This window comes from Pseudorasbora parva, chromosome 16, assembly GCF_024679245.1.
Source record: "Pseudorasbora parva isolate DD20220531a chromosome 16, ASM2467924v1, whole genome shotgun sequence".
In the NCBI taxonomy this organism is placed as follows: Eukaryota; Metazoa; Chordata; class Actinopteri; order Cypriniformes; family Gobionidae; genus Pseudorasbora; species Pseudorasbora parva.
The window spans coordinates 16465444-16537532 of NC_090187.1; the positions used below are offsets into that span (position 1 = coordinate 16465444).

General features: G+C 43.1%; 1 protein-coding gene and 1 pseudogene across 1 annotated transcript in view; one reads left to right on the forward strand and one right to left on the reverse strand.

Moving 5' to 3' along the window:
- Positions 1 to 21189: 21189 nt before the first annotated feature.
- On the reverse strand, positions 21190 to 25205 carry LOC137043268 (extracellular calcium-sensing receptor-like; annotated as a pseudogene).
- Positions 25206 to 69441: 44236 nt separating this feature from the next.
- The window catches only part of LOC137043260 (extracellular calcium-sensing receptor-like), a 3757-nt gene continuing 1109 nt past the window's right edge, over positions 69442 to 72089 (forward strand). Inside the window, exons 1-4 of the mRNA XM_067419454.1 lie at positions 69442 to 69662; positions 69983 to 70274; positions 70505 to 71311; positions 71723 to 71950. Of these exons, the coding sequence (XP_067275555.1) occupies positions 69442 to 69662; positions 69983 to 70274; positions 70505 to 71311; positions 71723 to 71950 (1548 nt within the window). The remainder of the gene's footprint in view (positions 69663 to 69982; positions 70275 to 70504; positions 71312 to 71722; positions 71951 to 72089) is intronic.

The window sequence follows — 72089 nt, forward strand, 5'->3', positions numbered from 1 at the left end:
ACAATTTTGAGAAAAAAGTCGCCATTACTCTTTGTTTTTTTTATTTAGTCGCAGAAACAGGCTTCCATACATCATTCCAAATAAAAAGAAAAAAAGAAAACAAATATTAACATATTTATGTGGTAACATTAAATATTTGCTATTTGTTGTCCAAAAAAAAAAAAAAAAAAAACCATCAAATTTACGGTTAAAAAAAACGGCAGCTGTGGTGAACTTCACCATAAAAAATACGGCAGTAACATTTTAGGTTTTACGGGACAGCAGCATATAATTTAAAGGTTTATAATGTGGTAATTACGGTTAAAAACAGTTTATTTTACAGTTAAAATCCATATAATTTTAAAGTTTATATTGAAATAATTATGTGTACACATTACACTATAAAACAATAATGGTAAAAAATAAAATAAAATATTAAACTGAAATAATATTAAATTACCAACTTATTGAAATGCTAATATCTGTTCTGTACCTTTTATATAGTTTGACAATCACCAATTACAGTGGTGATGAGAATCAAATGATGAAGCAAAGCTCATCACAAGCAGCTTTTGGAGAGACAATATTAATATATAGAAGGTGCACACACAAACACTAAACACCAAACACTATCATGGTAACACACATGATGTTTTAAAAATGCACAACATTAGATGTAACATAAAACCATAATGTACATAAGTGATTAGAAAAAAACTAAGAAGAAACAGTTAATTATATAAAAATGCATTAAATGCGAAGTGTAACGTAGGGAATTCTGGGAATGTCAATTTACGGTTTTTGCACTGTAAATTACAAAACGACCTGTTCTTTTCACTTAAAAAAACTGTACATTTAACGGTATTTTACTGTAAAATAAAATGTATAAACCTTTAAACTATACAGTTTTGAACTGTAAAATAAATGGTTTTCAACCATAATTATTACATTATAAACCTGTAAATTATATGCTGCTGTCCCGTAAAACCTAAAACGTTAGTGCTGTATTTTTTACGGTAAAGTTCTCGCAACCACAGCTGCCGTTTTTTTACCGTAAATTTTATGGGGATCTTTTTTACAGTGTAAAAAATATATATATTTTTACAGGAAAATGCTGGCAGCTGTGGTTACCAGAGAATTATGAAACTATGCGCACTATAATATTAAAAATTATGCGGACAAGTCCAAGTCTGTTAGCCTGGATGGCAGCCGAATTTAGCCCCGCCCACAACATTTTTAGGTCAGGCAGTTCGGTCTGGCATTGTTCTCTGGGGGGAAAATGGTCATTTGGGGGGTAAAATGTGTGTAACAGCATTACCAGCTTCATGCTTTACTAACCAAACTGACTTTCACGAGTGTGCCCATATAATCTTAGTGAAAGTGGTAAACAGATTTGGCTAGCTGTCTGCTATAGAAGGGCTCGGAGAGGATACTCTACCCGAGCTCAGATTGATTGCCCCCCTATAACAGTCAAAATTGAATGAATAAAATAATGAATGAATGAGTCATTTATATAACGCTCTCTTCATATGTACTACTGTACACCCAAAGTGCTTTACACTTATGTCAGGGATCTCTCCTCAATCACCACCAGTGTGGTGTACAAAGTTGTACAAAAGAAGGAGCAGGGGAGGAGGAGGGATGCTTCAGGAACTAAAAAGGGGAAGAGGTAAGCTGCTGGATTTATACCTGGATTTATACATTTGGACCCCCCAAAATTGTAAAATAGACTGAATGGAAGATGGCACTGTAGCAGCACTGAGGTAGGTAACTGCCGTAGCAGTTTATGAAACAGGTGAGGTGTTGCAGCAACAGTCTGGCATTGAGTGGGGCACTGCAGCAGAATTCGCAAATTGGCGGGGCACTGCAGCAGCATTCTCAAACTGGCAGGGCACTGCACCAGCATCAACCAAAGCACTGCAACAGCAGTCTCAAATTGGCGGGCACTGCAGCGGCAGTCTCAAAATGGCAGAGCAATGCAGCAGCATTAAGCAAAACACTGAAGCAGAAATCTCAAGATGGCGGGGCACTGCAGCGGCAGTCTCACATTGGCGGGGCACTGCAGCGGCAGTCTCAAGATGGTAGGGCAGCGGCAGTCACAAAATAGCGAAGCACTGCAGTGGCAGAATCGAATTGGCGGAGCACTGCAGCGGCAGTATTAAATTGAGAAGCACTGCAGCGGCAGTATCAAATAGAGAAGCACTGCAGCATCAAATTGGAGAAGAACTACAGTGGCAGTATCAAATTGTGGAGTACTGGGCACGGCAGCGGCAGCATCAAGCAAAGTATTGCAGCAGCAGTCACGAATTAGTGAAGCACTGCATTGGCAGCATCAAATAAGAGAAGCACTGCAGCATCAAATTGGCAGAGCACTGTAACGGCAGCATCAAAAAGGAGAAGCACACTGCATAAAATTTGCGGAGCACTGCAGCGGCAGCATCATATTGCGGATCACTGCAGCGGCAGCATCATATTGCGGAGCACTGGAGCGGCTGCATCAGAATGGTGGAGCACTGCAGCGGCAGCATCAAATTGCGGATCACTGCAGCGGCAGCATCAAATTGCGGAGCACTGGAGCGGCTGCATAAGAATGGTGGAGCACTGCAGCATCAAATTGCAGAGCACTGCAGCAGCAGCATCAAAAAACGGAAGTACGCCACATAAAATTGGCAGAGCACTGCAGCGACAGGATCAAATTGTGGAGCACTGCAGCGGCAGTATCAAATTGTGGAGCACTGGAGGTCCAGCATCAAATTGGAGGAGCACTGCAGCAGCAGAATACAATTGGAGGAGCACTGCAGCGGCTGCATCAAATTGCGGATCACTGCAGTGGCAGCACTGAAATAGGAGGAGCTTTGCAGTGGCAGCATCAAAAATAGGAGGAGCACTGCTGCAGCAGCATCAAACTGGAGGAGCACTGCAGCGGCAGCATCAAAATAGGAGGAGCACTGCAGAGGCATCATCGAACTGGAGGAGAACTGCAGCGGCAGCATCAAACTGGAGGAGCACTGCAGCAGCAAAATGGCGGAGCACTGCAGTGGTAGCATTAAATGGGAGGAGCACTGCAGTGGCATCATCAAACTGGAGGAGCACTGTAGCGGCAGCCTCAAATAGGAGGAGCACTGCAGCAGCAGTGGCACAATCAAACTGGAGGAGCACTGCAGCGGCAGCATCAAATAGAAGGAGCACTGCAGCGGCAAAAATAGGCAAAACACTGTAGTGGCAGCATTAAATAGGAGGGGCACTGCCGTGGCAGCATCAAACTGGAGGAGCACTGCAGCGGCAGCCTCAAATAGGAGGAGCACTGCAGCGGCAGCATCAAATAGGAGGAGTACTCCAGCGGCAGCATTGAATGGGAGGAGCACTGCAGTGGCAGCATCAAACTGGAGGGGAACTGTAGTGGCAAGCATCAAGCGAGGGACTGTGGCATTAATTGAAGGACTGCAACAGTGATATCTAGTAAAGGACTGCAACGGCGAAATCTAGTAAAGCCAAATACTGCAGCGTCAGTATCAAATTGGCAGAGCACTGCAGCGTCAAGCAAAGATGGCTTGTTTGATGAGGTTGAGGTCCGAACGAAAGTAAGATCGAAAAGCCTCTGAGGACCACCAACCCAGTAGTTTAATTGATGGTCTGGCAGTCCTTTTTGGCCTGCGGTGGTGGTTGCTCCATTGCGTCCATTGCGGAAGGAGTGAGATGCATGCAAGTAAGCTTGAATACCAGAGTGGGTGAGGATTTGCTGAAGCTTTTTTAATGAACATCACTGCATGTGAGGAGATTGAGGCGCGGAGGCTTGGTGGAGACAGGTGATGGATCCATAGTAATGGATCCATAGTAATGACGTAGTAGGAACTGTAAGAGCAGATGCAGTTGAGAAGGAGGCGAGGAACTATAGAGGAAGCAGAAGCTGGATGGAATGAGGTTGGAGAATAGAAAGCTTGGGGAGCAACCCCATGCTTGGATCGGCTCCAATTGTGGCGGAGAGGGGCATGACCATCTGCGGATGCAGCCTCACGCTTGGGTCTGCTTTGATAGCAGATGCAAAAAGGAGTGGGGTGTGGGGACCGTTTACGGAGGCAGCCTCACACTTGGGTCAGCGCTGATAGCAGAGAAGAAATTAAAGAGATGGGGGGTGGGGCACATGACCGTTTGCGGAGGCATCCTCACGCTTTGGGCCAGCTCCAATAGCAGAGCAGAAATATATTATATAGCTAGATGGATTTAACAGAGAATAAAAGCCAGAAAAAACAGAAATATTGGAAGCGTGTACAGAAAAAGCTATACTCACTTGTGGGAGGAGGAAAGGTAACAATCACTGTCGAAGAGGTGGCGGAACTATTGCGAGCAGCCGCGGAACTAATGTCTATGGCCACGATAACTGTCGGCCGAAATAAGACCGTATAGATTGTGCAGTTGTTTGTGTTTATGTTTGAGTGTTGCTGCGAGAACGCTGAATGCGGCGTGAGAGTGAGAGTTTTGGTGAGAACACACGAGCAGGTCGTGAAGTTCCGCTTTTGAATTCTTCTGGCATAAATGGAAAACACGCGATGAATAATGCTTGCCTGAGTGAGTTGACTGACCATTTCTCAGCAGGAGGTACGAGGGTTAACGTTACTGCTGAAGATGACGATGTTGATGATGATGAAGGCCTCGAGGCATCATGTTTGTAAAGCACTTTTGTTATGGCATGGAAAGCCAAGAAAAAAAAACATGGCCAGGTGATTTGGCTATTTGATGATGATTATATAATTATCATGTAATGGCTGTTCTAGAAATTGTTACCTGAATTAATATTTTCTAACTGGCTCAAACTTGACTTCAACATTAACCTCCTAACCCAGCTAACAAAAAAGGTCCCCAGAACTAAATGGCCTCCGCAAACGTCCCCCGGACGTCCATGTGTAGGGTCCTCTTGACGTCCCGCGGACGTCCTCAAAGACGTCCTCCGGACATTCACGGGGACGTTCACAGGACGTCAAGCGGCCATTCAGGACGTTTATGGGACTTTCTATTTACCAGCGTTTTATTCGATTTTATTTTGCATTTCGGGAAACCAAAGTAAACAGACACGTAGGAATTGTAACGAACAAAATATATTTATTTTATTTGAACAACTGGAAAGGTGATGTGCTCTTTCCATGGGTGTTCGTGTGTGTAAACCATGGTGTAAGCGCAAGGCAGCTGTGTGTGCGCGCACACACACGCGCGTCTCTGGTCGTCAGCTGTGTAACTGCAGTCCGATGGCAATTCTTCTCGTTGGCTTCTAACCTAAAACAACAAAATGAACACATTCAGTTATTATCTGTGTTATTATCTCATGTTATTATCTCATATGAGTAATACTAGAAGTGTCATCGTTTGTCCATTGAAAAAAAAACTTGATTTCGTTAGATGGTCCAGGATAACATCAGGCCGTCTAAATTTAGGCTTTTGTCTTTTGCCTCAGTGTGTATTTACTTTGGAAAGTTCGATATTTAAGCCCTATATTTGTCAATATCAGATAAAGTTGTCTCATTTCAGTTTTAAAAAGTGTTAGCATAACTTAACGTTAACGGTTTGCAGCTGTAACGTTAACTTACTACACGAAGGAAACCTTTTAAAATGTGAAATTGTCATATTTTAAACTTTACAAGATTAACAATTGTTATGATAGCTAAAATGTCTACTAATCTAAAATTATAAATACCTTTTTCGACGACGAAAGAGAAAACTAAAGCCGCTTCTAAGCTGAGGAAATCCGGCAGGACCGTTAACGGTCTCTCTCTCTCTACGCAGCTAAACGTTGCCATGGATACGTGCTGCGCGTACCTCAAACAATGACGTCACACGGTTAGGCGCATTTGATCGACTCTTGCTTGTATCTCCCAGTGCAGGCTATATTTAACTTTTTTCTTTGTGTGTGTGTGTGTGTGTGTGTGTGTGTGTGTGTGTGTACATGTTTTTCTAGCCTGCTGGGGACTTCAACCTGAATGCACACAGACTCATGGGGACTGGTGTCACTGTGGGGAATTAAATTGAGGTCCCCATGGGTACAAAAGCTTATAAATCATACATAATGAGTTATTATGAAAATGTAAAAATGCAGGAAGTTTCCTGTGATGGGTAGGTTCAAGGGCAGGGGCAGTGTAGGGGGACAGAATATATGGTTTGTACAGCATAAAAACCATTACATCTATGGTGAGTCCCCAGAAAGATAGCGCACCATGACGTGTTTGTGTGTGTGTGTGTGTGTGTGTGTGTGTGTGTGTTTGTGTGTGTGTTGTTATATGAGCTGAATTAAAAGTCTTAAATGCAGTTATTAAAATATTTTTCTTAAAATAGCCTTTCTTTGAATAAAACCAATCGCCTTCATCTGACCAACAATTTGACAAGTAAATGGGTAGGAAAATGTTATTTTTCTTACCTGTGTTATTTCCACCTTCTTTCCAGGAATGTGATTTTTCATTCTTCACGTTTTCATTGAATGCATTCATCAGTTGAAGTCGATTCAGATCCGGAGATTCAACCTTAATTTTTCTCATGCATGTGAAATACATAATAAATTGTAGCCTATGTCCTATTAATATTATTGAAGGGTATCGTATTTTCAAATTATAAAACAAACTCGTGATTTGAAGACGTCTTTCATTAGTGATATCGATAAGCACGAAAGTTATTTGCAATAGCTATTTAGATCATATTTTACTAGGCCTTGTTTATTTGCAATATATTGTCAATCTACAAAACAAACATTTTTTCCAAACACTTTCCATTATCACATTTTAAGGAATAACTAAATCCCCTTTTAAAATACAATATGGGTTTATTTTAGTACAATTTTCCGTTTGTCTGAGTTACAAAGTGTCAGGTTGTTGTTGTTGATAAAAGGCAGATTTTGGGCTGCTTGATTTTGCAAGTGTTGTTATGGAAATGGCATGCCATTGAGGGACGAAATAGGGACGTTCGCGAACTGGCCTAAACAAAATGTCCTCGGAACGTCCGCCAGCGAACGTTTCACCGCGGACCAAATGCGGACGTCCCCCAAAAGTCCGCGAGCGAACGTTCCACCGCGGACCAAATGCGGACGTCCCCCGAAAGTCCGCGAGCGAACGTTCCACCGCGGACCAAATGCGGACGTCCCCGAAAGTCCGCGAGCGAACGTTACAAAGCGGACCAAATGCGGACGTCCGCCGAACGTCCGTCAGCGAACGTTACAACTCGGACCTACTGCGGACCTAAACGGACGTTCGCAACGTCCGGGGGACTTCCCCTATTTGCGGGGCTCCTATCCGCACCGGATCGTGGGAATGACGCAAGTGGGCGTGTCTCTACTCATAATTACTTTTGTTTTATACAAGCTGTTCAATCAACTATCACAAACTATGCATCATTTGAAAGCTAAAACACTCAAGATTCATGTTCTGAACTCGTTTTTGCAATAAATACACCAGAGAGGAAAGGGTTAAATTAAATGCTAAAGCAGTGGCTATTTAAACATTAGCATAATGAACGCGGTACTCATCTTTCATCTCCTGACGTTCAGATCAGATCGGACGAATCCACGAAACAACAGCATACATGTCTGTGTAAGAGTCCACTCTTCAAAATGCATCCCACTTTTAATCCAAAACAACGAAAAATAAGGGGAAAAAACTAAAAATCCTCCGTTGTTTGCATAAGCGCTTTGCGTTAAGAGTAATCAATCATGTCCATTGAAGTAATGAAGTTGGACTGGTTTTAGGTAGATTTGGCCATCGCCATGGTGTGTCGGTAAGAACACGGAGACAGGAACCCCATTTTAACTACTTTATTGTCCATCAAGTTCACTGGTTACATTGGTGTCTGTCTGTGTGTATGTGTCTGTGTGGTCTATACAAAGGAAGGGAGAAATAAAATACATAAATTAAGTGAATCTAGAAAAACAGGGTAACATTATCACCTATAAATGGCCAGACAACATTACAAATGTAAAGCTGTACACAGCACTGTAATACAATATATATAAATACTGTGCATCCTTCAACGTGTTAGCTTTATGAACCAAATACACATATGCTTAGCCAAATATAACTGTACCTTTGACAGATTAATCAAACTTCCAAATTAACTATCATTTAAATTTAGGCGGAAATGTCACAATGGCATTAAAGGGATCCCATGGTGTTGAGACTTGTATGGCTTAATATAACATAAATGATGTATCTTACTGAATTATGTGGTAGAAAACCCATGAAAGATCTACGTTATTTAAAAAATCGATTTTATATTTGGACCATGGGCGGCGCCATTTTGTTTGCGTTCTAGGTTGATGACGTAGAGTGGTTGAACTCCTCAATCAGCTGGCATTACCCGTTGCTATTTTTACCACAACGCAACTCGAAAATTGTTTCAGAGTTAAACAAAACAATTGAATTGCTTTGTAATTGTACTTAAAACACACTCAAACATACATGTGCACACAAACTCACCTACACAAGTCACAAACAGATCGGCGGGCGCGCACACACACACCTGACTGCTCTGTCTCAATCGCATGCATCATCACCAAAACATCCTGCCTCTCTTCCTCACGTTACTTTATCCCATCGTCCTACCTAGATATTTCCCTCTGCTGGTCACATTAGGCATTATAGTTAATCTACTATCAACAGTCCATCTAGGGAACAGGATGTGTTGAACAGGATATCAACACAGGGAATAGATTGAGGGTTATGTATGCGCGCGCAGTGCGTGCGTGTGTGTGTGTGTGTTCGCGCCGATCTGTTGGTGTGTGTGTGTGTTCGCGCCGATCTGTTGGTGTGTGTGTGTGTGTGTGTGTGTGTGTGTGTTCGCGCCGATCTGTTGGGGTGTGTGTGAGTCTGTGTGAGAGAGAGAGAGTTTGTGTGCACATGTATGTTTGAGTCCGTGAAGTCGGACAGCTGTTTGTAAATCGGCTGTACACTCGTTATTGCGGTGGAACGTGAGACTGAATGACTGCACTCGAACATGTCCACTATGGTGTCGGACAACACTACAAATGGCCGTCCCTTCAAATAATGCCCTATTTAAGGGTATAGGGTCGATTTCGGATGCAGCCCCTGTCGTGGAGACTGAGCAGCCCAACATCTCGATTGAGACAGAGCCTGTCGTGTGCGCGCCCGCCGATCTGTTTGTGACTTGTGTAGGTGAGTTTGTGTGCACATGTATGTTTGAGTGTGTTTTAAGTATAATTACAAAGGAATTCATTGGTTTTGTTTAACTCTGAAACAATTTTCGAGTTGCGTTGTGGTAAAAATAGCTACGGGTAATGCCAGCTGATTGAGGAGTTCAACCACTCTACGTCATCAACCTAGAACGCAAACAAAATGGCGCCGCCCATGGTCCAAATATAAAATCGATTTTTAAAATAACGTAGATCTTTCATGGGTTTTCTACTACATAATTCAGTAAGAGACATCATTTATGTTATATTAAGCCATACAAGTCTCAACACCATGGGATCCCTTTAACAAGCTCACATAAGACCATTCTGAATATTGTTATACACACAACAAGTATAAATTGCGTTTGTTTACACAAACATTCGCTCGCGCGGGGCCGCGGGTCTTCCACACATCATCTTACATATGAACATCTCTGTCAATAATCTTATTCTGCCGTCACGGCAATATATAAGATAGATAAACACTTACTTTTTATCATTGACGCACACAACTCTGAGGGGAACACACAGACACCTCTATGCTGAGTGAAAACAAACTAAACAGTTCTGTGCACAATCACCCAACCAATTTTATGTTTTGATTGGCTCTCACATTGCATGCTCAGCGCATGATCGCTACGTAGGCTCGTCCTATATGGTTGTGAAATGGATTATGGTGTCCAGCAGAGGGTGCTACTTAACTTCCTCTTCTACATCCATTTTCAATGAAATAGCGATTATAATCATTATTTTGACAATCTCCCCTGTACTGTGGACTGTTCCAGGCATATTAAACCCTCCCAGGTCTCTCTCCTTCAATCAAAAGCTGACTAGGACACATAAATAGAAAGGGAGCTCGTCACTGGGTGATACATCTGTCAGTCAAACTCGCCGGTCCTTAGTTGGATAAGCCAGTCAATGCCTAGTCAATGCATAGCCAGCATAGATTTGATTGATGGATGTAGTAACGAATCAAAAGACAATATTGTGCGTAGTTTATGTAAGAGATGTCGTAAGAAGCATTGGTGAATACCTCATGCTTACTTAGCGTCGTCTTCAAGGTATTCATTAGTATCCAGCGCCTGCCAGTGTAAGTGCCTGCCTGCCGCACACACTTACCATACACAACGCGCAGACTAAATTAGAGACTGTTTTTATCAACTAAATTAGTTTTTTAACACTTGTAAATTCTGTAAATAGTTGTTTTAGTTATCAGGGCCTGCAAATGCATTATAATTAGCAGTTTATTGCAGATTTATTTGAATAAAAACTACTCTTTACTATTACACAAATGTTCTAATATAATTGGACTTTATTGAAAGGACGCCCAGTCTTTTTTTGACATAAAAGCTTACAGAAGCTACATTTTTGAGAGAATCGTCCTCAAATTTTAATCAAAGCATGATCAGACATTCAGTTTTATATTTAGGTTATTTTCAGGGCATTAAAATTAAAATCTCATATTTTTTCCATAAGGGAATAATAAAAAAATAAAAACGTGAGTCACTTACATGCATATTTCCCCTTGTTTTAATCTGTCCCTATACTACTTTGAGTTATTATGACTTTTGGGTAACATAATTTGAAGTGTCTAGTTTAAAATAAGACCACATTTAGGGATATAGACCATAGGGTTTAAGAGCTGCAGACATTTTTATTTGGGGTATGTCATTTTTTTATTTATTTCTCAGCGCAGGGCGAAGGTTAAGTATGTTTGCACAATTATTTTTAAAGTTAATTGAATTAATAATTTTTAGTTGGCTCAAACTTGACTTCAAAGTTACATTAAGTTACACGTTTGACACGTTTCAGTAAATTTCCTCGTATAAAAATCACCACGGCACCTTGACCTATAGCTAATGAGAGAAAGTTGGTCTGACACAAATATAGCACACAACACGCTAAGAGTAAATCTAAAATACATTATATAGTATTATAGTTTAACACAAAATTATGTATTATTACTTAAACATATTTAAAGATCACATTAATGTAATTTAAATCATTTATTCGATGACGGGTGAACTTGATGTAGCCTAAATAATCCTTATTTCTCTTGGATATATTTACTTCTTACTTCACTTCTAATGTTAAATATCCACACAAGGCTAATATGTTCGACATATTTGTCTGCAATTTAATCATTAAAGGTCCCAAGGCATGGGTTGTTTTATTGTTTTATAATGTTTCCTGGGGTGTACATATATTGATCGTATATCGGGTTTTTACATCAAAAATGTCATAATTTAGAAATAAAAGGCATTTTTTCTATACTGATATTAGCCCTCTATTTAGAATGCTCTTTTTCAAGGGGCGTGTCCGCTGTTAGTCTTTAGTGAAAACACCCACTGTTGTGATTGGCTGACATCTTTGCATTTAAAATTAGATAACGTGCAGATGGGGGCTTTTATTGAGCTTTTATTGAGCATAATGAGCAGCGTCATTCAAACGTTTGATTGACCAATCCGAACATTATAAAGAGTGTTCTTTGAATGCTCTCTGTAGTTTAATCATTTAAATAACAGATTTGTTTCATGCTGCTAACAGAAACAACGTGAAGTTGATGGTTTTAGTCACTGGCTTGATTCACTGATGCATCAAGACTGCCAGTGGTGGGATTGACAGTTTTAAACGATTTAGAAAGAAAGTATGAGTGAAGTTGAATGATTAGCTACACATCAGAACTCACTGATCCCAGATCAGGCATTAATGAACACTGTTACTCACTGTTTGTGGTGGTGCTGTTGAATCCGTATAGTAAAGCCTGTGCTGCTGACATCCACTGATAAACTGACTCCTTTCTCTACTAATTCTCTGGGCGGGCAAAGCAGAGGAAGGAGCGGTAACCTTTCCTGGTATGACGTCATAACAGGAAAATTCAAGATCAGCTTGTCTGGGCTCTCATTTTCTCAAAGGCAGAGAAAGACAGCCAGATCTCGTTTTATACTGATCAAAATTTCTAGCGACTTAGGGACAATATTCAGGCTAGGGTAACTCATATTAATGTTGAAAAACCTCATAAAATAAATATTCATGCCATGGGACCGTTAACACTTACCTGACTGACGCGTGAACTGCACCCTCAAAATTGCTGCTGCTGCCTCTCTGGTGAAACTCGCAAATTCCTTTGATCTTAATCCTTCCGCGAAATCAAACGAGCAATACAGATCCTTCCGCATAGTCAAACAACCTCTTGTACGTATTCATTCATATTAAAATTAAAATTGTGGCATATTAAATGCCACAAATAACTACATGTTCATGAATTTTATATGTATATTAAATATGTAATATCTAAGTGTTGTAGGATCTATGTTATCATCATGATGCAGATACCATCATAAACAAAACATCGAAAATACATCTAATTTCACAAATATTTTTCTGATATAGGCTATTATCAAATGTTTCTAAAAGCCCATTTCAACAGCACAAACACAAATCTATTTACCATAGTAAAATATTGAGTTGGCCATAGCCTACTTTTATAAAATATTGACTGGATTCGTGTTTTTTAGTCCAGTCAACATTTGCAATTCTAAATGTTAACTGCATTTGAAAATATCAATTCATTTAATGTTGTTTATAAATATATTTCTGCAGACTTAAAGGGGGGGTGAAATGCTGTTTCATGCATACTGAGCTTTTTACACTGTTAAAGACTTGGATTCCCATCCTAAGGCAAGGCAAGGCAAGTTTATTTGTATAGCACATTTCATACCCAATGGCAATTCAAAGTGCTTTACATAGAAATGAATTAAAACAGTGGTAACAAATGCATGAGAAAAAAAGAGTACCATATGGACGAATAAAAATTTAAAACAAGCATAGTTAAAAACAGTTGTAAAGACAATAATAAGAATTAAAAAAAAAATAGTGACTATCCTAAACATAGTCAAAGTTTCAAAAACTAATGTTGGACGTTTGATAGAGTATTTCTGTGTCAAAAATACTCCTTCCGGTTTCTCACAAGTTTCGGAGAGTTTTTTTCGAGTATGGGTCTACTTGACGTTAATAGATCGGAAGGTCCTTTTATGGGCCGTAAGGGCTCTTCTCCCGGTAGGGTGTACGCTGTAAACAGTAAACTGCTCTCAGCTGCAGATCCAGTCGTCCGTGAACACTAATGTCGGTTATAGTCCGCGCCGCGCTCCACTTCATTCCTCCACTTTGACATTAAGCGACTTCAACGCTTCAGCACAGCATTCCGGGAAGGCAGCGCTGCATTTGAACCGATTTGAACGCAGAAATGCTTCTGTCGCATCGCAAAGTGGATCTCCACACTCCAAGAAGTGTGTTTTTGACGGAGCTGTCCCAGCGATAAAGGTTCGGTCCTGCTTTGGAAACAGCCGGTAAGTAAAACTGCTTCAAATGTCTGTGCTGTGCTTATCGTCGCGTATGTAAACATCAGTAAACGTCACGATCGCGTGCTTCGTCTTTCAAATGCAATAACGGACTTCATTGCTGTTCTATGTAACTTATAACGTTACACTACTCTGACGTGCAAAACCGTTTTGCTTGCTACTAAGGTTTGGTCGCAGACAATAGTCCATAAACCGAATCATGTCATTGTTGACAGGCCTCTAAATACAGTACATACCACAGAGACGGACGTCCTGCTGTTGCTGTTTCTATTTTAGCCTCCGAATTAGATTCTGGATCATATCTATTAGCTGAGATAGCGATGGGTTTCTCCACACTTGAGGACGTCACCGCTTTGCGCATATGTCATTCTTTACCTCCGCCCACACGATACGCCTCCAGGCACTCGGTTTTTTTCCGGAAAGACTCGGTACAGCCCATATTTCTTTTACAAATATAATAACACGAAAGACTTTCCGGAGATATGAAGGATGCAATACTACTCTATAGGTACTCAAGATTGACATGAGATTGACTGAAACTGAGTGTTTCACCCCCCCTTTAATATAATATGTCTTCTTAACTAAGCACAAGTAAGAAAATTAGTTCAACTTATATATTTTTGCTCTTCCAACATTTTAATTGGAGTTTTTAGAGTGTATTAGACTGCTCATGCTGTAGAATCAACTGGCAACTATCATGAATAAAACAAAATTAATAACAAATAAACAGAGTCTTAGACTCTGAACAAGACCAGTGATCACTAGATGATGAAAATATAATCATGAACAAAGAGACAAATCACCTTACCATGTTTTTTTATTTGGCTTTCCATGCCATAACAAACATGTTTTATAATCACAGTTCAAGCAGCCAGAAATGTAATGCTAGAGAGTCTAGGGTCAAGAGTCCAATTAAAGAAAACACTGTTCACCATCATGGTGGCTTCAAATAAAACTATTATTTTCAATAAAAGAGCAACATCCACAGGAATAATAGTCAGTCTGGTTAATAATGTGTGAAGCTAGTAATGCTGTTTGTGAAGTTGTTTAATCCTCTGCTGAGATCTTCAGAGATTTAATGTCTTTTTTTATCTTCAGTTGATTTAATCTAAAGCTGTGGCTGAAGTCAGTTATAGTTTTTGTGTTTCTCTGTCCTTCAGTGATTCTGCTCATTATCATCAGGTGTTCATCATTAATTCTCAATCATCTTTTAATTATCTTAGTAACTTCAACACTGCTTCAATGGTACTTTAACTCATTAGTGAGCACACACATGAACACTAGGAAGTGTTAATTTAACATGTTTTATTTTTCTGTGTACTATTACATAAATCTTAACTGTTTCATTTACGTATAACTGGGATTTATCATTCACATTCAGTTTATTAATACAATTAAATAAATCTTACCTGTTTCATTTATATATGATTAACAAATCAGATTTTCATTAAGTTTATTAATTTGTTTGTTAAAATTATATAATCAAAATGCATGTAATATTTATATGCAATTCAAATACATGTTTAGACATTTTTTAAGTGACTTACATTCTTAAGAACAACTGACAAAAAAATTCACAATATTTGCATGTCAAATTAACAAAATTGCTTTTACAGTATTTCTCTGTTTTTGATACCAATATTTGTAGTTTTATCAAATAAAATGTATTATAATCACATGTTGTAAATATAACAAAATATTCTGTTTAATAGTTTACAAAAGTCCACTGTGATTCAAACTAAAAATATATGTCTTGGGGTTTACAATAATTTTCTGTTGGGATTTTACATTGTTTTTCTGTAAATTTTAGGGGCATAAGGTTAGATCTATTACAGTCATTCACCGTATATAGTAAGAACACTTTGTGTTAACCAAATAACACAATAATTAATAATAATTAATTGTAGCATTTTTACAACCTTTGACCGTTAAAATCACGATAATTTTTTTACAGTGTAAACAGCTCCCAACAATTTAAGATGTATAATTAAATATGTTTCTTTACAAGGAGGGCCCTAGCATTCTGGTTGTGTCCTATACGCACATTTTCAAAAATAATGTAAAAAATAAATAAAAATAAACCTACTGTTTTACCTTCTTTTCTTTTCTTCTCTTCTGTTCAATAAGTACCACCAGTCTTATGCTTTTGTTTAGATAAATGCGAAAATCTAATTTAATGTGGAAAACTCCTATTGTTGTAAAATTTTACTAGTTAAATGAAAATAAGCTAATGTGTGTTCTAAAGTATCTAAAATTATTAACATATTTAGAAGTGACCACGAAAAACAATACCATGCATGTTTATTACATGTTAATTATGTTGTTACATTGGCACAGTGCTCACAAAATATTTAACTGAACTGTTTGTGAAAACACAACGCAGCAACCGCCGTTTTACCAATATCTTTTAAAAATTCACTATTTACCGTTATTTCACTTTCTTTCCACTTTTTTCTTTGCACCACACCAATAATAGTGCTGCTTTTTAATTTTCAAATATTAACACATGCTACTTTAAACACAAACAAACTTTATCAAAGTTCTTATATCCAAGCATTAATGTCTGAACCCCTGTCATGGTCCATGTAAACCTTTAAAAACCATTAACAAGGCCTTGTATTGCACTCTAAAATCAACAGGAAACCATTGCAGAGAAGCCAGCACCATAGAGATATTAGAACATTTTCTGTCTGGCTGCAGCATTTTGCACCATTTTTAGACAGTCCCAGATATAAAGAAAGTTAATCCAGTCTGGATGAAATAACAGTGTGAATCACTGTCTTCATACATTTTAAAGTCAAGAAGATCTTTAATTCAGTAATATCCCTCAGTTGGAAAAAAAACTACCTTGATCCACTGTATTGATTTTAAATCAGTTCTCACTTGAGTGTTGACATTGGTAAAGGACCAAGGTGAAATGCACACTTTTTGGCTAACTTCGATGGGCCAAAGATTACACCTTCAGATTTGGACTCATTTAGCTGCAGAAAACATTGTTAGATACCATCCACACCTTTATTTCACACAGGCTTCTTCATTATACCAACACTATATTGAGAAAAATCACAGGAGAAGCTATATGGCCACAAGAGGTCCTCAATGAACAAGGAAAAAATCAGATAGCTTGAATCAGGCCAAGCTAAATCAGGTTAACCACTTAAACTCCAAGGACCCTGTACAGGGTCGGAAATGACATCGTCATTTCACAGATATGTACAGTAAGTTAACCTTACAAAAAACAGTAAAGCTACAGGCATTGTTCATGGTTAGTTCATGTTAACTAATGCATTAACACATGTTAACTAATTGCAATGTTAACATTTATAAATGCATTTAGAAAATATAAGTAAATTATTATTAAACTATTTATATTTATACATCTTATTATTTAGACATATAGTAAGTTACTCAGTGTGTTATTTCATGCTTTGTTAACATGTATTCCAACAGTAATTCATGATTAATTCAGGTAGTTATAAAACATTAAGTAGATGTCAGTTAATCTGTTAATAATTTAACACATTTTATAATAAGGTATTAATTTAGGGCTTATCACAATATAATTTTCCATATCAAAAAAATAAATAAATAAACAAATATATATATATATATATATATATATATATATATATATATATATATATATATATATATATATATATATATATATATATCACGATAAATGTAAAATCTTTATTTCTTTAAAGTTTAAAGGCATATTTTTGCTCCTGAGTGAAATATGTAAAAAACAGTTTCCGGTGGTTTTAAACTATCCTTTATTGTCAGAACATGACAAACACTTCCCAAACAGGTGAACAATTTATTAAATCTAAGGTAGATAAGGTAGCATTTTTTTACTCTACACTGTATATCGATAATATCATTATTTATTGTGTTAGTAGTAAAACACTAAAAACCCAAACCCCCAAAAAAATGGTCCACTGTGCATTTCTCTCTCTCTCTCTCTCTCTCTCTCTCTCTCTCTCTCTCTCTCTCTCTCTTCGAAGGAAGAACTTCGAAGAAGCAGGATAATTTAATAATTAAATTCCGTGTGGTAAACGTGAACCTATGATAAACATGCAGTCCACATACGTCACTGTTTTATGTCGGATGGGATCGCCAAAATATCCTCAAACCTCTGAAGTTGAGCGAACTAACTTATCAACGATATCTGTGTCCTCCGAGCTGGTCGTGAGCTCTGAGTTTTCTTTACTATCGCTCATTTTTCTTGCTCCACTTCACTCCGATCCTCCAAGCCTGTCAGTCACTGTGACTGTAAACAACCCAGAAGCCCAGTCTGCAATACACATGCGCAGCATTACGCATTGCGTGTAAGCATTATATTGAGAATTTATCGAACTGTTGTTATCGTTTTATCGAGGAAAATTATATCGTGATAATTATCGTTATATCGCCCAGCCCTAGTATTAATTAACATTAGTTAATGCATTAGTTAACAGGAACTAACCATTTAACAACATCTCCGTTCAGCATTAGTTAATCTTTGTTAAAAGTGTCATGAACTGGCTTTTTAATTTTTTTATACTGTTGTCTGAGGTCAACTACTGACATTTGTGTGGTTTTTACATTCAAAAACACCATTACTAATAAGTAATAGGCTATTTTCTGGTTTTGAGCCTTTCTTCAAAACGCTGAATTTTGATGGCAGTGCTCCACTGGAGACTTGGAAGTAAACGCCCACAGCTAGGATTGGAGAAGATTTGCATATTTAATGAGCTTCAGCTCCCCAGTCAGTTCAGTGAGGGAGGGATTGTTTTGAAAGTGGCAACCGGAATAATTATCTTGACCACAGGGCTCGTAAAGTCTTTATCAAACAAACACAATGATTTATTTAGCACGAACCACACACACACACACACACACACACACACACACACACACACACACACACACACACACACACGCGCGCCCTTTAAATGTCAAGTCAAGAGAGAGAGAATAGTGCAGAACAAGAAATTAATATTATGAGAATCATTGGACTGCTGACAGGCTTACATTTCGGTAGGTTTACGTCTGGAAATCACATAGCGCCAGGACGTTGGGCTTTGCGAGCCCTGGCCCACAAATGTCTGAGTCCAGCGTGTTAAAGGTATATTATGTTAGACACGTACACATAAGCAAAGCTATCTACAACAAGGCAATGCTGTTACATATAAAAAACATGTTTTACTCACATAAGTTTATAGCATCATTCCTGTCGGATCCAATATAGAAGAAACAGCATTGTGTTTTAATCTCAAATGGCTGCAAATCCAGCATCGACCTAAGATTTGTTTACAAACAATTCTGCAGTGAAATGAGGTAAACATCATTGTCTTCCTCAAGTCAGCTGGAACTTAATTAAAAATCAAGTTCAATCACACATTCCTAATATTAGGATCTGAAGGAAGCTAATGCAGCGACTGTGTTCTTCCACAACCAGGAATAGCGCAATATCTTGCTATCTTCTTCGCAGCTCCATGAGTTGAAGGGCGGGGCTACTGAATTAGACGCGCTGTAGAGGCATGTTTTGTCGTGCAAGGACATCAAGATGCGCACACGATCGTTTTCTGGGCCTGGTGTCTATATAAAATCTTTTATTTGACTAACAAGTACGTTTTCAGCTTACAGGATATCCTTATACTACCATGACCTTTTATATATCAAAAGCTCAAGGGAAAGTTGATTTCTCAATTCATCACCCCTTTATTGTTAACTCACATATATATTAATGCATTTATTCACATTAAAAGTGCAATTAGTTAACATTAGTTAATGCATTCGTTAACATGAACTTATCATGAACAAAACCTCTGTTCAGCATTAATTTTAACTCACATATATAAATGCATCTATTCACGTTAACAGTGCAATTAGTTAATGCATTAGTTAACATGAACTAACCAGTGTCTTAAACTGAAGAACTAATCTTCAGTTTAAGACGCTGAGCAAAGCTTGCTTGAAATGGACCGAACAAATGAACGATCTTGAATTAAATTGTTGTGGCATCGGATTATAAATATAACTGTTGACATTTTTAATTAATTTTTAATTTTACTGCACTGTTATGTCTTTATTTTCTATGACATTCTCTCATCAACTCTGGGTTGGCAACCATGAAGGCTGAAGAGTCTGGTGTGGTGGCCATGTCATTAACAGACTTTGGTGTGGCTGACATTTTTTTTTGGACATTTAGATTTATTTAAACATTTAGCAAAGAAAGATTGCCTACATAATTCATATTTCAACTCGTTTCAGTCGATTTCACACATTTAAGTTGTGGCAATAGTTGAACTAGTAAGATGTGTACAAGTTTATTACTAACATTACACATTAACTAATGGAAGTACGAATAAACTACTTACCTATCGAAATATAATAGGTATCTTCCTCTTGATTAAGCCACCATCGCATTCTTCTTCTGAGGTAAATTCAAGGTTTAATCTTCGCAATGCATATTTTTCCAAAATCGATGAAAATTAGATGAGTTCTTTTTTTTATCGAGATGTTTTTGTGCGCCTCACATGGACAATTACAATTTTAGCAGAAAGTGTACCTATCCTTGGTACAAAAACATACGGATCATACAGATAATTTAAACAGAATATATGTTTTTGATATGACTTTGTCACAATATCTCTCATGTTTGTCAGTATTCTCTGAGTTTCAGTTCATTTTTGAAATGCATTTCAGAAAAAAGTTCACAAAGACTGAGGCGGCAGAAAGCGCACCCTGTTTTTTTTCTTTTTTCACAAAAGCACAGAACAAGTTTTGTTATTATGAACAAAGCAGGGGTGGATTTGGTGATTTGGGATCCTCAGGCAAAATATAGGAATGTAGTTATAGTTGCACACATGTAACTGGATCATCCTTGTCCTTCCTTTCTCTGTTGTGATGTTTGATGCTGCATGGTGGTGTCCCATAATTGTGTCCAATTTTTCTACATTTTTCATGTTCGTGTTATAGGGGAGCGCGGGGCACATCCTAACGCGGGGTTAGTTGTAACACGGATGGTTTAACACTTTCCACACATGCTAGGCTGATGAAACTTTGTGTATTTATTAGGGGTGTCCCCGACTAAGGATTTAGACATTCAAATCAGAATTGTCGAATCTTTTAATGGTCGACTAATAGTTAAATCATCTATGTGTATGTAAATGGATTGGGAGGGGCACAACACTAGTCAGCAAGAGGGTAAAACAATTTTTATTTTCCTTTACACACTGCACACAGCAACAACTTTTAATAAAGCAACCAAAACTGCCTGCCAACTGACAGACAAGCTGACAATGGCTTTCTTATTTAGGTTTAAATAATAGGTAATGTGGTGGATAAACATGCTTAAAATGTTTTCTCAGAGATTTGACCAAGTGTTCATTCATGATGTCACTGTTGACTGGCAAAGCCCTCAACAGTGACTGGCATCTGTTGTCTGGGATGATAATGACCGATTGAGAACTTCATTTATTTATTTCTCCAAGCAAATACAAGAGGTCTTTGAATATCCAAACATTTAAAGTAAAAATAAAATAAACTAATTAAACTAATTTTGTCCCTGGAGTCACCCAAAACTGTTCCATGCAATGTTTCATGTAAGAGTTATTCAGGAAACCTGGGCGTACATTTAATAGTGTCTTTGTGTTACGCTGTAAAAATCACTCACCAGTCTAGGATTTTCACAAACCACATCTATTTATTTTGGGTACCTCTTCCCATGACTGCTTTTTTAGTGTTTCTCTCTGGGTGTAAAATAATGATGTAGCACTTTGGGGCAAATATGGCCACCAGTAATCCAAAACTGGAAGCCAGGATGGCAAAGAGCTCCACAGCCACTGCATATTTCCCTGGTGAGCTGACATATGCTGGAACAAATGCAATCCACACAGCACAGAAGATCAACATACTGAAGGTGATGAATTTTGCTTCATTAAAATTATCTGGAAGGTTTCTTGCCAGGAAAGCTAAAAGGAAGCTCACTGCTGCCAACAGTCCAATGTATCCCAGCAGTAGAGAAAAACCTGCCACTGAGCCAATAGCACATTCATATACTATTATAGACCTAATATACTGGCTGTTTTTATGAGGTGTTGGAGAGGCAGTTGATAGCCAGACTGCACATATCACTAACTGGAGGGCTGTTAGGACCAGGACAGTTCCTCTTTGTTGAGGTGCTCCAAACCATTTTATTGCACCTTTAACTTCTGGTCGAGATGACTTGAACACGGCTATTACCACCATAGTCTTGACCAGGATGCTGGAGATGGACAGGACAAAGCTAATGCCAAACACTGCATGTCTTAACTGGCATGTCCACAATTGAGGCCGGCCAATGAAAAGCAGCACACACAGGAAACACAGTTTAATGACAACAGTAGCAGGAAGCTGAGCTCTGAATTGTTTGAACGTACTACAGGAGTTTTGCGGTAATGAGCAAAGATGAATATCACAAGAGCACAGATACAGGTTCCAAGCAGGGCAGCAGTGGTCAGAGAAATGCCGAGAGGATCCTCATAGGACAGAAACTGCACCTCCTTGGCAATGCAATGATCTTTTTCTGGGTTGGACCAGAAATCATCTGGACATTTGATGCACTCAGTGGCATCTGTACATGCGAAAATAAGAAACAATAAAATAAAGAGAAAAAGCAAACAAAAATATGGTTTAATGGTTAAAATAATGATTAATGGTTAGTGAAAGATTACGATTTTAGGTAACACTTTCTATAAAGCCTGTATTTATAATGGATTATAAAGGTATGTTCAATGCATTATAATACATGCATTGTCATATAAACAACCTTTTAAAATTATACCACCTGATATATAAAAACAAGTTACAATACATAATAATACCTACCTATATGTGGTTATAACTTTTAAGAGTAAAATGAACAATTGTCTCAACAAGGGTAATAATAATGTGCCGTATAATCTGATAAATAATCATAACAATAGATACAATACATTATAATAATTAGCTATTTGTGTATTAAGTTGTTTATAAGGCATCATGCATGTATTATAATGCATTAAGAATACCCTTAAAATGCACTATATATACACAGGCTTCCTAGAAAGTGTTAGCATGTTTTTTTTTCTACGATACCTTTTTCCCACCGATCGTAATTTCCAATGATACCTTTTACTATTTCTCACCTGTTGTATTAGAAATCTCTCCATCAGCACATGGCATGCAGTCAAAACAGCAGACAGGAAGGCCCTTCTTTGTGGCTCGTCTGGTTCCTGGAGGGCAGCTTTCACTGCACACAGACTGTGGGGGCTGAAAGAGACATCATCTGTTATTATTCAGTTAAGCACTGATATGTTTCTGTTGTGTTCGCATGATATGATGGTCTTGGGAATGCACTGCATATTTTTTATTTAACTATACTGCATTTTGGAATTATTTGTTTTAAATATTCTTTTGCACAAATTATGATATTGCAAATAAAATTACAATTACTTTGTTTGTCTCATAGTTCCAGTATATTGCATCCTTATCCAGTGTCAACACCTTCTCTGATGTTGCCCCTTCATTTACCACACCAACTGTACGGACAATTTCTGATCCATCAGAGGTCGGCTGCCAGTTCATCACATCATAGATAGCCAGAGCATCTCCATTCTTGTCAAATGAAACCTGATCCCCAAATCCTGTAGTGAAGTTCACTTTCTGGAGGTAGTGTACCAGCTGTACAGTTTAAAGACAGGACATATGTTATATGTTTATCTGATGTAATTATTATAGCACTCTATTATAGCAGAAAATTTGCACTCTATTTGAGTCTTACCTGCCAGGGTTTCAGATTCGTTATATCAGCACAACTGTTCCTACTAAATGGTCCCCTCCCCTCCTCACACTGCATCAGATCATGAATTGCGTGTGCCATGGCATAAACTGCCTTATAGACATTGTAAGAGGCCCTAAGTTCTGACACATCAGTGTATGGTGTGTCTGTGCTGCTTAGATCCTCTTGTCCTGAACATTTTTTTTCTCCCTCTTTGTCTCCAATGTCAAAATGACACCCAAACATGTTCTCCCAGAAGATTCTCACCATATTGTTTTGTGAGTTGTTGTCAGGACGAAGGCGTAGCAGGAAGTTATTAAGCCCCTGTATCTCTCCTCGTCGGATGGCAATACCCAGTGTGCCCCCCAATACAGACTTAAGTCGTGGAGCAAGAAGCACAGGTGAGGTGGACCATGCCTCACTAGCAATCCACTGCCTGCCTGTAACATTTTTTAACACCATCTCATCAACCACGGGTAACAAATAGCTTGAAGTGGAAAATACAACCACCACTTTTGCTGTAGATTCTAGAATGATTCCAACTATGCGTTGTATTTTCTTTTGGTTGTTATCATTGGGCAGTATCTCAGAGAAAGCCACACACCCTCCAAACTCCTGCACATCCTTATGGAAAGATTGAGCGGCATTTATGCCATAATCATCATCACTATAGAGGAGACCAACCCAGGTCCATCCAAAATGCCTCAAGATCTGAACCATTGCCCGCACCTGGAAGGCATCACTGGGGATTGTTCTAAAGAAAGAGGGGTACTTTTTCCTGTCACTCAAACAGGAGCAGGTGGCATAGTAGCTAACCTAATTAGGAGAGATTGAGAGCAGAGACAGAGAGAGATAAAGATAAAATATCAGTGTCATAAAGTCATTGTATTAAAAAAAGATTTTTGTCATTTGGTTTGGATTATGGGATATTAGCCAACCAAAGATAATGTCACCAAAACACATTATAAAATGGTTGCAGAAGAGACTGATACACATACAGTGATGTGCAAATATTTCCTTTAAGTCTATTTAGAAATGATAGTTTCCTTAATAATCTTTTCTTTTTTTCACAGAAAAAGAGGGCAGATATATCCCTTACCATAGGCAGTCGAAAGAGCCCTAGGACACTGGAAATTGCAATAGAATGAGTAGAACCTGGATCACCTATGATTCCAATCACTGGTGGTGGGCCTTTGCAGTTAAGGTCAGAGATAGTCTCCTTTGTGCCACTAGCCAGAGCTGTGGCCCCACGGAATGCCACTCCAAGCCTTAAGCAGTTATCATAGATCTGATAACCAAGTGTGATGTTAGGAAGCAGGTTGGGTTTGTTATTAATTTCATTGATGGCAAAAACCATTGTCAGTGCTTGCTGGAAGCTTGTCATATAGAAGCTGGAAAAGATGACACAAATCAAATTAGATCATTAACTTCAGTAATACTAACAGTAACAATAGAAAAATGAATAATACATAATTAATAACATAAATAACACATTTTGTGAGATCAGATTTTGGATTTCTAAATTTACATTTTTCAGTTTTATATGCAGTGAATAATTTCAGCCCTGTAATAGCATGTAATATGTTTCTGTCATGTAATATGTTATCGGTTTCTTAGACAAAATCATCATTGACATAGCATTCCATTTTCCAATTATTGTCTTTAAGTGTTCCTCTGTTAGTGTGGTCCTGACTCACAGCTCACAGTGTGGTAGTTTTGGCTCCATTCTGAAGCTCAGCTCTGGGAATGCTTTGAGGTATTGAACCTCAAACAGACCACCGATGAGAAGGTCTCCTTTCTGATACATCCCATTCAGCCTGAATTGTCCCTGGAGCTGACAGGTACCTGGGGTGGCCATCATGCCTAAAGAGATATAGTTAGAAGACAGCAGCAAGCAAATATGCAGAATTAACCACATCCCTCACCCTTTATCTTGCTATGTCAGTCTTCCCTCAACTCACTTATTTATCACAAAGATTGTGTGTGGTGCTTTTTTATGTAGCAGGCGGTGCCACTGGCCTCTCTGGAAACAAGGACGTCATTTTTGCCATTTGGGGCCCTCAACCAAGTATAACAATAATAAAAAAAAACAAGCAAAATAAAACAAAACAATACAAACAATAAGTATAAGTAATATATAAATAACATTTTTTTTCTCTTATAATAATTATTTTTATGTGTCTTGTTGTATGTATTATAGACAAAATTTGGCTCCTTTACACCAACACATAAATGTATGGTCTCAAAATTAGTAATAACAAAAAATGATAAATAATTACACAACTAGATTTATATTCACAAAATTGCAAGTGAAAAAAAAAACATAAATACTTACGTATTCATTATTTTTTATATTTAAAGTTTAAAAATAATTTTACTCAATTATATTTGTTAGTTTGTTGAAAATAATATTTGTGAAGAATACCTTTGCACTTGTGGATCTTGTTTTAGAAAAAAAAAAGTATTAGTTAAGGATTTTGTTAATCTAATTTTGTGAATATTTTCAATTTACATTCATAGGCAAATCTCTGACCCCATATCAATTCTTGACAATCTTCAGTCTGACATATAGATGGCAGTCATATACTTGACTTTTTGTAAGACACCTGTGTGCAACTGTGTTACATTATAAAGACCTGCTTAATCTTCCTGTCTCCTAGGGGTCGCTATGGGGAATGCCTCTGGCATGACAGGTGTCTGAAGCATGTGTCTGATCACAACAGTGAATGGTAGGCAGCAGCCTATGACTTCAACTTTGGTGAAACCAAGAGTATTAAAGGGCACCTGTGCAAAATGCCATCCTCCCCTCTTGTCTTCAAGAAAAAATCTCCATCCCTATTCTCGAGGGATATAGGACTCTCATTTGGGTAGAATGCTGAGTATAAGAGACAGAGAAGGAGCTTTTTTCCTTTCTGTTCTCTCTTTAGGGATAGTAGTTAGTGTTTGCACAAGCGTGTTTGGCTCTCAAGGGAGTTTAATGCCCTCGTTGCAATGCATTCATGTTTGTTCTCATTTGTTTTTACAATGCTAGTACGCTTGACTGTTGAGGGGGTTAAATGTGAGCTTTACGCAATGTGATCACAGTAATTGGTTCCACTTGGGCTTGACTTTTTCCTGAGAGATAAAAGTTGAGCACCTGCAATTCAAGATAGGGGTTCCGTGGTACGGGTGCCGCAGCCGCTACAGTGGTAGGCAGGATCGGCTGTGGGGGTTATGGCCGGAGCACAGGGGAGCCAGAATTTACCGTTCCTTTTTTAACTTCTCTTGTTGGCTCAAATATTGCTACTGACTCAATGTGTTTCTAATTTTGAGGAATTAGTGTCAGAAGGAGTGTAGTGTGTTCTTACGCTGCTTTGCACTGAGGTCTTGACCACGGCACAAACTACAGTGGGGGTCTGCGAGCGAACTGTAGCGAATAACCTTGTTCCCTTTCGAAAGGGAACTCTCGCTGCATCAGCTGACGCTACGGGGAACGCCTCCAGCGTGACAGGTGTCTGAACTACTATCGAATCAGGGCAATCCTATTGACCGGTGACAGCCTATGATGTCATCAAGGTGTGACCAGGAAGTATAGAGGGAATGCACGGGACGTCATCGTCAGCTGGAGTGACTGTGATTACGCCCCGCTGAGTGGCAGAAAGACTGAGAGGCAGCATTGGTTTACAGCGCGAATGCAGCGAAAACTCACAAAACCAGGCCCCGTGCCAGAAGGAGGGTAGGGGAGGCTTGTCCACGGACCGCATAATTATCGCTGTTCTGAGCTTGAGACGGACTTGATAATAGCGTGTAATTTTCTCACTCAAACCACTGCCACCTGCTGCTGCTTCTGCTTTTAGAGTGAAAAGCTGCCCATAACTGCTTGTCTGTGATCTGTAATCCTCTGTAAGAATTCGTAATAATTGCATATTATCAGCGAAAAGGAGGAAGCAAAAGATCCAGTGTGTATCTGTATTTGCACTCATCAAATGATTACATTTCCAACGTGTTTTCGCCTCGGTGAGTAATGTAGCCAATCACAGACATCTTTGTAGACTTCTACAACGGAATTGGCCAATCACAGGTGTTGAATTTGGAATCACTCACTGCTCAAATGTTTGTCCAGGCGCTGAGTTCAGTTAAACATGTGCAGCAATCCTCTGTATGTGCAGACATTGTGAAAATAAGAGATTAATTGTATACCAACATCACTGCGGAACTTTGTGAGATTGCGTTTATTGAATGAGTGACAGCTTTTAGTGAATATAAAGTATATTACCACCACTACACGCTTCAAAACACGGACCCATCCACATATACATGCGGGATTCACTTGAAAAATGTGATGAATGACAGTTATAAACATTCTTGTCGAAATGAGGCTCCTAAAAATGTCAGGAAAGCACGATTCCTGGCTGCATATCATTATCCATGGTCACTGAATCTTTTGTAAGTTGTAAGGATCGTTTGCTCCACTCGTGTTTTCCTCCATTAACTCCAGTCACGCAGCAGCTCTTCTGCCACTCAGCCCCGGCTAAGGGGGCGTGATACGGTGGGAAAGTGACGTCGATGCATTCCCTCTATATAAGGGCGCCTAGCAAACACGACACCAGCTTCTTCGTCTTCAGGGACTGTTTTGTCTGAATGCTTCAAGTCAAAAGGTAATCCAAATTCATTTGTTTTCTGCCTGGAATTAAGAGCATGCACAATCAAGCTCTTATGAAGTTGTTTGTTTGATTGTGTGTAGTGTGAGCGGTTTTTCAATCCCAGATTGCGATGTTGTGTAAGACTTCATGCTCCCTGCCGAGGGTTTGGGGATCATGGGATTGTGGAGAACATCATAGGGCCCTGTAGTTCCCCTGTTCAGTGGCTAGAACGATTTCCTGAGATGCTATTATGTGGTCTGTTTAGAGATAGCTTCGCTAGTAGAGAATAGCCGCCATTGTGTGTCAACTGTGTGAACAGTTTTTGCCTCCTCTCTGTGTGATGAAGTCAGTAGTTGTATGTGGCGAATGTGGCGTTGTATTAGGGGAGTGTGTTTCACCTAGTTGAACAGGAAAGCTCGTAGCCACTTCAGGGTAAAGTAGTTAGCGTTGCCCCTTGTGGAAACTCATAGACGGGAGGGTGAGTTCAGGCTGACGTGCAAACTACAGATTTATGTCCAGCCTCACAGGGCTCGGACAGAGTGTTCCTGAGGTTTATCGTTTCTCCGAGCCTCAGGTAATACTCGTGTGCAGGTGGGCCCTCTCCGGCAGCCGCATTTGTTGGGCTAGGTTGTTGCTTCGGGATGGGGGGCATTACTTTCCAAAGATGGAAAGTAATTATCGCCCTGGGTCCTCTTCATGAATTTTGCAGGGCCTTTTCTATTTTGCATCCCTAGTCAGCCTCCTCTTACTTTAGAGTTGTCCGGCCAAAACCTCTTCTCTGCATTCTGGGGTTCTTAGTAATGCAGGTTGGTGTGAAGCAGAATTAATAGCGACTTAGCCAGTGGGCGTGGGGTGGGGTTTGGCATCTCACGCTTAAGCGCGGACAGGCTAGTTTTTATTTGTTTCTTTGCTGGCATTGCTACAAGCCCAGTTAGTAGGCCTCCCTAGGCCTCCCTGAGGGCCTGCTGGGGTGCAGCAGGCCTTGCCGGGCTTCCCTTGAGGGGATATTCCCGGGCTTCAGGTGTTGGACAGCAGGTAGTAGGCCTCACCAGGCCTCCCTGGGGGCCTGCTGTGGTAGCAGTAGGTACAGCAGGCCTCATCTGGCTTCCCCTGAGGGGGTGTTCCTGGGCTCCAGTCACCAGAGTACAGGTAGTAGGCTTCACCAGGCCTCCCTGAGGGCCTGCTGGGTAACAGCAGGCCTCATGGCTTCCCCTGAGGGGGTGCTCCAGGGCCTCGGCCACTGAATGACAGGAAGTAGTCCTCTCCAGGCCTTCCGGAGGGTGAGCCCCTGGTTCCCTGTTCCTACGACAGTGAGCATGGTTGCTAGCCAGGGCAGCTAGCATGGTCTGCTATCAGTTGGCAGTCCTCACCAGGCCTCCCTGAGGTCGTTCTGGCTGGTAGTAGCCCTGCAGGGCCTCTCTGTGGGTTTTGCAGTTGGGTGGCACAGTCTGTCACCGGGCCTCTAACACTGGGCTGCCATTCGGCAATACTGTGCGGCAAGCTCCGGGTTCGCAGTAATTTCTGAAGGTATACATATCTGGCTAGCAGGTAGCAGGCCTCTCCAGGCCTTCCTGCGAGTGAGCCCCCGAGCTTGGATGCTTAGTTAGCCTTTATAACGTGCTGTCAGGTTGTAGGCAGAGGTGTGGACTCGAGTCATGTGACTTGGAATCGAGTCAGACTCGAGTCATGAATTTGATGACTTTGGACTCGACTCGACAAAATGTACAAAGACTTGCAACTCGACTTGGACTTTAACATCAATGACTTGTGACTTCACTTGGACTTGAGCCTCATGACTCGAGAAGACTTGCTACTTTTTGGCCATTTTTCTTTCACACAGCCGCGCTGCTCTCAGTGAAAAAAAGCTGCACCTGTATGCATGCAGACAGCACGTGCGCTGCCAGCACGACATCCAATCACTGTAGTCCCACGTTGGTTTGATTCGACAGTATCCATAGCTACCTAGTCCGCGTATAACACGTGACTTTGGGCTTCTTTTTTTGGCAAGTCGCGGTAAAAAAAATCTCGAGTTGCGGGTCGCGGTTTTTTGGGCTTATTTGAAAAAATGTGGTTGCTTGTTAGGAGAATATGACAAGCAACTTCGTTTCTTTACATTTATGGTCGCTGTTTTGTCCAAATACATTGACTGACACTGTCTCTCACAGCTAATAGCCATAGTGCAACGATACAAGTGCTGTATTCATTCGTCCTCATACATCCCGTCTCCTTCCCCTCTTTGAAGAAAAATCGCGTTCAACGTGCAGGCATGTGATGTGATGTTATAAATGTAATGATAGTTCATAGACGTAAATAGACGAATACATTTTTTTTTTTTTTTTTTAACAAACAATGCAACCAGCAAAGATATACAGAGAAGGAGAGGAAACAGGGAGGTAAGCCACCTAATTTAATCTTAAAAATATGTTTTATAATGTAGGCTATTTATTATGACTATTATTATTTGGCTATTATTAAAATAAAAATAAATAATAATAAAAAGTATAGGCTGCTAATAATAACAGTAGGTATGGTTTGAATGTATATTATTATAAACATGTCTCTATATTGCAGCACTCTCAGTGTTTTCCTATGCACCAACTCCCAATCATAGACTGTAAAAAAGTGCATAATAATCCTAAATAGTAGCTATGTGACATTAGTAATTTTCAATACTATTTTGAGCAGATTGCACATTGAGATGCAGGGCTTATCCTTTTTACGGTTTATAGTGTGCATGTTCACCACTGCTCCTTATATGTGTGCAATAACTCCGACTGGAGTTACCATAATCCTTCACGTCACTTTTTCTCTTTTTCCATCTACAAACCTCTTCTGTTCACAGTTTATTGCAACTTGAAGAATTTTGTAAAATCCTATCTGTATTTGCATTTTAAACTCCACGAGATTTCAATTTAAAATGTTGCAGGGTCATTTATTGATAAATTATTGATCATAAATTATACTGATGATAAAAAATAATATAATAATATTGGGCTTGTTTTGGGCCCCCCACCCCTCTAGGTATTCTTCATACCTGAGAAGAATATGAAACAGATGTCAGAAAATCCCTTATAGCCTCACGCTGTATTTGAAACTACTCTTTACTCATATCAGTGTTGTTGTGTTAATATTCATTGTCTATTATACACTACGGTATATGATAATATTTCAGTTTAAGTGTATGCAATATTAAGAATATTTTCACTGCTTCAAACGTCATAAGAAAGCCCTTTCCCTCCAGAAACTGAAGTCATATGCTTTATAGCAGTGCTTTTCAAAGTGGGGACAGGGACCCCTGGGTGCCGCGAGGGGATGCTAGGGGGGCTATGGCAAGCTGGCATAAAAAGTATAGCAAAACAAAATATTTGAATAAATTAAATTATTAAAGTAAACCAAAAATAAGCTAAACAATATTCCCATAATGTTTCCACAATGCCCTAAGTTTAGGCTAAAAGGACCCATATCTATTTGAAAGTTGAACTGTTTTGCCATATGAGGTCAACACAAAACAGGACTGAAGCCGCTGTGCATTGTTCTAGTGTTTCTGTTATTTTTACTGTATTTGCTTAATGTCATTGTATAAAAAGAGGTTTAAATAAATATAAATCTTACAGACATACATGATTTGTATAATTTTTATTTCTGTGGTAAGATGACTTGAAGTGACTCGAAACTAAAATGGTAGGACTTGGACTCGACTTGAGACTTGTTGGCTTTGACTTCTGACTCGACTCGAGACTTGACTCATCTTTGACTCGACTTGACTCGGGACTCGAGGGCAAAGACTTGAGACTTACTTGTGACTTGCATAACAATGACTTTGTCCCACCTCTGGTTGTAGGCCCCTCTGGGCCTCCCTGAGAAGGGATTCCCGGATCCGGTCTCTGTGACAAGCTAGCCTGGCCCATTAGCAGGCTAGTCTGGACCTTTAGCAGGCTTTGCTGCCAGGTAGTAGGCCTCGCCAGGCCTCCCTGGAGGCGAGCTCCGGGACCCCAGTCATTTCTGACGGTTTACACATCTGGCTAGCAGGTAGCAGGCCTCTCTTTAGGCCTTTCTGTGGGTGAGCCCCCAAGCTTGGACGCTCGGTTAGCCGGAATAATGTGGTGTCAGGTGGTAAGCCCCTCTGGGCCTCCCTGAGAAGGGATTCCCGGATCTGCTCTCGATGTCAAGCTAGCCGCTAACAGGCCTTGCTGCCAGGTAGTAGGCCTCGCCAGGCCTCCCTGAGGGCGAGCTCCACTGTTTGGACACTTGCGCAGCTAGCATGGGTGGCTTCTGGTGTTGATGGCCTCATGGGCCTCCCTGAGGGGACCAGTTAAATCACTTCCCTGCAGCCTTAAACAGCTAGCCTCAACAGTGCCAGGTAGAGGCTCCTTCGGGACACATAAATGGCTCACGCTGACAGCTAGTGGTTTCTTGCCATCAGGTTTCGGTCTTAGCCGATAGCACCTGGTGGCGGTTGCATACCCTAGCATGACGAGATGACACGGCTGCTATGCGGTCCCTACAGGACGGGGACCTGCAAAGGTTGCCTACAGCATGGTACCTACCAGGCAGGCTTAAGAGCATCCCCTCGTCTGTTAGCTTACGGCCATGTATATATATATATATATATATATACACCTGGGCCATGTATATATACATGCACTTACATTTGTATACCCAGATAGCAGACAAACAGTGAATCAGCGTTGAATCAATGTTAGTGCATCCACTAAAATATCATTGAATCAATGTTGAGATTTAACATTGATTTTTCATCAGGTTTGCACCCTGACATAATGTTATTTCAATGATGAAAAATAGATCAAGATGGGCTTAAAATCAATAGTTTTCCAACTAAAATTAAACCACTTATTTAACAGTGAATCAATGTTAAATCAATGTTAATGCATCAATCAAAATATCATTGAATCAATATTGAAATATAACATTGATTTTTCATCAGGTTTGCACCGTGAAATATTGTTATTTCAACAATGAAAAATAGATCAATCTTGCTTTATGTACAGCAGGATTCTATGCCAGTTAATTTGTCTCTATTTTACTCATTTTAATCAGAGTCCATGTATGGCTGCAGTCGATATGATTTTGCATCAAAAACTCACTCAAAGTAAACGGCATCTTTCAGTTTACATGCAAATGTATTTATTTATGCCCCCACAGTTACAACAGGAAATCTCACATTGACTTAAAACAATTACATCTGAATGTATAACACAAATGAGAAGAGCCTGGAAAAACATGACAACTTGCATCAGCAAAATGGAAGTAAATACAAATGTAAACTTGCCAATAAATACACAAATGAGAGAGTACAACTGTAAGAAAGAAGGTAGAAGAAAGAATGAAATACTCCAAACTCAGGGATTTCCACCGTGAGCAATGTCCCCAAGTCTTTCAGGGGCGTAACAGAGCCAGTTTTGCACCGTCCCAGCAAGGCTGCATTAAAGATTCAATTGTAATGATGTCATTGTGATCTGCTCTCGTGATGATATCTCACAGCTGAAGCAGAGCTACGAGCTGATTGTATTTCCCCTCACCGCGCTAACAGGTCAATCAGTTCGCAGTTCTGCTTCAGCTGTGAGGTACTCTCACGAGTGGTGAACAGAATTACTGACAAGCCAGAAATTCATCTAACCTTCTGATCGCCTCTCGTTTCTACACTGGACAAATATAGGACGATTTTAGTATCAAGATGATTAATCTGTGCGTGCAACGAGTAAGATACATTTGTGGACCTGCGCCGCGCATGCATTCATTGACTTTGTGAGTCGATCCAATATGGCCTCAAAATCCAAATGAATCAAATAGGATCTACTCACAAGTCAATGAATGCACGCGCAACACCGTTTCCACAAATGCACATCTTACTCGTTGCACGCACAGATTAATCATCTTAATACTAAAATAATCTCATAAAATAGATGAACACCTCACAACAAACGACGCACGACAAAAAAAAGAGTTGCACGAGTCAGAATTCGGATCGAAGTTGGACGCATTTCACAGTGTATATGCCAATCTTAAGAAAAAAGATGAATACAAATATGATACGGTTTGGTGAAAAACAAACTGAAACTCAATGTATTAAGATTATCCTGGCCGTTGGTAGTGTACGAGGGCGTTCAAGTGACTATTATTAACATTTCAGTTCACTCTGACTCGCCCAGGAAAAGCACACAAGTTGTAAAAAAATAAAGATGAATAAAAATTTGATGAATTGAGATGAATTTTATAAATATATTTTTGTATGCCTACTTATCTCTAAAAAACACGGTCGTTGTCCTGTGTCTCTTTTTCGCGATTGAAGTCTGTTCAGCTGCGCTTGCTTTGATCTGAGTGGTGGTTGTCTTGAAGGTGCATTACCGCCACCTACTGGATTGGATTGTGGCGCATTCGATATAGGGACAAATATTCTAAATTCTTCATTAACCCTGTATTCTTTAGATAAATAATAGCCCCATTTGTACGGGACTAGTATTATCTGGGGACCTCTGGTGATTTGTAATAATTGCAGAGAATGTCTGTGATCTTAATCCCGTGTGAATCGGCCATGTCTGTAATTTGTAAAGTAAAAATTCCCCCGCAAATTACCTACCATATTTCGCCGAACACTGAGGTCCTGTGATAATATTAGTCCCGTGCGAATCGACATCTCTGTGATTTGGCCAGGATTAGGCGGATCAGATATAATTTTTGCAAGTGTTTTTTTTCTTGCACGTGAGCATTTCTATCTTTATCTTTCACGAAGAAGGAAGGCTGCATTCATTATGCGCACCGTTATGAATTCCCATGCAGCCGCACGGATTATACTTTCACTTTAGAATGAGTATCAATTTGAGAGTAAACTGATTGAATGGTGTGTTTAATATTATCAACAATACTGTTCTTAATGAAAAACAGAACAGAACAGAACGACGACAAGCTCGTCTAAATGGGCGCTTTTACATTTAGCATTGAAACTGAATCATCCGCCATGTGCCAGCTTCTCAGTCATGATAAATGAAATCTGATTCCTGCCGCCAGTCTGAGCTCAGTTCATGGCGTCTGTTCACTAACTGAACGAAATTATGTTTATTTATTATTCTAAAATTATCAAAATTATATCGATGCCTGTTTATGATTTCATACAGCTATATCTAACGAAGTCTTGACATCATATCCGGGAGAAGTCAGTCAATTTGAGTAAAATTTGCTTTGCTTATCCCGTGCGAATGCGCCACGCAAAACTCAGATGTGGAGGAGTAATTTCTAAATCACAGAGGTCCCTAGATAATACTAATCCCGTGCAAATAGTGTTAATGAAATTAACATGTACATTCTACATGATTTAAATAATAATAATAATAGCCTACATTTTTATTTATTTAAAACGGATAGATTAGATTTATGGTAGGAGTTTTTATTTTTATTTTTTTTATATATTATTATTATTATTACTATTATTATTATTATTATTATTATTATTATTATTATTATTATAACATGAAACACAGAATGACAACATTAAATGCCAGGAAGCAGGCACATAATATATCTTTTAAAAATATTCATAGTTCCCTTTCGTTCAGTCACTCCGACGTAACGTCAGTGACTGACAAATTGGGGTTTCGCTTAGAAGCCTATCATCTCCGAGACTAGAAAGCGCCCAATGGCAGTGCCAATGCCATGGGCATGCAAGATTTGCATGCGTAACTCCGCCTACCCACGTGGGTATATAAGGAAGTAGCTGGCATATTCGCATTATGTTTTAATGCTTCGGAGCCAAGGGTTACATACCTTTCACTCCTATAAGCCTTCTGAGTTACGTCAGTTCTTCGAGACGATCAGGATCTTCCAGTCGGTGTTGGTGTTCAGCGCGTTCCAGCGGTCACATACTTCCTGCCTGCTGGTCAGACGATTGGTTTCCAGTTGGTGTGTGGTCCCCTGGGCGCTTCGGCATCGACTGCGAGGTTAATCCTCTCACAAAAAGAGCTCACACGTGGCACATCCTTTTCAGGATGTCTCGCCCGTGTGCTTCTGGGTGTGGCCGGTCTCTACACTCTTCTGATGGGCACTCGCACTGTCTTGCATGCTTGGGCTTCCAGCATGCTCAGGCAGCGCTTGTGGATGTGTCATGTTCCCACTGCGGGAATATGGCCATCTCCGTGTTGCGGTCGAGACTCAATGATCTCCGTGCAGCCGCCGGAGTGAGAGTCCCCTCCGTCACCCCCCGATCTGACGTGTCCGCGGACTCGGTATCATCCGGTCTGTGGGGCGTCTCTTCGGCTGGTGGCCAGGGTGACCTGAGGGTGATGGTGTGGAACACAGCTCCGACGCTCATGCCTCGGCCCACACCCCCCTCTGTTGCACCGGTACCCGCGAGCGTTGTGATGGAGCCCGCGGCCTTGGTTTCGACCGGTCCGCGTGTTTCGTTCGGCATTCCAGAGGAGGACAAGATGTCGGTGACCGCATCACAAGGTGGGCTAGAGTCCTCCTAGGATGATGATTCGGCTGTGCTGCCGCCTCCGGGCACCCCAGCATTGCCCGAGTCGGACCTGGAGCTGACAGCCATGCTTGCCCGGCCGGCCGCGGCGCTTGGTCTGGAGTGGAACCCTCCAACCCGGCCAGAGTGTTCGCGGCTTGATGATTGGTTTTTGGGTGCGCCACGTTCTGTGGCGATGCAACTGTGTTCCCAGAGCGCCTCCTCCTGGCGTGGCGATCCTAAGCACCCCTCCAAGGCCTGTAGATTCACATATTCCATGGTGTCGAAGACCTACAGAGCTGCGGGGCAGGCCGCTGCTTCTTTGCATGCCATGGCAACTCTTCAGGCCTACCAGGCCAAGATGCTGTGTGACATGCACGAGGGTGGTGCCAACCCAGGGCTCAGAGATGAGCTGCGTGCCACGACCGACCTCGCCCTCCGGGCGACGAAGGTTACCGCACGCTCCCTGGGCCGGGTGATGTCCACATGTGTGGTCCAGGAGAGACATTTATGGCTCAACCTGGCCGATATGCGGGACGCCGAGCGGACTCGTTTCCTCGACGACCCCATATCCCAGGCTGGGCTATTCGGCGGTGCGGTGGAGAGCTTCGCCCAACAGTTCTCGGCTGCCTAGAAGCAGACTGAGGCTATCAAGCACATACTGCCCCGGCGGTTCGCTGCTGCACCCAAAGCGCCGCCGGCACAGTCGCCTCAGCTGCCTCGCCGCCGAGGGCGGCCTCCTGCGGTCCCCCCCGCTCCCGCGCGGCCACAGCAGCAGCCTTCACACAGGCCGCACCGCAAGAAGCCGCCCCAGTCCGCGCCAGCCCCGCAGCCCGCTAAACGCCAGGCTAAGCGGCGCTCCTGACGCGGACAGCTCAGAGATGGGCAGTTCTTTAAAGGAGACGGCAGCAGGGCCGCTCCTTCCCCCGGTGGAGGGCCGGGGGAGAATCTTTCTTTCCGCTGCCGCCTCCCGGTGTGGCAGCACCCTATTGTGTTTAAAGAAAGAACTGACATACCTATCTCTGAGCACCCAGAGACCGGTGACGGCAGTGTGCGCCTCCCCCGGGCCACGCCGCACTCGTCCCTCTCTGTCGCCAGCCCCCTCTCAGAGCAGACCCCAGTGGAACGCGAGTCCTTCCCTGGTCTCCGTTACCACCGCCCCGACACCGGGCCGCTATGCCACCCGAGTCTGGGCCGGTAACGCTGCCTCACTGCCCCACCGAGGATACGCCGGTGCTCCGTATGACCCCGTTGGTACACTCCCTGGGAGCGTGGCTACAGCTGCCGGGACTGTCCCGCTGGGTCGCACGGACCATCCGGCTCGGCTATGCGATTCAGTTCGCGCGAGCTCCTCCCCGCTTCCGGGGTGTCCAGTACACCATGGTGGGGTCCAATGCCCCAGTCATACCTGCGGAGATCGTGACCCTACTGGCGAAGGGCGTGGTCGAGCTCGTCCCTCCAGCCGAGATGAAGTCCGGCTGCTACAGCCCCTACTTCATTGTACCGAAGAAATCCGGTGGGTTACGACCGATCCTGGACCTTTGCGTCCTGAACCGATCCCTGTACAGGCTTCCGTTCAGGATGTTGACTGCGAAACGCCTTTTCGAATGCATTTGTCCATGCGATTGGTTTGCAGCGATCGAACTGAAGGACGCGTACTTCCATGTGTCCATCTACGGTTTGCGTTCGAAGGGCGGGCATATCAGTGTGCCGTACTACCATTCGGGCTAGCTCTGTCCCCTCGCGTCTTCACGAAGATTGTCGAGGTAGCCCTTGCGCCACTCAGGCAGCAAGGGGTTCGCATCCTGAACTATCTCGATGACTGGCTCATACTGGGCCACTCTCGGGACCGGGTGTGCGAACACAGAGACCTGGTTCTCCACCACTTAGCTCGTCTGGGCCTTAGGGTCAACTGGGAGAAGAGCAAACTGCCCAGTGCAGAGGATCTCTTTTCTCGGTATGGAGATCGACTCGGTCGCCATGTGCGCGCAGCTTTCCGTCGAGCGTGCGCAGTCACTGCTGAATTGCCTCCGTCAGTTAGAGATCAAGAGTGCGGTTCCACTGAAACTGTTTCAGAGGCTCCTGGGGCATATGGCATCTGCAGCCACGGTGACGCCGCTCGGATTGCTTCATATGAGACCGCTTCAGCACTGGCTTCGCGATCGAGTCCCGAGATGGGCATGGCAGTCTGGCACGCTTCGGGTCCCAGTGACTCGGGCCTGCAGACAGACACTCACCCACCCAGTGGTCGAACCTCAGCTTTCTACGGGTAGGTGTGCCCTTAGAACGAGTTTCCAGGCATGTTGTTGTGTCAACAGATGCGTCCACCACGGGTTGGGGTGCCATGTGCAATGGACATGCAGCCGCCGGTTCCTGGACAGAGAGCCAGCGCCGCCTGCATATCAATTGCCTCAAGTTGCTGGCAGCACGGTTCGCCCTGCATCGCTTCCTAGCGTTGCTGAAGGGTCAACACGTTCTAGTCAGGTCGGACAACACGGCCGTAGTACGGTACATCAACCACCAGGGCGGTCTACGCTCCCACCGCATGTCCCAACTCGCCCGCCATCTCGTTTTATGGAGTCAGAAGCGCCTGAGGTCCCTTCGTGCTGTCCATATCCCGGGGATCCTGAACCGTGCAGCCGACGAGCTCACACAGTTTCAGCCAATCCCTGGGGAGTGGAGACTCTATCCCCAGTCGGTCCCAGTAGATGTTAAGTTCTTGTCTATGAAGACAGCGCTCCTGACCGCATTGGCCTCCATCAAGAGGGTAGGGGACCTGCAGGCATTTTCGGTTGACGAAACGTGCCTGGAATTCGGGCCGGCTGACTCTCACGTGATCCTGAGACCCCGGCCTGGATATGTGCCCAAGGTTCCCACCACTCCGTTCAGAGACCAGGTGGTGAACCTGCAAGCGCTGCCTTTGGAGGAGGCAGACCCAGCCTTGGCACTGCTCTGTCCAGTACACGCCCTTCGCGCTTACGTAGACAGGACGCAGTATTTCAGGACCTCAGACCAGCTCTTTGTCTGTTATGGTGGGAAGCTGAAAGGGAAGGCTCTCTCAAAGCAAAGGCTGTCTCACTGGATAGTGGACACCATTGTTTTGGCTTACCAGCAGCAGGGACGTCCATGTCCCCTTGGGGTCAGGGCCCACTCCAGCCTCCTCTTGGGCTTTAGCGCATGGCGCTCCGCTGACAGACATCTGCAGAGCTGCAGGCTGGGCAACACATAACACATTCGCCAGGTTTTACAATCTCCGAGTTGAGCCTGTATCCGACTTTGTACTCGCCTCTAAAAGTGTCCGGTAATGGATTGGCTCAGGTGTCTTCGCTTGCTCGCCATTCCACTCCACGGACTGGATACGTGCGATATTCTTCTCAGGTGAGCTCCCCGAGAGCCCTGAGCTCCTCCAGCACTGACGACGCCGACGCCAGTAAGTCTGCCCTTAGCCCAGACACTCGTGTCCGGCCAGGTGCCCCATGTGCATGGTTCCCCTCCGGCGACCCCCACATGTGTATTTCCACCGTAAGCCTCCCTGAGCGGGTGTATTCCCTTGGCAACCTTGCCACCCCTGGGGTTAAAAATCCACCTGCGGCTGGTACCCCAGTGATCTTCTGTATGCAGCCCCTCGGGTCATACGTGTATTCTAAAGTCCTCCCTACGGGTAGGCATCTTGGCGCATATCTCCTCCTGGAATATGCCTCCCAGTGTACCTTGGTATTCCTGCGTTAAGTAGAGGCCTTTGACCGTCCTAACTTGCATCATGCTTGCGCAGGGCACTGGAAGACAGCCGAGTGGCATGATTTCATTGGGACCCCCATTCGTCAGTCACTGATGTTACGTCGGAGTGACTGAACGAAAGGGAACGTCTCGGTTACGTATGTAACCCTCGTTCCCTGAGGAGGGAACGGAGACGTAATGTCCCGCTGCCACTTCCGCTGTACCGCTGGAACGGAGTTCAACTTGGCTCCTCAGCAGGTTATGCGATTATGCCAGCTACTTCCTTATACCCACGTGGGTAGGCGGAGTTATGCATGCAAATCTCGCATGCCCATGGCATTGGCACTGCCATTGGGCGCTTTCTAGTCTCGGAGATGATAAGCTTCTAAGCGAACCCCCATTCGTCACACTGCATGAAAAGTGGGATTTTCGTCCCCGTAAACGGCCGGAAATCTCCCTGATTTTCGACAATTAACGTCAGTTTACAACCTGTGAACGTCGCGTTCGTCTGTGCCACATATTGATGGAAACGAACCATGACGTATGTGGAGCTTGCGGAGGCATGCTGGCGCCGGCGCTAATGGCTCTAATTAGCATATGAATAGCAGATCTGGGCGGTGCCTTGCCGGAATGGCTTGAATTTCCTCACTCGGTATTGGTTGAAACTACTACATTGAAACAAGAAATATCACTCGTGATTGGTTGGCAGATCTGTTACTATTGGTCAACCTGGGTAATAAATTAATAAATTTAAACCCCCAAATTATAATAATTTTACACACATATATATAAAATTATGATTTGCATATTTTTTAATTGTATATATATTCATATTCATGTGATATGCTATTATGTTTTATATTCATGTCATTGTTATCCTATGGACTACGCTATTATAACCATCAAGGACATTCATTTATTGAGGAAAGGAAAATATGCCAGGGACGTGCAGTTTATTCAAAGAAAGAGCTTTATTAGAACAAGAACAAACACAAACACACAACCAAATGCAAAATGTTTGAGATCTGCCCACACAACAATAGGAAGCTCACGAGAAGCCCAAAATCCTACAGCACCATGAAGTCTCTGTTTTCCGCTTCAGAGCTGTAGGTAACTAGCGCCATTCTGTCTGTTTTAAGTCCATTTTTCAGACGTCTGTCGTGCGTTGCCCTGTTCTTTGGAATCGCCTCTAATCTCGATTGCAGCGTGGCACAGAGCTCGGCGAGCTCCTGGCTGGTCAAACAGTCCATCCAGACACCGCGCGAACGATGCCGTCTTCCTCATCAGACATCAGGTCTATGGTAGCGCACTTCCAAAGGCCCACCTCATCCTCAGCTAACACACTCTTTCTTGCTTGTAGCAGCTGTAAAAACAAACAATAAAGACAATCAGTATTGCGCGATGTACCGCGTAAAATGCACCTGAAAAATAGTCACACTGACCAAAAACGGATCTAATCTAATAAATCTTACCCTCTTTCTTCTCAATCGACTCCGAGCTGAACTCTTCACAGCTTCTGCTTGCGATGCAAGAACTGGATGTTTGTCTCTATGTCTAACATGCAGCTGGAAAACAATTAAATGAGTGTGACGAAGTTGTGAAGACGGCGTACTGCTTCCTGTAAAATGACCAGAAAAAGAAAACACTTTTATAAAGCAACTTACATTTGTTCTTTTACAAGGCTAATTTCAGCTTGTGCTACTTAAAAAGCTTTGCTTTAGGTTACTTTAGCTTAGATAACAGTCTTACCGCAATCTTAGGACTGGGCACTCGTCTTCTCTTCTTAAAGTTAGTATCTTCCACACAGTTTTTCGACTCCAAAGCAAGCAACCTATCATCTATGGACAGCAACCTGGAGATTACTAAAGTTAACTGCTCGTTAAAATCGGCAGCAAACTGAGCAAGCTGACGAGATAGCCCAATGATTGCATTCAGCTGTTTTCCCGCCGGTGTTACGGATCAACTGGGGATCATGTTAGCTGTGTCCCAAAGTGAAGGGTGCGCACTTCGAAGGCCATGCACTTCGAAGGCCAGACCAGGCCACGCCTTCAAAGTGCACGAAGTGCACGAAGGGCGAACCGAGAGACAGGGTTGCCAGGTCTGAATAATAAAACCCATCCAATTGTTATTAAAAGTATCGGAATCACAGCCAGAATGGGCCAAAATATCCCAAAATGCGGGGCGCGGGCAGTAGAAATATTGCTTAAGTAAAGACAACTTAACCTGTGGACTAGGCTACAAACACCCCAAAGCAACAGTAACCTAAATGCAACCCCATTCCAGACTTGGCAACAATGAACCAAGTGTCGTTAATGGACTAGCAGGTTCTGACAACTGACAGCGGACGTTCGTGAGGAGATTTTAAAAAGAGAAATGGAGCATATACTACTACTTATATATATATATATATATATATATATATATATATATATATATATATATATATATATATATATATATATATATATATATATATATACTTTTTTTGAGCTTTCTATTGGGTTTTGACATGCTTCAAAGCCTGCGACGGTGGGCTAGACCATAAGCATGTAAATCTGTAGCCGGTTAAATATTGTCAAATTGCAAATATTATTTAACAGTTAATTTCTTATGTTAAATGTAACTGTTACAATATATTTTAAACATTTAGCCTATATACGTCCATGTTTTTTTTATGGCATGCCATGCAGCCGTCGACCGATTCGGCCCCGCAAAGCTGCGGACAGTGGAAATATGCACTCATCCCAGAAGATGATGTCCCGCTCAGGCCTTACCAGAGTCTCTATTGTGCATTATTCCCATCCCGGTCCAGCTCCAGCTTCTCCCGCTCAGCGCAATGAAAGTGTTGAAAAGTGTTTTCTTCTGGTTTGGCTGATAATAAAAATGTGTTGTTTCTAATGTTAAACTTAAGTTATTTTATTGGTCTATAAATAGGCTATAGTTGTAAAAAGCCTACGTAGGCTAATAGACCAATTTATTTTCATTTACACATTTTAAATTACATGACAAGAAAATATATGTATAAACATTTAATGTAGCTACAAATTATAACGTGCATTACAAAAATAAACAATAGCTAGGCTATAGAAAAACCACTTCTCTTTAATTTAGCCTACGTTTGAAGTTAACGAAAATGAACAATAGACAGCAGTTCGTTTAATTTACAAATAACTTGCATAAAAAATAATAAGCTAGCCATTTAAATTGTTCTGTGTCGACCCCGCATTCAGCCTTTGGAGGATCGATGTTTCGTTGACCGTCGTCAGTGAACATTCATTCAATCATTCATTCATATATAAAAAAAACAACAACTTTATTTTAACATCTAAGTCAGCAGTTTTCGTTTGTTTGTATTTTTTCTTATAATTCTGAGTGACAGATGTCACATGATTTAGCCTATTTTTCTGTGATATTTGTTTTAGTTACGGTGTTGACATAGGCTACAGGCTGTAAGAAAAATAAATGATTGCACGGACAATTCCTATCCAGTGTCTCTCTTTCTGTAAGGGAAATTTAAAAGATAGATTCTGGAAACAACATCTAAATTTAGCTGGATCAGTCGGGTCGGGAATAAAATAATTTATAGCGGGTGAGCACCGAGTGAATTTTGCGCGAGCGGAATGGTGCGGTGCGGAATAGCGGGAGCAGGACGAAAATACAGCCCCGCGCAGATTATATTTTGAAGGCTATTTAAAGAAAGTGTATGGGGAAAAAAGAAACAGCGAAAAGGGTGATAATGGACTGATTCCTCTTCTTGAGATAATGGTTGAGAAATAAATAGCATTTAAAAATTGGGAAATTAAAGTTTATCTTGCTCAGGGCAGGGAACTGGGAACTGTGTGAATGCACTAACGTTGAACGTTTTATTTACTTCAAGCGCTTGCGCTGTTGTGTTCAATAGTACCCAGGCTACACTTGAGTTACCGACAGCTACCGTCTTTAACTGGAATCTGATCGAGTGCCGCGGGAATGCGGACCAGTCAAATCCTGTAGTCACCAGTGTGCTATGAATTCTGGGATAGAGAAGGCTGCGAAGTTATGGGAAGGTCCCATCTGCTGTACCCTTCCTTTGCCTGAGAACCGAAGGGCGCATTTTGAAGTCGCTCATGAATTGCGGCAGCCTTCGTCGCACCGCTGTGACGTAATCGCACTTCAAATGCGGCCTTCAGAGCGCTTCAGAGGTGCAGCTTTCACTTTGGGACAGCCTACGTAGTGCCGCTGTGACGTAATCGCACTTCAAATGCGGCCTTCAGAGGGTGCAGCCTTCACATTGGGACAGTCTTCGTAGTGCAGGTATGACGTAATCGCACTTCAAATGCGGCCTTTGAAGTGCGCGCACTTCACTTTGGGACACAGCTGTTATCTGGGGACGGGCGCGTGCACGCAGCTAGTTTTACCTGGATTTACAGCAGATGTTAGACGAGGACAGATTCGTCACAGCGGATTTTCCACTGAACAGATTTAAAACGCTTTCCACATTATTGGTAAATGTTTGCATAATATCAGGCTCTGTGTTTTCCTCTGTCGCTGCTTTGCTGTATGTTTCAAACGCAGTTTAAGGGAATTTTTAATGTGGTTTCATTTCACAACACAGACCACGCCCACATTTTGTTACATTCTTTTCGATGAAAGTCGTATCCAATGACAATTACATTCAATAAATTACATTGTGTCGTATTAGTATCGGAATTTTTATTTTATTTTTAATAACTATTGTTTTTGTAATTTGCTTAGGGTATTTTTTAAATTATATATATATATATATATATATATATATATATATATATATATATATATATATATATATATATATATATATATATATATACTAACTAAAATAACTCATAGCCTCTCATATTACCTTTCTCATATTAGCCTATTATATTCTATTATAATCTATTATATTGCCCACCCCTTGCCCACCTGCACATCCCAGCTGATATACAAGATTTGGGGGGTCATTCTGCATTTGAAAGTTTGTAAGGGTTTTAAATCTTCTAAATAAAGTAAAATGATTCAAAATCAAGTAATTTATATATGCCAAAGTCAACTTTAAACATATACAATGTAATTTCCAAACAGCAAAATTGTGGCCAGTGAAAATGCTGAGGGGCTAGTGACTTTGGAAAACCACTAGCCACGGTGGCCGGTGAGCAAAAAAGTTAATGTCAACCCCTGTATATATATATGTAGTGCCCTTAAAATTAATTTGCGTTAACACGTTAATTTTGACAGGCAATGATATATGATATATAAAGTTTGCTGATGTATGACGCCGCTTATTAGCAGGAGACCGCAATGATTGGTAAAAGTTGCGGTGATTGGTCAAAATTGCGAGTCGCACTGAATTCACGGGGACTGATTGCAAATGACACACAATAAATAATCTAGCATACTTTCATCAAATATATAAATTCAAGCTTAAGTTTAAGATTTTACAATTAGGCTATACTGAGCCTGATCTATCTAAGAGATTTTCTTAGAAGGAAGTTAATACCTTTTAGAAAAATGTCACATGGGTTAAAACTCCTGCTACCCTGATTTGCATTTGTATAGCCCACAGCATGTTAATTTGCATGTTAAAGCCTCCCCTGGAGTTAAGGGAAGGGGGGTCTTGGGGGGGACAACTGCCAAGCAAGGCCCACGTCAATTTCTGACAATTCACGGCAGTTTTCGGTGTCGCCTGCAAACTGCCGTGTACAGTCGTAAACCTGATCTTCCACGACAATCTACAGTGCCGCTTACTGACGAAAATCCCACTTTTCATGCAGTGTCAGTCACTGACGTTACATCTCCGTTCCCTCCTCAGGGAACGAGGGTTACATACGTAACCGAGACGTTTTACAGCTTTCTTATTGGAAGAGTCAGAAATCAAACACGCATACAATTTTAACTCTTCCAGAAAAAGGTTAAAGAAAGGCTTACAATTACAAAATGTATATTTATGTATTCTTTGTTAATTCCTTTGAGGATAATGAATGTGCTCACATTCACAGAAAAATTTATTTGGATTAGCTTTAACATGTTGAATAATGGGACAGATAGATTGACTGTAAGCCTCACCAGTGGAGAAATAAGATGACCAAACATCAGCATTGATTCAATGTTTGTCTTTTCAACACTGAAAAGCATGGAATTTTTCAACATTGAGCCAATATTATTTAGCAGTGAATTTTCAACATTGGTCCAATATGTTTTTAGCATTAAATTTTCAACACTGATTCAATATTATTTAGCATTGAAATTCCAACCTCAACCAAAATGATGATTCTGATGGAATTTCAACATTGATTCAATGTCACAATGCTATCTGGGTAGCATTTATGTACAAATGGCTTTTAATTGTTTTTATGATACAAGTTTATTTTTTTTTATTTTTTTTGTTGTTTTAAGTCTTTTTATAATAAAAATGCAATACCCCACCCATTGGTATCACTATGGTATTTGGTATGGGGGCTCAGCAAGATGGTTTGTACCTAAGCTCGGTAGATCCTAGGATCGAGCAGCTGACTCCCCTAGCAAGGGTCGAAAAGCACTACGCTGAGCGCTGTTCTCCAGGATAGCCCGTCTCTGATGTCCGGTCTGAGGCAGACACTGCCAGTTTTTGCAGTCCCTCAGCTGGATGCCTCTTTGGAGGTGAGTTTACAGAGGCTTTTTCAACAGACAGGGCTGGCCGATGGAAGCGTCCCACGTAGTGATGCCAGATCAGGCCTCCTTGGTGGCATTCAGTGAAGTTTTTCCCAAATAGTGGCTGGCTGGGGTGCCCTCGGGTCCCCTAGCCACATTCCCTTAACCCTCAAAAGACCTTCATTTAACAGCCCTTAATTGATCCTGCGTGGACTTTTGGCTGAAGTGTGACCTCAATTTTTTTTTAAATAAGTGTTATATCAATATCTTCACCAATATAAAAACTAAATTTTTTTGCAGTTTTTCAATTTTTGTTGAATTTTTAAATTTATTTACCTCTAAAAGTACCATATTTTTATGTAAATAATATATATATATATATATATATATATATATATATATATATATATATATATATAAATAATTTTTTGTTTATATATTTATTGGTAATTTAATTTTAGTAAAACAAACAAGTCCAGTATGTTCAGAAAGCCAAAACCTAAAAATTTGATGACTTTGGTGACATCTGGTGACTTATGTTGGTATAAAATTAATCATTTTCAGTAGCCACTAGATGGCAATAATAGTACCCAATGGCTGCAATAAGCAAAAAGGCGTAACTCTATAAACCAATGTTTTAACGAATTTAACCTCTTAACCCCTTAAGGGTCACTGGCCCACTGCATGTTTAAAACAATTATATCCTATATTTATCCTGATCTAATGTTGACAAACTATATAACTTGAAAGCTTACAAACTTACGAAGATTCCTCCTGTGCAAACTGTTTTGAAATCTTACCATGGAAACGGTGCTCTAAATTATTCCAGCGGGCTCCTCCCGTCGTCATGTTTCATATTTATTTACTACTTTATAATAAAAACCTTTTCTAATCTTGACAAAACCAATATCGTCGGAAAGGTATATCTGCTATATCCTTAAGCTATATCTGCAAACTGTTTTGTGATATTTACACAAAAATATATACACTGGATTAAAAACAAATCAATGGAATTTCAATGACACCTGGTGGCTATTTATGGTACAACGCCTAAACAAAACCTCATGGGAACTTCAATTTTTGTGATATCAACTTCAAATTTGAACATAAATTGATTAGACATGTGTCGTTCATTTGATAGTAATTTTAGAGTATACATTATTTTGTAACATATTTTATATTAAATATTAAATATCTAGTACAGTATATTTGATTTACAGTACATTTAAATTTCCAGAACTTTTTTATACTTTAATTTTTGGAAGTGATTTTACTTGTGCAATACTCTGTCTTCTTTAAAATGAGACCTTATGAGAAACGTAGGTCTATATTCTAAAGCATTCTTGAATTGCAACCATTTAAGTTTGGATAGTTAATTTCATGTATATTTTCAAAAAGAGGGGTGACACTGTTAAAATTGTAAATAATACAAAAAAAAAAAAACATCTTTGTTGCTTTAGACTATCTAAACATGCTTAGCCCTCAAAAGACCTTCATATAACATTTGGTCCTTCGTGGACGCTTTTGGGCATGGGGGTCTGATGTGTGATCCCCAATTTCTTTAAAAATAAATAAATGTTTAATAATACAAAAACTATCAATTTATTAAGTTTTTTATATTATTATTATTTTTATTTACCACTAAAAGTACCATACTTTTATGTAAAATATATATATTTTATATATTTAATTTATTTATATTTAATATTAATTTAACTTTAAATTAATAACTTTTAAATAAATTTAATTAATTTAAAATAAAATAAAAAATCCAGTATTTCCAGAGAGCCAAAACCTAAAATTGTGATGACAGGTGACATCTGGTGGACCTATGTTGGTACAAAATTCAAATAAATAAAAAATATCAGTACCCAGTAGATGGCAATAATACTACCCAATGGATACATAGCTGCAAAAAGGGTGAACTCTATAAACCTATGTGTAACGAGGTTCTTTGATGGAAGGAAGGAGGCGGGAACCGGCGAACGTTCAACAAACTTTAATGTATAAATAAATAAACAAAACTAAAGTAAAACCGCGGGTAGACTCTCACGGACGACTGCCCACACACACACACACACATAATAAAACGTCGGCAGCCCCTCACGGACGACTGCCCACACACACATAACAAAACATAAACAAAACATAACATAAATCCAGGCCTGGTCCTCTCTCGTCCTCCGCTGCCTTCACTCCTCCTTTTATGCTCCCGTCCCTTGGCCACGAGACGAGACCAGTGTTTCACGCAGCTGGAACTCATTACCACTCGTCACCAGCCCGCTCTCGCGGTCCCTTGCCCCCCTGCTTGCCACACTATGTTTTAACAAATTTAACCTTAAGTTTTACATAAAAAAATTTAAAATTGTAAAATAAAAACACAAAAAAACAACTTGTTAGACTATACAAAAATGCCAAAACATGCATAGACAAATCTGACCATGCAATAAGTGTGTGTGCGCGCGCACGTGTGAGTGTTTGCCACATTCAGAATGTTGTACAGACTCACCCCTTCATTTATGTGTATGAATGATCATCGTGTTGGATTTTTTTGGAGAAATAAAAAAAAAAAAAAACTCTGAAATCTATAAAATTACCATTAATTCATATGGGTGGCAATTTTTGTCCATGAAGGCCCAATTGGGGAGTTGTTTTTTTTTTCAACCACTTAACATTTTAAAATCCAGTGATTTTATGTTTATTTTTTTTTAAAATGTGTGTTCAGGTGGCAAACTTAGAAAAAGTAGCCAAGCCTTGTTCTGCTCAGATTAAGGGAATTAAAAAAAGTTTTGGCCCCTTTTTGTCCCGAAGGTCCGTTGAGGCTTAAAGGAACCCTTTCTGTTGAATTGGCTGGTTCCAGGCCCTTGAGTGGCTGGGGTAGGACTTAAAGCGGACCGTAGGGAATGCTGTCACTGACAGCCTATTGTGACCAGAGGGGGAGCGGTTCAGGCATTTCAGTTGAATTTGCTTGTCCTGACAGTTGTCACTGTCACTGCCAGTAGACATGCACTCACCTCGGCATAGCGGCATGGGTATATCGTTCCCCGTAGCATCAGTTGACGCAGCGGGAGTTCGAAAGGGACTGTCTCTGGTTACCACTAAGAACAGGGAACGAGATGCTGTGTCGCATTGCCATGCCTTGGGGCCTGCCTACGAACAGTCCCTTCAGATGAAGAAGCTGGGCTGCGTTCGGAACCGCATACTTCCCTACTATATAGTATGGAAAAAGCAGTAGGCGAGCGAAAAGTATGTCAGAATCCTTAGTATTCATAAAAGAGTAGGAGAGAACCATGGCGAGAACTACCGGGGGTTTGGACTATCTCTCGCGAGATTCGGATGTGCGCGCACTTAAATATGCCTACTAACCTACAATTTAGTAGGAGAAAACAGTACGTGAAAGGAGTAGTATGTTTGAAACCTCAGTAACGATAAAAGAGTAGGCGAGAAATCCCCGGATGGCCTACTGCGTTCCGCCCAGATTGTGAAGCACTCATCTTCGGATACTTTTTCTATCCCTGCCTTCCCATAAGGCCACAGGAAAAGGATACGTCAGGCGGAGGAAAGTGATGCGGGTGTTTTCAAATGTGAGTATTACAAACCAACGATTCCCTAGTTTTCAAATCACTTGTTGAGCTTCTGTAGAGTAAACTTTTGAATTGTTGAAGGTGTAAATTTGTTCAAATAGTTGTGATTGTGCTGTAAAAACACGTTTATGCATAGCTAACATCGAGCTCTAGTAACATACGTCTCCAAAGTGGATTTAAATAAACCATACACATGTTAGATAAAGATACTTACTAAATGTTTATTTAACATCTCATAGGAATTTTCGATAAGTATTGCAGATGAGTAGCCTAGAAATCGAGACGCACCCTAGCGGCAGCAAAATGAATCTGCCCGCAAGTGTCTTCTTGGAACTCTCAATACCCTTCTGAGCTGTATTCCTCTCACTCTGGACGGGCCAACCACATCGTGTATAGAGTCGGCAGGTGGGGCCATAATGACGACGGCCGAGTTGCGTTTGCGTGCTTCTAGTAAACACAGAAACTACGAACGGCGGCGGTCTTTGGAATCAGCTTTGACTACGATTCGGGAAGACTTGGAGTTAAGCTTTTCTCTAAGAAAAGAACAAAGAACGGCAATGAAGTCATTCTTAAAAAGGGAAGATGTGTTCGGAGTTTAGCCGACCGGGTTAGCTCTGGTTGGTGGTAGCGCTATCCTATCGCGTACAGAAGGAGTTTGAAAGACAACCGTTTATCCCGCCCCTCGGATTGAGCCCTGTCTATGGTGAGTTTCCAAACCAAACATCTTGATGTGGGTCTGGCTTGTCAGGCTAGCAGATGAGCACATCACAACATGAAATAGACATACATCTGAACAGATCCGAATGATGTGTGTGTGTGCTATAATGTAGAGTTGAATGTCAGCAATGTAAATAAACAAATCTACATAAAGTAACTAAACATAAGTTATCAATTTAATTTGTCCATTAGTACTGTCGATAAACTGATGAACATTAACACATCAGCAACTACCTCAACATTTAAATGTAACATAAATTACAGAAGTAACGTTAATCTTGTCTGATGTTACAAGGACAGAAGAGCGTGTATGTGTGTTTATCTGGTGGAGAGCGGCTGATAAAGAAATGCTGTCATCCGAGGCTTTGAGTCAGTATACTACAGTAATAAACACAACATCTATTTAAATCTTAAGCTGTATTTTATTTCAAATTCAATCAGTTATTTCAGCACTTTTCTGATTATCGGAGCATTTGCTGCAGAGCTTTTGTGGTGGAGCAGGGCCTGCAAGACACGGGGATGGTGGCATGCGTGGGGAAAACCTGAAACAAAAATATAAAGTAAGATCATTTAGTTACTTCTAATAAAGAAATCAAATGACATTGTGCTGTTAAAATGAGTGCTTTTGTATTATGTTTGTGTATTCTGGTAGGATCTGAAATGTAAGCAGACATGTGGTGTGAGCACTGAGGATCCTGGACCTTTCATCACTTCACCTGCCCTTATTGCCTAATCTGACCCAGATGCTGCTGTGGTCTCTTCATCCTCAGTAAACCTAGAGCCAGTGAGACTTCTAGAAAAGACCAAAAGTGACTTATAGTGCACTTATTACGGGGATGATCCCCTGGAGCTAAGAGCCTTGCTCAAGGACAGACTGATGGTGACGGCTGCGGAGATCAAACAAGAAACCTTCTGCTTATCAGTTCAGTGCTTTAGCCCTCTACACCACAAAAGTTGAAACACTATGAGCGACATAATGGATGGCTAGGACAGCCGAAGGTGTTCACGGTAGTCAACTGCTTCATCAATATAAAGTAGCAGAACTGGCACACCTGTGTTGAGACGGGCAGCAGATGTAGCGTTTACCAACTGTAAATGTGTGATCATTAGAACAATACGTTTGAATAAAGCTTTGTTTCATGTGTTGAATCTTTTTCATTTATTGTGATGTTTACTTTTATTAATTATTTTACTCATTTATTCATGTTTCCTGTTGTTGTCAGTAAATAAAATAATATTTTATATAATTATTCATATGCATTAATTCATTGCTTGACTGAAAATTGACATGTATTCACATCGGCTACATTTGTCTAATGTATATTCATAGCATGCATCTCTATGTCATGTGACAAGTTGCCTTTTGCTTGTTTTACTAAAACAATATAACCAAGTACTGGTCAGCATTTGTCATTATTATTGTAAGTGTTTGCAGGTGGGCTAGCAGTGCAGCTCATTCTGGGGGTAATCTTAATTTTTTTATAGTGATACTTACATTTTTCGAGTATACAATCAACAGTTTCCTCCAAAGGTGAGATCTTCGAGCAGCTGAAAGACGTCTCTGAGCAGACACTGAGGGAAACCGCAGAGGTCGGGCTGTGGAGTTACTGATGCTATGAGCCCTTACTGCACCTGTCACTCATATCTGTTCTTTTATTGTTTTATAATTACATGGTGGTACATTTAACAATGAACAATCATAATGATAAAAAAATATGGTTCCCTTATCGAGGGAACTTCCCACTGCGAAACGCTTTGGGGATGCTCCCTAAGCATCAGCGAATCTGAAGCCTGAATAAACACTAGTCCAATCCGATTGGTCGTGCGTGATGACGTCATTGTGACGGCGTACCCGGAAGTATAAAAGGGGAGCCGGCGCATAATGGCGGCAGTTATTGCTCTTCAGCATAGCGCTCTCTGTTTGGTCTGTCTATTTACTGTTGTATGTCCAGTTGCGAGTGTGTGTGTGAGTGATTTTTTAGTAAAAGTATGGAAGGAAAGAGTGGATTCAGACAGTGTGTGCATCCGTGTCCCCGCTACATCTCGGAATCGGATACACACCTGTTGTGTGTGCAGTGTCTGGGTGTGCAGCACGCTCGGGCGGCTCTCGAGGGAGCCGCCTGTGAGCGGCTGACACTCAGACTGCTCCGCTCTAGGCTGGCCGTGTTCGATGAGACCGGCCAGCCTCGTGAGCCCCATGGTTCTGGACCCGCGGTCGCTGAGGCGTCGCAGCGTCGCAGATCATGGGGCTCACAGCGGGATCTGTCAGAGGGCTTTGGGACTGCTGCGGCACTTTCCCAATCCTCCTCTGACAGTTCCGATGATCCTCCTCCCCGTGTGGAAGCCCGCTTTGCGGCATCTTCCCCCGGGGCGGAGGGTCCGATGCTCGTTCTCTCTGGTTCCGAGGAGCCGGAGGGCGCGGGCATCGGGGCGGGGGATGAGGTTTTTCCATCGCCTCATCCGCCCGCCCAGGAGGAGTTGGTCGAGGTGTTGACCCGCGCTGTGGCAAAACTGAATATTGAGTGGCCACAGGAGGAACAGGAAGTCCGGCCACCCAGTAGGCTGGATGACCGGTTCCTCGCACACCGGGTCCAAACACCGCGCCGGGGTTTGCCTTTTTTCCCCGATCTGCACACCGAGGTGTGTAGATCGTGGAGAAAGCCCTATTCCTCGCGTGTCTCTAATCCCCCACTGTTGGACTATTCCAACGTCCTGGGGGCACGCGGGGCGGGCTATGGGGCGATGCCGCGGGTGGAGGATGCTCTCGCGAGCTATCTTTCGCCCGAATCGGCATCGTCCCTTAAAACCCCGGTGCTGCCCACCAAACCCTGTCGGGACACCTCAGGGCTGGTGGGCAAGGCTTATATGGCGGCTGGGCGGGCTGGTAGTGCGCTGCACACGTTATCCATCTTGCAGGCCTACCAGGCTGACCTCCTAAAAGAGCTGGATGAGGGCGAGGGTCCCTCTCCGGAGGATGTGCTGGAACTGAGGAAGGTCGCAGATTTGTCTCTCCGTGTTACCAAGGAGACGGCCCGTGCTATCGGCCGCTCCATGGCAGCAATGGTGACAACGGAGAGACATCTCTGGCTGAATCTATCGGGGATAAAGGAGAAGGACAGATCCTTCCTCCTGGACTCCCCGATCTCGCCTTCTGGTCTGTTTGGGGACGCGGTTAACTCCGTCGTCTCCAGACACCAGGAGGCGAAGAGACAGTCAGCAGCCTTCCAGCAGTACCTCCCTCGCCGCTCTAAGCCCGGGAAGGCTGGCCCTAGCGGGCAGCCTCAGCCGCCTACCAGCTCCTCCTCGCATAGTCAGATGCAGAAAGAGAGCGTCGCCTCTAGAGCCCCTCCTCCGGGAGCTTGGCAACAGAGGCGGCGCGCTCACCAGCAGCCTTCCGCTCCGAAGGGCGATCTGAGGAACGTCCTTCAGGCGCGAAAGGCTGCCGCGAAGAAGTCCTAGCCTCGGCAGGGCTTCTCAGGGCGGTCCCTCCCGCGAGGGGGCAACCGAGGTTGCTTCCTTCGCGGCGCCCTGGGGAAATCGATGTGGTAATCCCGCCGTCTATGACGCTTCGGGCCACATCGATTTCCCGCGAACGCATGCTGCTCCAGCCGCCTCTGGAAAGACCTGCGGCTGGGCAGCTGGCGCGTCCGCACACAGAGACTCGTTCCCAACCACTTCCTGCCGGGCAACCGCTTCAGGGGGTCGGGGACGAGGCCCGTGTAACACCCGACGCCAGCCTCGAGAGGCTGGTTCCCTTAGTAGATTATCTTGGCGCATGGAAATGCCTTCCGAGTGTATCCACATGGGTCCTGCGCATTGTAGAAAATGGGTACAGACTGCAGTTCGGTCAGCCTCCCCCTGGGTTCAGGGGGTTGACCTGGACCACAGTGGTACCAGAGCGGGGTCGGGTAATGGAACTAGAAGTAAAAACCTTACTGGCGAAGGGGGCCATAGAACATGTTCCTCCGCCAGACAGGGAGTCCGGGTTCTACAGCCGGTACTTTATAGTTCCCAAAAAAGATGGAGGATTGCGTCCGATTATAGATCTAAGGGATTTGAATCGGTCTCTGAGGAGGTTCAGATTCAAAATGCTCACTATCCCCATGATCGTGAGTCAGATCCAGTCCCAGGACTGGTTCGTCACGATAGATCTAAAGGACGCATACTTTCATATCTCCATCCTTCCATGTCACAGGAAGTTCCTGAGGTTCGCTTTCGGGGGCGAAGCGTACCAATATCGAGTACTTCCCTTCGGCCTAGCCCTCTCCCCACGCACATTCACAAAGTGCATGGATGCAGCCCTGGCTCCTATGAGGCTTCAGGGCATCCGTGTACTGAATTATATCGACGACTGGCTCATATTGGCCCAGTCGTACGAGGTGGCGGTTCGGCATCGAGATGTCGTTCTAGCCCACATAAAGTGCTTGGGGCTGAGACTCAACACGAACAAGAGTGTGTTGACGCCGTCCCAGAGGACTACGTTCCTAGGGGTGGTATGGGATTCGACGACGATGCGGGCACAATTGTCTCCCGCGCGAGTCGAGACCATACTGGCGATGGTCTCAGGAATAAGGCTAGGCCACACCATCACTGTGAAGCACTTTCAGAGTGCTGGGGCACATGGCAGCAGCGTCCAACGTGATACCGTTCGGCCTGCTACACATGAGACCCCTCCAGTGGTGGTTGAAAACCAAGGGGTTTTCCCCCAGAGGGAATCCTTTTCGTATGATCAGGGTAACGCGCAGATGCCTTCGTTCCCTAGTCATATGGAAGAAACCTTGGTTTCTGTCCCAGGGGCCAGTGTTGGGAGCGTCCTGTTGCCGGACATCCGTTTCAACAGACGCCTCCCTCACTGGTTGGCGCGCGGTCATGGACGGCCGCTTTGCGAGGGGCCCATGGGAGGGCCGTCATTCCTCCTGGCACATAAATTGCCTGGAGATGATGGCGGTCTACAAAGCTCTCAGGAGCTTTCTCCCGGACCTCCGCGGCCAACATGTCCTGGTGCGGACAGACAATACGGCTGTCGTAGCGTACCTCAATCGCCAGGGAGCGGTAAGATCGCGCCCTCTGTGCAGATTGGCGCATCTAATCCTCCTGTGGTCCCAAGGGAAACTGTTGTCCATCAGGGCAATGTATGTCCCGGGGGTTCAAAATCAGGGAGCAGACATCCTGTCGAGGCAGGGGCTGAGGCCCGGGGAGTGGCGGCTCCACCCCGAAGTGGTGGAGGCCATATGCGAGAGGTTCGGCCCAGTGGAAGTGGATCTGTTTGCGTCTCGAGAGACGTCCCACTGTCCACTGTGGTTCTCCCTCACGCATCCAGCCCCGTTGGGGTTGGATGCCATGGTGCAGACGTGGCCGAGGCTGCGTCTGTACGCATTTCCCCCGATTGCTCTGCTCCCGGGAGTCCTGGAGAGGGTCCGTCGGCAGGGGGTCAGTCTACTTCTGGTAGCACCCCGTTGGCCGACGCGTGTTTGGTTCTCAGATATCATAGCCCTGCTGGCAGGTCATCCATGGCAGATTCCTCTGAGGAGGGATCTCCTGTCTCAGGCGGCGGGGACGATATTCCACCCCCGGCCGGAGATTTGGAACCTTTGGGTCTGGCCCCTGAGGGGGCCAGGTACCTAGAGGCTGGCCTGTCGGCAGAGGTGGTAGAGACCTTACTCAGTTCCAGGGCTCCGTCCACAAGGAGACTGTACAGCCTCAAGTGGAATGTGTTTTCCACTTGGTGTAGGGGGCGTGAGGTGGACCCAGTTAACTGCCCAGTGGCTTCAGTGCTGGAGTTCCTCCAAGATCGCTTCTCTGCGGGCCTAACCCCGTCCACACTCAAGGTGTACGTGGCTGCCATTGCGGCTTTCCACACTCCTCTGGGTGATGGGCCTTTGGGTAGGCACCAGTTGGTTGTACAGTTCCTCCGTGGGGCTCGGAGGAGGAGGCCTGTGGCTCAGTCCAGAGTTCCAACCTGGGACCTGGCAGTGGTTCTCGAGGGGTTGGCTGAGGCCCCCTTCGAGCCACTGGAGTCAGCAGAACCTAAGAATCTGACCCTTAAGGTGGCTTTTCTACTCGCCATTACCTCTCTAAGGAGAGTGGGGGATCTCCAGGCCTTGGCAGTAACGCCGACTTGCCTGGAGTTTGCCCCGGGTGGAGTGAAGGCCATCTTACACCCTAGGCCGGGCTATGTGCCTAAGGTCCCATCGAGGGTGGTCAGGTCTTTGGTTCTGCAGGCATTTCATCCTCCGCCTCACGTGACGGCGGAAGAGGGGAGACTTCACCTACTCTGCCCGGTCAGGGCACTCAGGGTGTATCTGGCGAAGTCCGCACAGTGGAGGAGATCTCAACAATTGTTGGTGTGTTTTGGCTCACCCAAGAAGGGGTTGCCTGCGTCTACCCAGACTATCAGTAACTGGATTGTCCAGGCAATAACCATGGCTTATCAGGTGCGCAGTTTGCCTTCACCTGTAGCCGTGAGGGCACATTCCACCAGAGGCATGGCCTCTTCGGTGGCCCTCCTTTCTGGGGTCCCCTTGCAGGATATCTGCGAGGCGGCGGAGTGGGCTACTCCACACACTTTAATCAGGTTCTATAGCCTGGATCTCCCTGTGACGCCTGGCGCGAGGGTGCTCCAACCCTAGTTGTGCCTGGTCTCCGGCTTCACACTAGGACAGGCGCTACCCTCGGTGTGGCCTAGTGGGTACTCGTTCCCCAAAGCGTTTCGACGCAGTGGGAAGTTCCCTCGATAAGGGAACGGCTCGGGTTATGTATATAACCCTTGTTCCCTGAGAGGGAACGAGCACTGCGTCGTACCGCCACACCTCGGCACGCCTGGAGCGCATGCTTCAGAGCAAGAAACTGCCGCCATTATGCGCCGGCTCCCCTTTTATACTTCCGGGTACGCCGTCACAATGACGTCATCACGCACGACCAATCGGATTGGACTAGTGTTTATTCAGGCTTCAGATTCGCTGATGCTTAGGGAGCATCCCCAAAGCGTTTCGACGCAGTGCTCGTTCCCTCTCAGGGAACAAGGGTTATATACATAACCCGAGCCGTTTTGTGTACATTCTATACACAGAAAAATCTCTTTGAATAAATCATCATAATGCAATACATTTTTTATTTATTTTTTGTTGTTATTTCATTAGCCTGGGATGAAACAGGAGTTCAATTTAACAAGAAAAAGAGGGAAATATAAAGGAGATTTAGCCCACTTTTGCTTGTGGATGACATTTTTTGGCATATAAAATAAAGAAATTAACAACATATTCAAGAGATCACGATTTGGGGGTTTTGCAAGGTTAAAAAAGGATGAAACTGTAAGGTTAGTAGCATTAAAATGTATTTATTACACTACAATGATAAAATAAATGGGCAGCTGTTTCTTAAAGGGTCATGAAACCCCCCTGTTGCAGCTGTGTTTTTTCACACCTTCGATTTGAAAAGGCTTCTTAAAAGAAGAGTGGTCGACTGTGAAAAGGTGGGATGGTATTGTGTGGAAAGAGGGAATGGTTTGCATAAATAGGGGTGTGTCATTAGGTGCATTAAGATTAGCGATACCAACAGCAGCAGTTGCAGCGGTTCTGAGACATGTTCTTGGTTCACTTGGCATTGTTTACCACAGTGAGATTAAATGAGGGATGAGTACAGCGAATGAGAGAGCTATGAGTGGCATGCAGCAGAGATCGCAAATCATTCAGCTCTTCAAACCAGCATAATTCAGTGAGAAATGAAAATAAATGTTATTCTGCATGACGAAATATTTTGCAAACATGATAAAACTATAATTGTCCAAATATGCATGCTCTTTGGCAAGATGCTGACACCTTAACATCTACCACGCACCGACGTGATAAGAGAACGTGAACCACCCACGAACATGCGATGTGACAGAGATATGTCGTTCTAGATCGGGGGAAAAGCGAAGGGGTTTGAGGCTTCATAGTCTCGACCGCGCATCTGAAGCACAGCGCTGTCACTCGGCAGCTAAATCTATATTTGTCCAATTATTCACTCTGTTTCACTAAGAGCCTGAACACATGCGGTTTCATGTGTTGAATATACACATAATATATATGTGTTCAATAAAGCTTTGTTTCATGTGTTGACTTTTATTCATTTATTGTGAGGTTTACTTTTATTAATTCTTTTACTCATTTATTCATGTTTCCTTAGTTGTCAGTAAATAAAATTATTCACATCATATTCACATTGGCTGCATTTGTCTAATGTGTATTTATGGCATGCATCACTATGTCATATGACAAGTTGTCTTTTGCTTGTTTAAATAAAATGATATAAAAAAGGTAATATAATTAAGTATTGGTCAGCATTTGTCATTATTATTGTAAGTTTCTGCGGGTGGGCTAGCAGTGCAGTTCATTCTGGGGGAAATCTTTTTTTTTAAATATAGTGATACTTACATTTTTTCGAGTATACAATCAACAGTTTCCTCCAAATGCGAGATCTTCGAGCAGCTGAAAGACGTCTCTGAGACACTGAGGGAAATGTCTAGGGTTATGCATATAACCCATGTTCCCTGAGAGGGAACGAGACACTGCATCATCGTAGATGACACTTCGGGGAACGCCCTCGGCGTGACGCTGCTGAAGCTCATTTGAAAAAGCCCAATCCTGATTGTTGTTGCGTCATGACGTAGCGAGTGACAGCATACCCGGAGGTATAAAGGGACGCCGGCACAAGCAGATATAGCTTTCTGCGATGAAACGGGCGCTCTGGCGATAGGCGGGGCTACGAGACGCAGTGTCTCGTTCCCTCTCATGGAACATGGGTTATATGCATAACCCAAGACGTTCCCTTTATCGAGGGAACTCGCCCTGCGTCATCATAGATGACACTTCGGGGAACGAATACCCACTAGTCCTCGCCTATATTCAGTGCATACTCAGGAGGCGAGCACCCTGGCGCCTGGCGTCGCCGGGAGGTGCAGACTGTAATGTCTAATGAAAGTACGGGAGTGGCCCACCCGGCCGCATCGCAGATTTCCTGCAAAGAAGCTTCCAAAAGGAGGGCTACTGAAGAGGCCATGGTAGAGTGAGCCCTGGTAGAGTGAGCCCTCACGGCTATCGGTGAAGGCAAGTTGCGCACCTGATAAGCCGTGGCTATTGCCTGGACAATCCAGTTACTGACAGACTGTTTCGCCGCAGGCAGCCCTTTATTAGGCGGACCAATGCATACTAACAACTGGTCTGACTTCCTCCACTGGGCAGACCTCTCCAGATAGATCCTCAATGCCCGAACCGGGCAGAGGAGGTGAAGCCTGATCTGCCGTCACATGAGGCGGGGGATGGAATGCCTGGAGAACCACCGACCGTACCGTGTTAGATGGCACTTTGGGTACGTAACCCGGGGTCGGACGCAAGATGGCCTTCACTCCGCCCGGGGCAAACTCCAAGCAATTTGGCGTGACTCCTCAGAGAAGTGATGGCAAGGAGAAAGGCCACCTTAAGCGTGAGGTTCTTGGCCTCGGCCAGCTCCAGCGGCTCAAAGGGGGCCTCAACCAACCCTTCAAGCACTACTGCCAGATCCCAGGTTGGGATCCTGGAATGAGCCACAGGCCTCATCCTCCGCGCTCCTCGGAGGAAACGTACAACCAAATGGAGCCTCCCCAGAGGTCCCTCACCTAATGGTGCGTGGAAAGCCCCTATCGCTGCCACATACACCTTAAGTATGGACGGGGTAAGCCCGGCAGAGAACCGATCATGGAGAAACTCCAGTACTGAAGCCACTGTGCAGTTAACTGGGTTTACCTCACGGTCTCTAACACCAAGTGGAAAAGACCTTCCACTTCAGGTTGTACAGCCTCCTGGTGGAAGGAGCCCTAGAGCTGAGTAGGGTCTCAATGACGCCCGCTGACAGACCAGATTGTATCAGGACATATTGGCCGCGGAGGTCCGGAAGAAAACTCTTCAGAGCTTTCTAGACCACCAGCATTTTTAGGCAATTGATATGCCAAGATGCATGCTGAGCCGCCCACCGACCTCTCGCCCCGCGGCCTTCCATGACCGCGCCCCAACCAGTAAGGGATGCAGCTGTTGGAACTGAAGTTTTCCGGCAACATGGTGCTCCCAATACATGGTCCCTACCCTAGGGACAGAAACCAAGGTTTCTACCATACGATGAGGGAACGAAGGCATCTGCCCGTTACCCAGCCTTGGGCATACAGGTGAGTATAGAGGGCGGTACACTGAGCTCTTAGCTTTGGGCGTACAGGTGCATATACAGGACGGTACACCGGGCTCGTAGCCTTGGGCGTACAGATGAGTATACAGGGCGGTACACTGGGCTCTTAGCTTTAGGCGCACAAGTGAGTATACAGGGCGGTGCACCGGGCTCTAAGCTTTGGGCGTACAGGTGAGTGTACAGGGCGGTACACTGGGCTCTTAGCTTTGGGCGTACAGGTGAATATACAGGGCGGTACACTGGGCTCTTAGCTTTAAGCGTACAGGTGAGTATACAGGGCGGTACACTGGGCTTTTAGCTTTGGGCGTACAGATGAATATACAGGGCGGTACACTGGGCTCTTAGCTTTAGGCGCACAAGTAAGTATACAGGGCGGTGCACCGGGCTCTAAGCTTTGGGCGTACAGGTGAGTATACAGGGCGGTACACTGGGCTCTTAGCTTTGGGCGTACAAGTGAATATACAGGATGGTACACTGGGCTCTTAGCCTTGGGTGTACAGATGAGTATACAGGGCGGTACACTGGGCTCTTAGCTTTGGGCGTACAAGTGAATATACAGGATGGTACACTGGGCTCTTAGCCTTGGGTGTACAGATGAGTATACAGGTCAGTACACTGGGCTCTTAGTTTTAGGCGTACAGGTGAGTATACAGGGCGGTACACTGGGCTCTTAGCTTTGGGTGTACAGGTGAGTATACAGGGCAGTACACTGGGCTCTTAGCGTTAGGCAGCACTCACATGCATTAAACAAAGTTTACACAGATAGACCGTTTTGCCCACTTCTTTTATTATTATCACAGTTGTAATTTATCACTGAGGAGCCAGCACGTGCAGCCTATCCATCGATAGAAACATACATAACGCATTATTTTCAAGTTACAACCCATATTAAAGATGCGTCATCAGATGTGAGATGAACCACGATCGTGCCTGCTGAAAACCTTTTACGCGGCACCCCGCGCACCCCGGTTGGGAAACACTGCATTGATGCACTACCATCCACAACATGTTTTATATTGACACATAGCAGGCCTAATATGACTTTAAATTAAGATGATTATTATTGGCACAATGTTGAGCTACAAAACAAAGAAGAAAATATTAAAATATTGGCGATGACACAAAAATATCTCCAGAGACATCTGAACCCGGCTTAAGACGCGATGACCTGATTGCCGCTCGTGCCGATTGATATTAATGTCTTTCTCTTTCTAATGGTAAAAAAAGAAGTTCCTGAACTGAATAACATACATATCAGCTGGTGTTGTTGCGCTGAAAACCCCCTGACATGATTATAATCGATGTTTAGGGAGCCCGCATCTGATATTTTTTTTGTGCAAAAGTATTAAGTGTAGTGTCAATAAAATCACTAATTTCAGTTTTTATAATGTTAGGAATTGTATCTCAAATTCCTTGGTATAATTTATAATTTACAGCAATAAACACAAATTACCTATTTTCGTCATTTTTATGGCTATGGCACTTTGATGATCAAAATCTCATAATTAAATTTTGCGACTTTAGCCGGGGTTTCACAGACGGGGTCACATATATACACTTTCTAATAGTGTATAGCCTGATCAGTTGCTCGTCTGCCTGCTGCTGCTGCCTGCCTCGGTGTTTATAGCTCTGTATAGCTGTTTGAATCTCTATTTGATATATTTTCTTTGTTATCTATACTGCTAAATATAACTTACTCATCACCATATATTGTTTAATATAGCCTATCAAGTTAAATTTGACATCACTAGCTCTAAATCACTTCCACATGTTAGCTTTTCGCTAGCCTGGTAGCTTTCCATCCTGGCACCCGGGTCTCCTGTTTTCTGAGTTCAATAGACAACTGTGGTGAGTTGGATTATTAAATAGACTTCATCAAACAACTGTGGTAAGTTTTGGGTTCATCAACAAATATGGTAAGCCATGTCTTCTCCTGTCATTGTCACTTGCACTGCATGCTTCATGTTTAGCATAGCTATCTCCATTGGTGAACAGGGCTTCACATGTGATAAATGTAAGGAAATAATCAGGCTGACGGAGAAGATTTCCGATTTAGAGACACGCAGCCAGACTTTATGTGAGAGTAGTCAAAATGTAACAGCTTTAGATACTGCTTTGGATACGACTAGCTTAGTGAACGTCTCGGGTTATGTATATAACCCTTGTTCCCTGAGAGGGAACGAGCACTGCGTCGAAACGACAAATTTGGGGAACGAGTACCCACTAGGCCACACCAAGGGTACGCCTGCCCTAATGTGAAGCTGGAAACCAGGTGCAATTAGGACTGGAGCACCCTAGTGCAGGGAGTCACAGGGAGGTGTAGGCTGTAAAACCGTATAAAGGTGTGCTGAGTGGCCCAACCAGCCGCCTCACAGATATCCTGCATTGGAACACGAGAAAGAAGCGCCACCGAAGAGGCCATGCCCCTGGTGGAGTGTGCCCTAACGGCTATAGGTAAAGGCAAAACGCACACCTGATATGCCGAGGCAATAGCCTGCACTATCCAATTACTAATAGTAGGAGAAGCAGCAGGCAACCCCTTCTTAGGCGAACCAAAACACACTAACAACTGGTCAGATTTCCTCCCCTGTGCTGACCTCTCTAGATATATTCAAAGGGCCCTAATGGGGCACATGAGGTGGAGGATGGAAAACCTGTAACACTAAAGACCTGACCACATTAGAGGGCACCTTAGGCACATAGCCTGGCCTAGGGTGCAGGATGGCCGGGGGCAAACTCCAGGCAAGTCAGCGTAACTGCCAAGGCATGAAGGTCCCCCACTCTCCTTAGAGATGTAATAGCAAGAAGGAATGCCCCCTTAAGGGTCAGATATTTAGGATCAATGGATTCAAGCAGCTCGAAGGGGGCCTCAGCCAAACCTTCGAGAACAACCGCCAGATCCCAGGAAGGAACCCTGGTACGAGCTACAGGCCTCATCCTCCTAGCCCCGCGGAGGAAACGTACAACCAACTGGTGCCTACCCAACGGCCCATCACCCAAAGGAGTGTGGAAAGCCCCAATGGCAGCCACATACACCTTGAGTGTGTACGGGGTAAGCCCTGCAGAGAAACGATTTTGGAGGAACTCCAGCACTGAAGCCACCGAGCAGTTAACTGGGTCCACCTCACGTTCACTACACCAAGTGAAGAACGCATTCCACTTGAGGCTACACAATTTCCGCCATTCCCCGGGTCTCAGCCCCTGCCTCGACAGTATGTCTGCCCCCTGATTTTGTATTCCCGGGATGTACATTGCCCTGAGGGATAACAATTTCTCTTGTGACCAAAGAAGCATGAGATGCGCCAGTCTGCACAGACGGCGCGATCTCAACCCCCCTTGGCGGTTCAGGTATGCCACGACTGTCATATTGTCCGTGTGGACCAGAACGTGGTGCCCGCAGAGATCCGGGAAAAAACTCGATTCGAGCGGGGGACAATTGTGCCCGCATCGAAATCGAGTCCCATAAGACCCCCAGAAAATTCGTCTTCTGGGCCCGCTGCAACACACTCTTTTTCGTGTTGAGTCTCAGCCCCAAGCACTGGATGTGACAGAACTACATCTCGATGTCGAACTGCCATCTTGTACGACTCTGCCAGGATTAGCCAGTTGTTGATATAATTCAGTACACGAATGCCCTGAAGTCTCAAAGGAACTAGAGCTGAATCCATGCACTTCGTGAACGTGCGAAGGGAAAGAGCTAGACCGAATGGAAGTACACGATATTGGAACCTCAGAAACTTCCTGTGGCATGGAAGGATGGATATATGGAAATAGGCGTCTTTTAAATGTATCGTGACGAACCAGTCCTCTGGCTGGATCTGAGTCACGATGGTAGAGATAGTTAACATATTGAACCTGAATCTCCTCAGAGACCGGTTCAGATACCTTAGATCTAAAATCAGCCGAAGCCCTCCATCCTTTTTTGGAACTATAAAGTACCGGCTGTAGAACCCGGCCTCCCTCTCCGTCATCGGAACCTTTTCTATGGCTTCCTTTTCCAGGTAGGATTTTACTTCTTGTTCCATTACCTGAACCCGCTGTGGCAACACTGCAGTCCATGTCACCCCATTCAATTTTGGAGGGGGGTGATCGTACTGCAGTCTGTACCCTATTTCTACAGTACGCAGGACCCATGTTGATATATTCGGAAGGCATTTCCATGCGCCGAGATAATCTACTAAGGGAATCAGCCTCACGAGGCTGACCTCGGGTGTTACTTGAATCTCGTTTCCAGCCCCCTGAAGCGGAACCCCGGCAGGGAGCAGCTGGCAACGATTTTCGGTGCGTGGAGACAAGTGCCGTCCCGTCGCAGGTCTTTTTCGAGGCGACTGGGACAGCACTTGCCCATGGGAAAACGATGTGGCCCGAAGTGTCAGTTACGGCGGGATTACCACATCGTTTTCCCAAGAGCGCCGCACGGAAAACAACCTCGGTTGCACCCGCGCGGGAGGGACCGCTCTTAGAAGCCCTGCCGCAGCTAGGACCTCTTCCCAGCAGCCTTCTTAGCGAGAAGGACATTCCCCAGATCGCCCTTCGGCCTCGAAGACTGCTGCTGCTGAGAGCGCCGCCTTTGTTTTCAGGCTCCCGGAGGAGGGGCTCTAAAGGCAACGCTCTCCTTTTGCACCTGCCGGTGCGAGGAGCTAGTCAACGGCTGAGGCTGCCCACTTGGGGCAGCCTTTCCCTTAGGACGCAGAGGGAGGAACTGACGGAAAGCTGTTGTTTTTTCCGCCTCCTGGAATCTGTCGACGACGGTATTAATGGCGTCGCCGAACAGACCCGAAGGCGAAATCAGGGAATCTAAGAGAAAGGTTTTATCCTTTTCTTTCATCTCCAATAGATTTAGCCAAAGATGTCTCTCCACAGTCACCATCGAAGCCATGGAGTGGCCGATGGCACGGGCCGTCTCCTTGGTGATGCGGAGAGACAAATCGGCAGCTTTCCGGAGCTCTAAAATATCCTCCGGAGAGGGCCCCTCTCCCTCGTCTAATTCCTTTAGGAGGTCGGCCTGGTAGGCCTGCAAGATGGAAAGTGTATGCAGGGAACTACCAGCCCGCCCAGCCACCATATATGCCCTGCCCACCAACGCGGATGTATCGCGGCATGGCTTGGTGGGCAGTACCGGGGCTTTAAGGGACGATGCAGATTCGGGCGAAAGATAGCTTTCGAGAGCATCTTCCACCCGCGGCATCGTCCCATAACCAGCCTCGTGCGCCCCAGCACGTTTGAATAATCCAGTACCGGGGATTGGAGACGCGCACAGAATATGGCCTATTCCAGGACCTGCACAACTCATTGTTCAGGTCTGGAAAAAATTGTAAGCCCCGGCGAGGTGTTGGAGCCCGGCGTGAAAGAAAGCGATCATCCAGCTCAATGTTTAATTTAGCCACTGCACCTCTCAACACCTCCACTAGCTCCTCATTGACGGGTGGATGAAGCGGCGACACAATATCTTCATCACCAGCCTCGATGTCGAACTCGAGGGAGTGGTCGATGCGGGGTATGTGTCGATGCCGCCAGTCGATGAGATGTTTGCGCCTGGCCAGGCATCGACACTAAGATATGCTGATGGAAACTATCATGATGTACCAGAAGCGAGAGGGTGAGTTCCCCTTTGAGAACTAGTTCTTCGTCAGCCAAGCAGACAGCCACTGTCAGCTTGACTCAGAGTGGCCAGCATTCATCCAACCTACCAGCAAGCTTTGTACCATTCATTGCTGGCATGGCTGCAAGCCCAGTTAGTAGGCCTCCCTGAGGGCCTGCTGGGGTGCAGCAGGCCTTGCCGGGCTTCCCTTGAGGGGGTATTCCTGGGCTTAAGGTGTTGGACGGCAGGCAGTAGGCCTCACCAGGCCTCCCTGAGGGCCTGCTGTGGTAGCAGTAGGCCTCGTCACGTCGCCATGCCTCTGGTCCTGTCTGCGATCAGTCCCTTCAGACGAAGTGGATACTGTTGTGTCTGCACGGCGCCCTTATATTCTTCCTGGTCGCATGTTGATGATGTCAGAGTCTGTCGCTGGTCAATAGGATTGATGTGATTGGATAGCGATTCAGACACCGGTCACGCTGGAGGCGTTCCCCGTAGCGTCAGCTGACACAGTGTCTCGTTCCCTGTTCTCAGGGAACTAAGGTTACAGTCGTAACCAGAGATGATTTTTTTTCAGAGGGACATTTAAAACTGCTGTTGCATTGTTTGCGAAGTGAAGACAGCAGAGGAGCAGAAGGAATCGGTCCTGTGAAAACAAAGACCCGAAAAATGGTGTCAAGAGCATTGGGCCTGTGTGCCAGTAATCCCGAAGTGATGGCTTGTTAATCACCCCCATAAGGAGAACTGCCACTAAAAATGTGTACATTTCAGGGATATTTGTTGGAACCCATTTAACCATTTTTTTCCCTCACTTCTTTTCCTTTTAAGTCAGAGGCATAGCGGTTTGTTTCCTCCACAATTTCTCCGACAACTTCTTCAGTGAAGAACAATTTAAAACCTCACTGGGGGATTCTGGTGACTTTTGCACTCCACAATGTTGGTTATCAAAATTGCCTGGGGCAGGAGGATTAAAAAGGTTGGTTACCTTCCAGGATGACAAGCTCACTTCGGCTGCGTCATTTTAAGGTAAAATATGCTCTGGCGTTGTGGAAGAAGTCTCCTCTTCACCCTCAATGTTGTCAAGAGCTTCAAGGTTTGGGGGAAGGTCTTCATCGCTGTCAATCTCTGCCTCACTGTCAAAATTATCCTCATCAGAATTATTTGCATTTCCTCACTTGTCAGTTGTCTTCTTTTAAATAAATTGTCTGCCATTTTCTCTGAAGTAGTTAAAAACTAGTAAATTGTATTAAAATTGTGTCTGCAGTTGGTACCAACAGGAGTGTGAGGTAGCAGTGACAACTTGTCAGCGGGGAAAAATGTTTGCAATGCATGATGCAAAATGTTGCAATCCAAAAAAATTTTTTTTATTTTTTTTCATACAAAATATTCTCAAACTTGTTAACTAAATTAAATGCATGCAAGTTAACTCCTTATGGTTTATTAAAAATATATATGTTAGTTGCTATGTAATTTATCACAAGCTGTGGGTGGGGTGCCGTCATGTGTTTACAACAGTGCCAGGGAGGTGAAGTCAGTTGGATTTGCGACACAAGATGACCCACTTCTCCTGATTATTTGTGACATTACATGAGAGAACAGCCCTAGACTGATCGTACACATCAAACGGTAGTAAATAATTGTGTTAGTTGATCTGTAATGTTATAGAGGGCTAACGTTATAGGCGCCCATGCCGTCATTAACGTTATGTGTTTACAACAGTGCCAGAGAGCCGAAGCCAGCTGGATTTACAATACAAGATCACCCTCTTCTCCTGATATATGTGACATTACGTGATGGAACAGTCTAGACTGATCGTTCACGTCAAAGTGTAGAAAATTATTGTCATTTGATCGGTAATGTTATCATAGGCCATTTACAACACTGATATCTTGCTGTTATATATATTAGTATGCAATTACAAACTATATTTTGTGTTTGCGGATATTTTTGTGTTTGTGTAATTTGAATGAAACCTAAAATAAACATTAAAAGACACTGAGCTAAGTCAGTCTTTCACTCACTTAGTCTTTGGCTCAGCGCGCTAAAGCAGATTTGAAATTTTGAATTTGGCAGTTGATCACTGAGCGTTCTAATCACACCGGTATGATCGTACGCACCAGAGACCAGCATAGAATGATCAAGTGGGTTTGATCGTACATGTCAAAGGGTTAATACAATTTGGAATAAGGCTGTAACATAACAAAATGTGGGTGAAGCATTGTGAATACTTTTCCAGATGCACTGTATAACGCCCAGATGCAATAACTAGTAAACACCATTAAATATGCATATGGGGATCAAATTTAATATAATACAAACTCATAGACATATTAGCATCACCATCTGATAGCATCAGTGTACTATGGTAACATCACTGATTTAAACGTTTATTGCTCAGATATAATTGGTCCTTGTTTTATAAAATACAGTAAAACTAGTTGTTTCTCAGCTCAGCCTCTTGTCTAAAAATATGACATTTGAAAAGCAAGTCACTGTGCACATATATAATATCTATTAATTCATCAGTACATTTCCCATCATAAAGCGATGGGAAGGTGATGTCCTGATTGATGGCCACTTGGCACCGCCTGCTCTTTTAAAGTAACAACCCATACAAGCTGAGAGGGTGAGTGGCTCAGAAAGAGAGAGGGATGTGGATCACTCTGTATATTTCTATATACTTGCTCTTTGACTGTATCCCTGCAGCTTCAGTTCTCAGATCAGATACCTGTCAGCTCCAGGGTCACTTCAAGTTGAATGGCATGTACCAGGATGGAGATGTTATACTTGGAGGACTATTTGAAGTTCACTTTTTCACAGTGTTCCCAGAGCTGAGCTTTAGAACAGAGCCAGAAGCACCATACTGTGAAGTGTGAGTCAGACTGACTGCATAACTATAAAATAAGAAAGGTTTTTACAACAATTAGAACAACAAGGAGAAAAGAAGAAATATAAATGCAATGTTCTTCTTGCCCTCTTTTACCTCAGTTATTTTGCTGATGTGTAAATATGACGAGCTGACAGCAGTAATGTTATATTGACAAAAACAATTGTATATTTAAGGAAGTGTGCACAATAGAAGGGATCCATTAGTGTGAACTCTGATGTATTTGCTGTGTATTAATGCATTTATTAGTTTGTCATTTTAATCTCATTAAATGTCAACATTTATCTTGTTTTTTTTCTCCTTAGATTTAATATGGAAGGCTTCCAGCATGCACAGACCATGGCTTTTGCAATTAATGAGATCAATAAGAATCCCAATCTATTGCCTAATATCACACTTGGTTACCATCTTTATGACAACTGTGTGATGCTGGGAATGTCTTTCCGGGCTGCCATTTCCCTGGCTAGTGGGACTGAAGAGTCCCTCTCCAATCTCAACTGCACTGGCCCTCCGCCGGTGATTGGAATAGTGGGGGATCCTAGTTCAACTCAATCCATTGCAATTTCCAGTGTCCTGGGGCTGTTTCGAGTACCTATAGTAAGATGGGATGTAAAAAAGTAACAAAATGCACTATATTCATGTTTTTGCACATGTTCATACGTGTGTGTGTGTGTGTGTGTGTGTGTGTGTGTGTGTGTGTGTGTGTGTGTGTGTGTTTCCTGTCTCATCTGCTTGTGTTACAAAAATTACAATGTCACTGACCATTTCTATGTTGATCGTCACTATTTTTTAAAATGTTTTCCTCCCTCTCCATCTCCATTAATAAGGTCAGCCACTACGCCACCTGCTCCTGTTTGAGTGACAGAAAAAAGTACCCATCCTTCTTTAGAACAATCCCTAGTGATGCCTTCCAGGTGCGGGCAATGGTTCAGATCTTGAGGCATTTTGGATGGACCTGGGTTGGTCTCCTCTACAGTGATGATGACTACGGCATCTATGCTGCTCAGTCCTTCCAACAGGAAATGCAGCTGTCTGGATATTGTGTAGCTTTTTCTGAAATTCTACTATATGATAACAACCCCAAATATATTCAGCATGTACTGGGAGTGATTCAGGCCTCTACAGCTAGAGTGGTGGTCGTTATTTCCCCTTTATCCTTAGTGACACCTTTGATGGATGAGGTGATGTTGCAGAACATGACAGGCAGGCAGTGGATTGCAAGCGAATCTTGGGCTACTTCACCTGTGTTTCACACACCACGTTTTCTGCCCTTCCTTGGGGGAACACTGAGCATTGCCATTAGACGTGGAGAGATTGAGGGACTTTATGACTTTCTGTTATCTCTTCGTCCCAACAATGATCAAAGAAATAATATGTTGAGGATCTTCTGGGAGGACATGTTTGGTTGCAGTTTTGATGGAGATCAAGAGAGAACAGTGTGTACAGGACATGAGGATCTGAGCATGACAGACACACCATACACTGATGTTTCAGAGTTGAGACCATCTTATAATGTGTATAAGGCAGTTTATGCTCTAGCACATGCACTTCATGATCTGGTTCAGTGTGAGGAGGGTAGAGGTCCATTCAATGGTAACAGATGTGCTGACATAACAAACTTGAAACCCTGGCAGGTAAGACATATTATAAGAAAAATATATAGTGCATGTTTACATAAAACTTGTACAATACAGCTTTTTTCTCAAAGCAGCTCTACAGTCCCTTACGAAAGGAAAATATATTTACCAATATATTTTATTGAAATATATTTTAATATATGGAATAATATATTGATGGTATTATAAAATATATTATATATTCATGCAATATATTGCAAAATATACAAATGATTGCCGCTTTCAATATATTGCAATATATTGGAAAATATAAATATTAAATCCCATATATGTGAATATATTGCATGATATTTTCAAATATATTGCAATATATTTTTGTTTCGTAAGGGGTGATTTATAGCTTTGCAACTAGACACAAAAATAAATAGTGCAACATGTAAACCCCTGTACTGTTTACAAACTATACAGCTGGTTCACTACCTACAGAAAGTGAACTTCACCACAGGCTTTGGGGATCATGTGTCATTTGACAAAAATGGAGATGCTCTGGCCATCTATGATGTGATGAACTGGCAGCCAAGATCAGACGGATCAATAAGTATGTACACAGTTGGTGTAGTAAATGAAGGGCCAGAAACAGGAATGGTGCTCACACTGGAGGAGGATGCAATATACTGGAACTTTGAGACAAAAAAAGTAATCAACATTGCATGCTATTGTTATCCTTTTTGCAGATATAGTCTGCATTAAAGTCAAAGCTAATATAACAAATGAGAATATATTAATGGAAAGGCAAAGTTTATAAAAGATATAATAACTGATGGTGTCTCTTTCA